The 60,948-nt window shown below is 40.6% G+C and overlaps 1 protein-coding gene across 4 annotated transcripts; it reads left to right on the top strand.

Moving 5' to 3' along the window:
- The first annotated feature begins 712 nt into the window (after window positions 1-712).
- On the top strand, window positions 713-42,645 carry LOC126072197 (zinc finger protein OZF-like). 4 transcript variants are annotated; one of them, XM_049877013.1, is made up of 6 exons: window positions 713-1,052; window positions 14,458-14,688; window positions 34,198-34,321; window positions 35,311-35,434; window positions 35,740-36,038; window positions 42,458-42,645. In XM_049877013.1, the coding sequence occupies exons 2-6, from the start codon at window positions 14,686-14,688 to the stop codon at window positions 42,538-42,540; spliced, it is 633 nt and encodes a 210-aa protein (XP_049732970.1). In that variant the 5' UTR covers window positions 713-1,052; window positions 14,458-14,685; the 3' UTR covers window positions 42,541-42,645. The 4 variants fall into 4 exon arrangements, with proteins under 4 accessions (XP_049732970.1, XP_049732968.1, XP_049732967.1 ...); XM_049877011.1 differs by lacking the exon at window positions 42,458-42,645 and adding an exon at window positions 2,932-3,017 and having other exon boundaries at window positions 35,740-37,941; XM_049877010.1 differs by lacking the exon at window positions 42,458-42,645 and having other exon boundaries at window positions 35,740-37,941.
- The last annotated feature ends 18,303 nt before the right edge of the window (window positions 42,646-60,948 follow it).

The raw sequence follows: 60,948 nt of genomic DNA, 5'->3' as shown, positions 1-60,948 counted from the left end.
CCTCCAGTGCTACATCCGTTTGTTGAAATATCTCAATAAGTATATGTAAAAATTCATCGCATTGTACACTTAAGATTAGTTTAGTAGTATATGAAATTTACTATATATGAGTTATGTCTGTTAAAAAAGTAAAAGGTGTTTATAATTGTCATTTTTGAAAGCACTTCACCGTTTGCGTACTGTTCCTCACAAGGACTGGTATCTGCCTGCCTCTTGCCCTGGAAAACTTCTCTCCAAGTTCCTCAGCTCTAGGAGAGATCAGACTGGGTTTGCACAGTCGTGCCCTGCTCCTGGGTAAAGATGTGTGATATGCAAGAGTAGACAAACTGTGAACAACAGCCAACACTTCACACTTCCAGGATTCTAAATATGGGTAAATGTTTAGGAGCAAACAAATTATTTCTCTAAAGAACATGGTAAAATTTTTTCAGATGACCAAATATGCAAATATAAACTTTCTCTGCCCCTCAAGTGTATTAGGAATCTTTGCCTATTGAAATCCGCCTTTAAGCTTTTATACGCGTACCAAAAAACCTAGGCTTTTCGCTACAGAGGAAGTAGAGCAGTGGACAGATCCCAAGACCAAGGGGAAACCACTGAACGCCACGGTCACTAGGTGGAGCCCTCTAGGTGGATGCGCAAAACTCCTTCACTTCGGTACCTAGCGTCCGAGAACCCGGAAGCGGAAGTGCGCGTCCTAGGCCGGCAGCCATGTTTGGTCACGGTCCTGCTCCAGTGTGAAGTGAGGTTCGCGTCTGTCAGCGTCCTTCCTGGTCGAGTATTCCCGTCCCGGATCCTGAGGCAGCTGCTCCAGGTCTCCCGCGCGGTGCTGGCCTCTCTGCCCTCCCTGGGCTGCTCCAGAGCCGCGTGACTTCCTGTAGCCGCGTTGTGCCCGGGGACTCCCACCACCGCTGCCGCTTTCCTGCCGCCGTAGCCGTTTTCCTGCCGTCTCCACCCTGTTGGAGAACCCGGCCACCCCGCCCACGCCCTCCTGGACCGCAGTTGTTTTCTGCACGGCCTGGGCTGTACCTTTTCTCTCGGTGAATTAACAGGTAAAATCCTGTAAACTCCTCGCTGAGCAAAAGCGTGGTTCCCAGACCAGCAGCGTCAGCTTCACTGGACATTTGTGCGAAATGCAGAGTCACGGGCCTCATAAAAGCCCAGGGTAGTTGGTCTGAGTCTGAGTGCCCTGCTTCCCGCTCCATTCCACCAGTCACCATGGTTCGTTTGTTTTCTGTGCTTCATTAAAGCAGGGCATTTTCTTAACTTTTTTTTTATTGTGCTTTAAGTGAAAGTTTGTAATTCCAGTTAATTTCTCATCCAAGAATTTATACACGTATAGTTTTGTGACATTAGTTACAATCCCCAGAATGTGACAGCACAGTCCCACTTTCCACCGCGGGTTCCCTGAGTTCATTCAACGAGTTCCTGTCCCTTTCCGTGTTCGCATCCTGCCCCCGGACAGGAGCCGCCGGCCCATTTGGTCTCCTGTATCTGATTGAACTAAGAAGCACACTCCTTACGTGTATTATTATTATTTTAGCTTTTATCGTGTTACAAGTGAAATTTTACAAATCAAGTTAGTCTCATACAAAAATTTGTATTTGTATGAGAAACCCTGGTGGTGTAGTGGTTAAGTACTATGGCTGCTAACCAAAAGGTCAGCAGTTGGAATCCACCAGGTGCTCCTTGGAAACTCTATGGGGCAGTTCTGCTCTGCCCTATAGGGTCGCTATAAGTGGAAATGGACTTGACAGCAACAGGTTTGGTTTGGTTTTACATACTCTAGTTGTTCTCCGCCTAATGAGACAGCACACTCTTCTCTCCACTCTCTATTTTCGTGTCCATTCAGTCAGCTGCCGACCTTCTTTGCCCTCTCATCTCTCCTCCAGACAGGAGCTGCCCGCATAGTCTTATGTGTCCACTTGATCCAAGAAGCTTACTCCTCATCAATATCATTTTCTATCCCATAGTCCAGTCCAGTCCCTGTCTGAAGAGTTGGCTTTGGGAATGGTTCCTGTCTTGGGCTAACAAGGTTTGGGGACCATGACCTCTGGGGTCCTCTAGTATCAGTCAGACCATTAAGTATGGTCTTTTTATGAGAATTTGAGGTCTGCATCCCACTGCTGTCCTGCTCCCTCAGGGGCTCTCTGTTGTGTTCCCTGTCAGGGCAGTCATCCGTTGTAGTGGGACACCAGTCTAGTTCTTCTGGTGTCTGGCTGATGTAGTCTCTGGTTTATGTGGCCCTTTCCGTCTGTTGGGCTCATAATTACCTTGTGTCTTTGGTGTTTTTCATTCTCTTTTGCTTCAGGTCGGTTGAGATCAATTGATGCATCTTAGATGGCCACTTGCTAACGTTTAAGACCCCAGACGCCACTCTCCAAAGTGAGATGCAGAATGTTTTTTTAATAGATATGTGTATTATTTTTTTGTTTTATCATCCTGTGTAATCTTTGTCTGAAGACTGAGCTTTGGGAATGATTTCAGTTCTGGGTTAACAGAGCATCCGGGGCCATAGTTTTGGGGGGTTCCTCCAGTTTCTGTCAGACCATTAAGTCTGGTCTTTTCATGTGAATTTGAGTTCTGCACCACACTTTTTCCTTGCTCTGTCCAGTCTGTCTGTTGTGTTCCCTGTCAGGGCTGTCATTAGTGGTAGCCAGACACCATCTAGTTCTATTGATCTTAGGCTGGTGGAGTCAGTGGTTTTTGGAAACCTTGGTGGCATATTGCTTAGGAGCTACAGGTTCTAACCAAAAGGTCAGCAGTTGGAATCCACCAGGTGCTCCTTGGAAACCGTATGGGGCAGTTCTATTCTGTCCTATAGAGTCAGTATGAGTCAGAATCGATTCGACAGCAACGGGTTTGGTTTTTCGTCTCTTCTGCTAATATTTTCTTTGTGTCTTTGATTTTCTTCATTCTCCTTTGCTCCAGGTGGGAAAGGACCAACTGATGCTTCTCAGATGGCTTTTCGCAAGTAAAACGGGACTTTTGTTAAAGTATTGCTGGTCAGAGAAAAAGTAAGTTTATGGTGAGGCGTATACCCCCCGACCCCACTTTAATGGTTATAGGTGTTTAAGGTAGATGAAGAATTAACCGTGAGTTGGAACCCAAAACCCAGTGCCATCGAGTCGATTCCAACTCATAGCGACCCTATGGGACAGAGTAGAACTGCCCCATAAAGTTTCCAAGGACCGTAGCACTTAACCACTACACCACCAGGGTTGGAACAAGTATGTGCATTTAGGACCATATTTACCCCAGTTTCAGAAGGAAAAAATTTTTTTTTTTTCTTTATGGTGCTTTAAGTGAAAGTTTGAAATTCAAGTCAGTTTCTCATATAGAAACTTATACATACACTGCTATGTGACCCTAGTTGCTCTCCCTACAATGTGACAGCACACTCCTTCTCTCCACCCTGTGTTTCCTGTGGCCGTTCAACCAGCTTCTGTCCGTCTCTGCCTTCTTATCTCGCCTCCAGACAGGAGCTGCCCACATAGTCTCATGTGTCTACTTCAGGTAAGAAGCACACTCCTCACCAGTATCATTTTATGTTTCATAGTTCTCTCTAATCTTTGAAGAGTTGGCTTTGGGAATGGTTTTAGTTTTGGGCTAACAAAGTCTGGGGGCCATGACCTTTGTGGTTGCTCCAGTCTCAGTCACACCGTCAAGTCTGGTGTTTTTACTCGAATTTGAAGTCTGCGTCCTACTTTTGTCCTGCTCCGTCAGGGATTCTCTGTTGTGTTTCCTGTCAGGGCAGTCATTGGTAGCAGAGCACCCTCTAGTTCTTCTGGCCTCAGACTAATGAAGTCATTGGTTCATGTGGCCCTTTCTTTCTCCTGGGCTCATATTTTCCGTGTGTCTTTGGTGTTCTTCATTCTCCTTTGCTCTAGGTGGGTTGTGATCTATTGAAGCATCTTAGATGGCCGCTTGCTAGCTTTGAAGACCACAGGTGCCACTCACCAAAGTGGGATGCGGAACATTTTTTTAATACACTTAGTTATGCCAGTTGACCTAGATGTCCCCTGAAACCATGGTCCCCAGACCCCTGCCCCTGCTACTCTATCCCTCCAAGTGTTTGGTTGTATTCAGGAAACGTCTTAGCTTTTGGAATAGTCCAGTTGTGCTGACTTCCCCTGTATTGTGTGTTGTCCTTCCCTTCACCTAAAGTAATTCTTGTCTACTAGTTAGTAAATACCTCTCTCTATCCCTCCCCACCCTCATAACCATCAAAGAATGTTTTGTTTTATGTCTAAACCTTTTCTTGAGTTCTTGTAATAGTTGTTGTTGTTAGGTGCCGTCAAGTCAGTTCTGACTCATACCGACCCTATGCACGACAGAACAAAACACTGCCCGGTCCCACGCCATCCTTACAGTCCTTGTTATGCTTGAGCTCATTGTTGCAGCCACTGTGTCAGTCTACCTCATTGAGGGTCTTCCTCTTTTCCACTGACTCTGTACTCTGCCAAGCATGATGTTCTTCTCCAGGGACTGATCCCTCCTGACAACATGTCCAAAGTATGTAAGACGCAGTCTTGCCATCCTTGCCTCTAAGGAGCATTTTGGCCGCACTTCTTCCAAGACAGATTTGTTTGTTCTTTTGGCAGTCCACGGTATATTGAATATTCTTCAGGAACACCACAATTCAAAGGTGTCAGCTCTTCTTCAGTCTTCCTTATTCATTGTGCAGCTTTCACATGCATGTGACGCCATTGATACCATGGCTTGGGTCAGGCACACGTTGGTCTTCAGGGTGACATCTTTGCTCTTCAACACTTTGAAGAGGTCCTTTTTAGCAGATTTGCCCATTGCAATGCATCTTTTGATTTCTTGACTGCTGCTTCCATGGCTGTTGATTGTGGCCTGAATTTCTGGCAGTTCCTATTGATATATTGCTGCAGTCGCTTTTGAATGATTTTCAGCAAAAGTTGACTTGGCATTTGATATTAATATTATTTGATAATTTCCTCATACGGTGGGATCACCTTTCTTGGGAATAGGCATAAATATGAATCTCTTCCAGTCGGTTGGCCGGGAGGCTGTCTTCCAATTTTCTTGGAATAGACGAATGAGTCCTTCCAGCACTGCATGCGTTTTTTGAAATATCTCAATTGGTATTCCATCAATTCCTGGAGCTTTGTTTCTCACTGGTGCCTTCAGTGCAGCTTGGACTTCTTCCTTCAGTACCATCGATTACTGGTCATACGCTGCCTGTTTAAATGATTGGACATGGACTAATTCTTTCTGGTATCATGACTCTGTATTCCTTCCATCTTCTTTTGATGCTTCCTGCATCATTTAATATTTTGCTTATAGAATCCTTCAGTATTGCAACTGGAGTCTTGAATTTTTTCTTCAGTTCTTGCAGCTCGAGAAATGCCAGGTGTGTTCTTCCCTTTGGTTTTTTATCTCCGGCTCTTTGCACATGTCATCATAATACTTTATTTTGTCTTCTCAAGCTGCCCTTTGAAATATTCTGTTCACTTCTTTTACTTCATCATTTCTTCCTTTTGCTAGCTGCTTGACATTCGAGAGGAAGTTTCAGAGTCTCCTCTGCCGTCTATCTTGGTCTTTTGTTTCTTTCCTGTCTTTTCAGTGAGCTCTTGGCTTTATTCATTATGTGATGTCCTCGATAGGTCCTATGAATGGGTGTTGGACTTTGTCAAATGCCTTTTCTGCACCAATTGATAAGATCAGGTGGTTCTTGCCTTTTGTTTTATTTATGTGGTGGATTACATTGATTGTTTCTCTAACCATCCCTGCATACCTAGTATGAATCCCACTGGGTCATGGTGCGTTATTTTTTTGATATGTTGTTGAATTTTATTGGCTAGAATTTTATTGAAGGTTTTTACATCTAAGTTCATGAAGGGTATTGGTCTGTAATTTTCTTTTTTTTATGGTGTCTTTCCCTGGTTTTGGTATCAGGGTTATGCTGGCTTCATAGAATGAGTTTGGGAGTATTCCATCTTTTTCTATGCCCTGAAATACCATTACTAGTAGTGGTGTTAACTCTTCTCATTCTCCAGTGAAGCCATTAGGGCCAGGGTTTTTTTTTTGGTTGGGAGTTTTTTAATTACCTTTTCAATCTTTTCTTCTGTTATAGGTTTATTTAGTGTTCTACCTTTATTTCTGTTATTTTAGGTAGGTAGTATGTTTCTAGAAATTTGTCCATTTCTTCTAGGTTTTCAAATTTGTTTGAGTACAGTTTTTCATAGTATTCTGTTATGATTCTTTTAGATTCAGTTGTGTCTGTTGTGATATCGCCCATCTCATTTCTTATTCAGGTTATTTGCTTCCTCTCCTGTTTTTCTTTTTCATTTGGCCAATGGTTTATCGATTTCATTGATCGTTTCAGAGAACCAGCTTTTGGTCTTATTAACTCTTTGGTTTGTTTTTCTATTCTCTGTTTCATTTAATTCTGTTCTAATTTTTATTACATAGTTTCTTCTGGTGCCCAAAGGCTTCTTTTGCTGTTCTCTATTTGTTTGAGTTGTAGGGTTAGTTCTTTGATTTTGACTTTTTCTTCTTTTTGAATGTGTGGATTTGTTGCTATAAATTGATCTCTGAGCACTGCTTTTGCTGTGTCCCTAAGGTTCTGGTAGGATGTGTTTTCACTCTCATATGATTCTGTGAATTTCTTTTTTCTGTCTTAAGTTCTTCTATACCCAATAGTTTTTGAGCAAGGTGTTGTTTAGTTTCCTTTTTCTTTTCCCCTTGCTTTTTCCATTATTAGTTTCTACTTTTATGGCTTTATGGTCAGAAAAGATGCTTTGGATTCTATTAAGGCTTGCTTTATGGCCTAATATGTCGTCTGTTCTGGAAAATGTTCCGTGTGCTTTGGAAAATGAAAGTATACTTGGCTTCTGTTGGGTAGAGTGTTCTGTATTTGTCTATGAGGTCAAGTTGGTTGATTGTGGCATTTAGATCTTCTGTGTCTTTACTGAGCTTCTTTCTGGATATCTGTCCTTGACCAAAAGTGGTGTGTTGAAGTCTCCTACTATTATTGTGGAGCTATCTTGCTTTTCAATGTGGTTAGTTTTGTTTTATGTATTTAGGAGCCCAGTCGTTGGATACGTAAATATTTATTATGGTTATGTTCTCCTGGCGTATTGACCCTTTAATTATCATGTAGTGTCCTTCCTTATCCTTTTTGGTGGGTTTAACTTTAAAGTCTATTTTGTCAGAAATTAATATTGCCACTCCTGCTTTTTTTTAATTCCAGTTTAATATTTTTTTTTCCATCCTTTGAGTTTTAGTTTGTGTCTTTAAGTCTAAGATGTGTTTCTTACAGGCAGCATATAGACAGGTGGTTTTTTTTTTTTTTTACCCATTTTGCTACTTTCTATCTCTTTACTTGCCTGTTTAGTCTATTTACATTCAGTGTAATTATTGATAGGTATGAATTTAGTGCTATCACTTTGAGGTCTCTTTTTTTGTGTATTTTGTTGACCGTTTCTTTGTTCCACTTAATTTTCTGTGCTGAGTCGATTTTCTTATACATTTTCTTTTCCTCCTTTTTATTGTCGTTGATTTAGTATTTGCTGAGTCTTTTTATGTTTTTCTTGTTTATTATTTTGAAGTGTAGGATTATTAGTTCCCTTTGTTATTACCTTAACATTTATCCGTATTTTTCTAAGTTTAATCCAATCTGTTCTTTCTCTTTATTGCCTTGACTTCCTCTCCATATGAAGGATCTGTGAGTACATTTTTTAGTCCCTCCTTTTTGGTTTAATGTTGTCATCTCTTACGTAATGACATCTCTGTTTCCCTGTTTTGAGCATTTTAGCTTTGATTCATTTTTATCATTTCTATATCTGGGTTGATATCTTGCTGCTCTGTCCTGTGTTCTAGTTTTGGGTTGTTATCTGATGTTACTGAGTTTCTAACTGGAGAACTCCTTTTAGTATTTCTTGTAATTTTGGCTGGTTTTTGCACATTCCCTAAACATCTCTCTATCTGGAAATGTCCTAATTTCACCATCATATTTGAGAGACAGTTTTGCTGGATATGTAATCCTTGACTGGCAATTTTTTTCTTTCAAGGGTTTATGTATATCATCCCATTGCCTTCTTGGCTGCTTGGCTTCTGCTGCGTAGTCTGACCTTAGTCTTATTGACTCTTCAGGAAGAAAATATTTAATAAGAGACATGTTTTGAGGAATTTCTTTGGCTGTGAGATAGACATTTTCATCACTATTTTGTGAGAAACGGTATGGCCAGTCCTAGTTGGTCTGCTGTAAAATGTGATGTGGCTGAACAAGCTTAATATAGGCCATGACTGATTTTTAGAGGTCACACACCTGGTCTTTGTCCAAGATATTAATGCTTGGCAGAAGGAACATCTGTGCAGGATTGGATGCTGGTGTGTCAGCCACCGTTTTTGCTGCCAAAGAACCACCCTTCTTGATAGTTTGAAAGCTTCATGGAGTAAAAGCCTCCATGCACATTCCCAGTGGCAGAACGACAAATGTTGTGAACGAGGGCAAAATGGGAGGCATGTTTAATCAAACTAATCAAAATTCTTAAGCAGATTCTAGAGGGTCAGCCACACCACAGTTTTGCAAAAAGTACTTCATCCTTTGTAGTAATTGTTTTACCCAGTGTTATTGTTGTTGTTAGATGCCGTCGAGTGGGTTCTGATTCATAGCAACCGTATGTAAAGCAGAACTGTGCCATCCTCATAGTGGTGGCTATGCTTGAGCCCATTGTTGGAGCCAATGTGTCAGTCCATCTTGTTGAGGGTCTTCCTCTTTTTTGTTGACCGTCTACTTTACCAGACATGATGTCTCTCTCCAGGGGATGGTCCCTCCTGATAACATGTCTGAAACATTATGAGCGTTCTGGCTGTACTTCTTCCAAGACGATTTGTTCGTTCTTTTGGCAGTCCATGGTATATTCAGTATTCTTCACTAACACCATAATTAAAGGCATCAATTCTTCTTTAGTCTTTCTTATTCAGTGTCCAGCTTTTGCACGAATATGAGGTGATTGAAGACACTGTTGTTTGCGTTAGGGGTACCTTAGTCCTTACAGTGACATCTTTGCTTTTTAACACTTCAAACAGGTCTTTTGCAACAGATTTGCCCAGTGCAATGCATCATGTGATTTCTTGGGTGTACTTTTAGGAACGTATTTAAATAAATGTGAAATGTGCAGCTATTAGGAAATAAAGATTTATACTAAGGAATTTTCAGCATGAAGAAGTAATTCTTAAGTTGATGATAAAAGAACATGTGGCATCTGTAATATGACTAGAGAATGTTTCTTTTTAAACCAAATGTACTAATGTAGAATGAAGATACCAAACCCACTCAGACCAACTCTTAGTGATCGCATACAATTTCCAAGGCTGTGAATCTCTACAGAAGCCTACTGCCACATCTTTCTCCTACGATGTGGTCGGTGGTTTCAAACTGCCAGTCTTTCAGTTAGCAATCGCTTTAACCCCTGCACAACCAGTACCTCTTAGAATGAAGTTAGTATGTGTATATCAAACCTATTGCATGTAAGAGCAACAAAAAGATATCATTTTACATAGAAGAAAAGATGTGAAATACGGACACTAAAGAGTCAAGCAGCAGCTGCTTATATCGTTTCAAAAATTTCAAGTGTCTAAACTTAAGTGTCCTGTTTGAAAAATCATTGTTAACTCCAGTGTCATTAGCAAATCTCTTTATTTTTACTATTTAGGATTAAAATTTACCAGAATTTTTGTTACACAAGTAATTCTATATATATGGATATATATGTACACATACATGTATTTTCTCTGTTAAGGATAGGGTGAGCCAGATCCAGTTACCTTAAAAAGTCCATTCTTTTCACACTGCAGTTGCTCAAATGCAATTTTATTAGCCTAGGTGAGCATGGTGTAAAGTTAACTATGAGTCAGAATTGACTCCATGGCACACAACAGTGACAACAGGTTGGCGTTAAATCTTTGAGATACCTACTTACCTCCTTATAAAAACCTGTTGCCGTTGAGGTGATTCCAACTCGTAGCAACCCTATAGGACAGAGTAGAACTGCCCCATAGAGTTTCCAAGGAGCGCCGGGTGGATTTGAGCTGCTGACTTTTTAGTTAGCAGCCGTAGCACTTAACCACTACGCCACCACGGTTTCCTACTTTCCCATATCCTCATAGTATCCACATTTCTCTCCTTTTAACTGTACACTCGGACCAAGAAACTAAGGTTCTTTTTTGCATTAATGGTATCTTTTTTGAATGTGTGGTAAAAAATATAGAACAAAACATTTGCTTCAACCATTTTTACAAGATTCAGTATTCCTTTAACCATGCGTGCAACCATCAGTGCACACATGATCAGTGTCTCAGTTTTTCCATCACCCTCAGCAGAAACTCAGTGCCTTTATGCATTAGCTCCCCCTCTTCCCTCTAAGCTCTTGCTGGTATATTTCATTTAAGTGGGATTGTACAATATTTGTCCTTTTATATCTGATCTATCTCTTTAGCATAGTGTTTTCAAGGTTCATCCATGCAATAGCTTTTATTAGAATTTCATTTGTTTTTATCACTGGGTAGTATTCCTTTGTGTGAATATACTACGTTTTGTTTATCTGTGTATCTGTTGATAGACATTGGAGTTGTTTCTACTTTTTGGTTATTAAGTGTAGTGTGGCAATGAACATTGGTGTTAAAGAACCTGTCTGCATTCCTGCTTTCAGACCTTTTGGACATATACCTAGGAATGGAAGTTTATGGGTCATATGCTAATTTTTTGTTTAACTTTTGAGGAACTGCCAAAGTGTTTTCCACAGAGGCTGCTCCATTTTACAATCCTACCAACAGTTTCTCCACATTCTCCCCAACTCTTGTTGTTTTCTGATACTAGCCATCCTAGCAGGGGTGTAGTGGTATCTCACTGTGGTTTTGATACACGTTACCCTAATGACTTATGACATGGAAAATATTCCATGAGTTTATTGGGCATTTATGTATCTTTTCTGGTGAAATGTCTAAGTTTTTAGTCCATTTTTAAAATGTTTAATCTTTTTGTTGTTGAGTGGTAGGAGTTCTTAATATACCCTGGTTATTAAGTCCTTATCAGATCTATGATTCTTAAATATTTTTTTCCATTCTGTACTTTGTCTCTTCACTTTGTTGATGAAATCCTTTCATGCCCGAAATTTTCAATTTGATCAGTGGCTAAGAACTTGGCTGCTTACCAAAAGCTTGGTGGTTCGAATCCACCAGCTGCTCCTTGGAAATCCTATGTGGCAGTTCTACTCTGTCCTGCAGGGTCGCTATGAGTCAGAACCAACAACATCAGTTTATGATTTATTTTGTCTTTTGTTGCTCATAATTTTGGCATCATATCTAAGAACCCATTGTTGAAAACTAGTGTGTGGAGAAAAGAATGTTCATATTTTTTGTAATTGTGAACAGAAAACAAGCTGTGAAGCTCTGCATTGATGATGGCAGCTTTTACACCCTCTCTGCCATGTTGTTGAGTTATGGTTCTGGTGAGTCCACTAGAGCTGTGATGTCCACTGGTCAGATGTGGCTATTCCCAATTAAAATAATTAAACGTTAAAGAAAAACTTCAGTTCCCAGTTGCACTAGTGATGTGTTAAGTGCTAAATATCCACATGTGGCTTCCATATTGGGCCATGAAGAAATAAAACATGTCTGTTCTTTAGAGAAAGTTCTGCAGGATAGCCAGTTCGAGCATATATACAACGGGTAACAATCCATGTGTGTGATTATTCAGAGTGTGATCCCAATTATTAGTGTCATAGACGAGAAGGAACCAAGAAACAAGATATAGAGTGTCTGCCCATAGATTTCCAGTCTTGCATGAGAGCTGGTTTTGAATAATGAAAAACTATGGACGTCTGATACCCGTTATAAAAGGACCTAACCCAAGAGTTAGTTCAGATGCCTTGTAAGGAAAAATCATTTAAGTGAAGATTCATAAAATTAGTTGGATTTAGCTATACACATTGTTAGCAATATACATTGAGCAGGGTTGAGAGCATGTATGATGAGTGGGCGTGGAAAGAGTATTTCAGTTGCAAAAAGTGAGTGTATAAATCTTTAAAGCAGCAGAAAATGCATTATTATCCATTCCTTGATAGAAGAAATGATTAGAACAAAGAAAACAAATTGTGGGTTGGAGGTTGGGGGGTGTTGTGTAGGCCAGACTGGAGGAAGCAGTGGCAGCAGATTGTTTAGAACCATGTTGACTACTCTGGGCTTTTTGAAGGACTATGGACAGCTGCTGATGGGCATTAAGTAGGGATGGGTGTAAGTATACTCGTAACTTAAAACTGAACACTTTGGTCCCTGAACTGCAAATAAAAATACAAACCAAACTCTTTCCTGTTGAGTCAGTTCTGATTCAGTGACCCTACAGGACAGAGTAGAACTGTCCCATAGGGTTTCCAGGGAGCTGCTGGTAAATTCGAACTGCCAACCTTTTTGTTAGCAGTCTGGCTTTTAACCACTATGCCACCAGGGCTCCAAACTGCAAATAGACTTTGGAAATGGCAACCATGAATGAATGATGTCAAGCAGCAGTTTGTTTTGAACAAGTTAAGAAAGACTGTGAAGTGGCCTAAGCATGGAGATTAATTCTGGATCAGGAAGATAGTGGATGATATAACGTAGATGTAGATGGTTCAAAGGGCATCTCAGTTGATAGAATCCTGGTCTCTTGAGTTAGAGTTGAATGCGAATGTGGATAACCCTGGGCATGTTCAAGTGTAGATTTTTATTTAGAGGGCCTAGGGTGTAGCTTGAGGGTCTGCATATCTAACAAGCTCCCAGTTTATGTTGAAACTAGTGTACAAATAAAGTTGTGAATTAAAATTAGAGGTATTAGAGGAAATAGTAAAAGTAAAGGTAATACTGAAAGGGGAGACCATTGTATAATGGTCATGCAAGAGAGAGCATTTACACTGAGATCAGTCTGGAGGACATTATGCTGAGTGAGATAGGTCAGTCACAAAAGGGCAGATATTGTATGAGACCACCATTGTAAATACTCATGAAAAGGCTTACATACAAAAAGAAATCTTTGATGGTTACAAGGCAGGGGAGGGGTGGGGATGGAAAAACACTTAATAGACAATAGATAAATAGAAACTTTGGTGAAGGGTAAGACAGTACACAATACTGGGGAAACCAGCACAACGTGTACAAGGCAAGGTCATGGTACCTCCACAGACACATCCAAAATCCCTGAGGGACCGAATTGCTGGGCTGAGGGCTGTGGGGACCATGATCTCAAGGAACATTTAGGTCAATTGGCATTATATAGTTTATAAAGAATATGTTCTACATTCTGCTTTGGTGACTAGCGTCTGGGGTCTTAAAAGCCTCTGAGCAGTCATCTAAGATACTCCACTGGTCTCACCCCTTCGGAAGCAAGAAAATGAAGAAAACTAAAGATACAAGGGAAAGATTGGTCCAGAGGACTAATGGATCGTATCTACCACGGCCTCCACCAGACTGAGTCCAGAACAACAAGGTGGTGCCCGGCTACCACCACTGACTGCCCTGACAAGGATCACAATAGAGGGTCCTGGACAGAGCTGGAGAAAAATGTAGAACAAAATTTTAACTCAAAAAGAAAGACCAGACTTGCTGGCCTGACAGAGACTGGAGAAACCCTGAGAGTATAGCCCCCAGACACCCTTCCAGCTCAGTAATGAGGTCACTCCTGAGGTTCACGCTTCAGCCAAAGATTGAACAGGTCCTTGGAACACCAGCCTTGGGGCAGGGACTGTAAGGCAGGAGGGAACAGGAAAGCTGGTAATGGGGAACGCAGGGCTGAGAGGGGAGAGTGTTGACATGTCATGGGGTTGTTAACCAGTGTCATACAACAATGTGTGTACTGTTTGATGAGAAACCGGTTTGTTCTGTAAATCTTCATCTAAAGTACAATAAAAAAAAGAAAAGTGTAGGAGTCAGCTGCATGGGGAAGCTGGGTGGGAATGAGGGGAGTGGTAACGGATTTTACTGCACATATTAAAAATCAGTGCGGCACAATGAATGCATTGACTAAAGGTGAAAAATACGTTTTCCCTGAAAATGCTCCCATGTTGATATCAAATAACAATATGTGTGTTGATCTACAAGGGCATAGTTATGTGGATGGACACACTAACCCATGCTTGGACTCCTGAGTCTCTGGAGAAAATCAGGTTCAAATTTTCCAGCATTGCCATGGATGCTTCTCATGCTCCAGAATGAGTAAATTCCCCGACCTGTGATCTTGTTGCCGAAAAAAAGAGGCTCTGTGTACTGCGTAAAGGATGCAGCTGTGTGCTCTGCAAGGCTGGAGCCTGTTCTGCCTTAAATGTAAATGGACCTAGGGTAGAGCACCCCCTTGAGCCTGGGAGGAAGTTCTGCCCAGGGAAAGAGTTGACAGTCAAGACCCTGTTACTGCCTTCTTAGTCAACACCGTCTCCTCCCGATTTTTCTCCATTTCAGGTCCCAGGTATGACACAGAGAGAACTAGTCCAGTTTAGGCAGCTGGGTGCCTGAAGCGAGTGTCTGGCATATCCTTGTTATCACAAGTGAGGAGTTTCGACTGCTCTGACTGGCTGTGTGGACCAAACGTTATTCATCTGCCTCCAGACTGCCCAGTGGCTCTGCTTCTACTCACGTATTGAGCTCAGAGAGAAAATTCACTTAACCTCCAGAAGCTGTAGCCAGGAGATGGTGAGTACCACAGAGAGCTGGATAATGCTTAGGATAAGGGGGTGAGACTAAATATGCTTTGATGGAGGACCTGCTGTGTGCTCTGTGCTGTGTTTCTTCTGTGAGGTAAAAGGTGTCAGAGGAGGCCAAGGGTAAATCCTAAGAGGCATCCTAAGGCCCTGCTTCACTGTCACTGGGCCTTCCTCTGTACATATGTGCATTTTCAAGCCTTGGATACCTGGGAATACCTTCCACATGTGACTCTCAGAGCTGGCACCATGGGTCCTTAACGTCCCCACCTTGGCCCTCAGTGCTCTATATTGAATGACAGAATGTCATAAGCAGAGCTTGAAGATGGTGCAGCTCTGGCTGAGGAGGCTGAGCCCTGGGCCTCCAGAGCCATCTTTGTGCCATCACTGCAAACAGTGTTCTTGGCTTACCCCAGGCACTGGAACTATTTCCGTGCAGTTCAAAACCACAGGCTTATGTTCCATACAGTGTAATCGAGTAAAGAACAGGAGAGTTATTAGTCACCAAAGGAATAAGTCAGGAGAGTGAATCCAACTAGATCATGTCTGGAGTCTCGAAAATCATCATTTTTTCCAGTGGGGAATGGTTTCACTTGAGTCTTTCAGGTGTGTGAGAAGCATGATACCCAGTCTGGGTCCAGGTCCTCCCAGCCTGTGTGTACCTAGAGTTGGTATTATATTTCTAAAAATTGTGACTACTTTCACCAGTCTTGGATTAAAATCTAAAATAAAGGTGTTCTTTTTTGCTAAAGCAGCTCAGGATATGAGACGGTGATATCTTTCTGCCTGGCCAGCAGCTAGGGCAGCACCACAGGTGTAATCCGGAGTCACCAGGGTAAAGTAGCCCCTGAACACTTTTGGAAAGTCTTGGTTCCTATTCCAAAAAAACAGGTGGCAAAAGCCAGGTTGATTGGACTAAAGGTTTTTAATTAGGGGAGACTTAGATGCCGAAGGTCATTAACTTAGGGCATGATACTGGCTTTTACCTGGGGCCTCTGGTCTAATAGTTAATATTCAAGGAGTTGGTGAATTACATGGGGGGGATAGGAATGTGACACCAGCACTGCAGGAGGACCACCGCAGAAGAAAGGGAGGGGAAGTAAAATCTGAAAACCTGGTCGGGGGTGGAGAGGGTTGCCCTGAGGAGGAGAATCTGGTTAATGTCCTTGTCTAACAACTGATAGGGTTACTGCCAGGTCATCCACCCTTGTTCAGTCTGAATCCATCATGAGCAGGATTCATTTTGAATATGTCCAACACCCCACAATCCACCCCTTTCCTGCCTGGCTCTTTTTTTTTTTTTTTTTTTAATTATTTTTATTGTGCTCTAAGTGAAAGTTTACAAATCTAGTCAGTCTCTCACACAAAAACCCATATATACCTTGCTACACACTCTCAATTACTCTCCCCCTAATGAGACAGCCTGCTTTCTCCCTCCACTCTCTCTTTTCGTGTCCTTTTCGCCAGCTTCTAACCCCCTCCACCCTCTCATCTGCCCTCCAGGCAGGAGATGCCAACATAGTCTCAAGTGTCCACTTGATTCAAGAAGCTCATTCCTCACCAGCATCCCTCTCCAACCCATTGTCCAGTCCAATCCATGTCTGAAGAGTTGGCTTCGGGAATGGTTCCTGTCCTGGGCCAACAGAAGGTCTGGGGGCCATGACCACCGGGGTCCTTTTAGTCTCAGTCAGACCATTAAGTCTGGTCTTATGAGAATTTGGGGTCTGCATCCCACTGCTGTCCTACTCCCTCAGGGGTTCTCTGTTGTGTTCCCTGTCAGGGCAGTCATGGGTTGTAGCCGGGCACCATCTAGTTCTTCTGGTCTCAGGATGATGTAGTCGCTGGTCCATGTAGCCCTTTCTGTCTCTTGGGCTCGTAATCACCTTGTATCCTTGGTGTTCTTCATTCTCCTTTGATCCAGGTGAGTTGAGACCAATTGATGCATCTTAGATGGCTGCTTGCTAGCGTTTAAGACACCAGACACCACTCTTCAAAGTGGGATGCAGAATATTTTGTTAATAGATGTTATTATACCAATTGACTTAGATGTCCCTTGAAACCATGATCCCCAGACCCCTGCCCCTGCTACACTGGCCTTTGAAGCATTCAGTTTCTTAAGGAAATTTCTTTGCTTTTGGTTTAGTCCAGTTGTGCTGACCTCCCCTGTATTGTGTGCTGTCTTTCCCTTAACCTAAAGTAGTTCTTATCTACTATCTAATTAGTGAATACCGCTGTCCCACCCTCCCTCCCTCCCCGCCTCCTAACCACAAAAGAATGTTTTCTTCTCAGTTTAAACTATTTCTCAAGTTCTTATAATATTTGTCCTTTTGCAACCGACTAATTTCACTCAGCATAATGCCATCCAGGTTCCTCCATGTTATGAAATGTTTCACATATTCCTCACTGTTCTTTATTGATGTGTAGTATTCCATTGTGTGAATATACCATAATTTATTTATCCATTCATCTGTTGACGGGCACCTTGGTTGCTTCCATCTTTTTGCTATTTTAAACAGTGCTGCAGTAAACATGGGTGTGCATGTATCTGTTCATGTAAAGGCTCTTATTTCTCCTGGGTATATTCCAAGGAGTGGGATTGCTGGATCGTATGGTAGTTCTATTTCTAACTTTTTAAGGAAGCGCCAAATCAATTTCCAAAGTGGTTGTACCATTTGACATTCCCACCAGCAGTGTAGAAGTGTTCCAGTCTCTCCACACCCTCTCCAACATTTACTATTTTGTGTTTTTTGGATTAATGCCAGCCTTGTTGGAGTGAGATGAAATCTCATTGTAGTTTTGATCAGCATTTCTCTGATGGCTGATGATCGTGAACATTTCCTCTTGTGTCTGTTAGCTACCTGAATGTCTTTTTTAGTGAAGTGTCTATTCATATCTTTTGCCCATTTTTTAATTGGGTTATTTGTCTTTTTGCAGTTGAGTTTTTACAGTATCATGTAGATTTTAGAGATCAGGTGCTGATCAGAAATGTCATAGCTAAAAACTTTTTCCCGGCCTGTAGGTAGTCTTTTTACTCTTTTGGTGAAGTCTTTGCATGAGCATAAGTGTTTGATTTTTTTTTTTCCAGTTACCTGGTTTTTCTTCTGCATTCTTTATAATGTTGTCTATACTGTTTATGCCATGTATTAGGGCTCCTAACGTTGTCCCTATTTTTTCTTACATGATCTTTATCGTTTTAGATTTTATGTTTAGGTCTTTGATCCATTTTGAGTTAATTTTTGTACATGGAGTGAGGTATGGGTCTTGTTTCATTTTTTTGCAGGTGGATATCCAGTTATGCCAGCACCATGTGTTAAAAAGACTGTCTTTTCCCCATTTAACTGTTTTGGGGCCTTTGTCAAATGTCAACTGCTTATATGCAGATGGATTTGTGTCTAGATTCTCAATTTTGTTCCACTGGTCCATGTATCTGTTGTTGTACCAGTACCAGGCTGTTTTGACTACTGTGGCGGTATAATAGGTTCTAACATCAGGTAAAGTAAGGCCTCCCACTTTGTTCTTCTTTTTCAGTAATGCCTTATTTATCCGGGGCCTCTTTCCCTTCCATATGAAATTGGTGATTTGTTTCTCCATCTCATTAAAGAATGTCGTTGGAATTTGGATCGGAATTGCATTAAATGTATAGATCGCTTTTAGTAGAATAGACATTTTTATAATGTTAAGTCTTCCTATCCATGAGCAAGGTATGTTCTTCCACTTATGTAAGTCTCTTTTGGTTTCTTGCAGAAGTGTACTGTAGTTTTCTTTGTATAAGTCTTTTACATCTCTGGTAAGATTTATTTTATTTTCTTGGGGGCTACTGTAAATGGCATTGGTGATTTCCTCTTCGATGTTCTTTTTGTTGGTGTAGAGGAATCCAACTGATTTTTGTATGTTTATCTTGTATCCCGATACTCTGCTGAACTCTTCTATTAGTTTCAGTGGTTTTCTGGAGGATTCCTTAGGGTTTTCTGTGTATAAGATCATGTCATCTGCAAATAGAGATACTTTTACTTCTTCCTTGCCAATCTGGATGCCCTTTATTTCTTTATCTAGCCTAATTGCTCTGGCTAGGACTTCCAGCACAATTTTGAATAAGAGTGGTGATGAAGGGCATCCTTGTCTGGTTGGGAATGTTTTCAGGCTCTCTCCATTTAGGGTGATGTTGGCTGTTGGCTTTGTATAAATGCCCTTTATTATGTTGAGAAATTTTCTTTCTATTCCTATTTTGCTGGGAGTTTTTATCATGAATGAGTGATGAACTTTGTCAATACCTTTTCTGCATCAGTTGATAAAATCATGTGATTCTTGTCTTTTATTTATGTGGTGGAGTACGTTAATTGTTTTTCTAATGCTGAACCATCGATGCATACCTGGTATGAATCCCACTTGGTCATGGTGAATTATTTTTTGGATATGTTGTTGAATTCTGTTGGCTAGAATTTTGTTGAGGATTTTTGCATCTACATTCATGAGGGGTATAGGTCTATAATTTTCTTTTCTTGTGTCTTTACCTGGTTTTGGTATCAGGGATATGCTGGCTTCATAGAAGGAGTTTGGTAGTATTCTATCCTTTTCTATGCTCTAAAATACCTTCAGTAGTAGTGGTGTTAACTCTTCTCTGAAAGTTTGATAGAACTCTGCTGTGAATCCGTCTGGACCAGGGCTTTTTTTTGGTTGGGAGTTTTTTGATTACCTTTTCAATCTCTTCTTTTGTTATGGGTCTATTTAGTTGTTCTGCCTCTGTTTGTGTTAGTTTAGGTAGGTAGTGTGTTTCTAAGAATTCATCCATTTCTTCTAGGTTTTCAATTTTGAGTATAGTTTTTCATAGTAATCTGATATGATTCTTTTAATTTCAGTTGGGTCTCTTATAATATCGCCCATCTCATTTCTTGTTCGGGTTATTTGCTTCCTCTCCTGGTTTTCTTTTGTCAGTTTGGCCAATGGTTTATCAATTTTGTTGAGTTTTTTCAAAAAAACAGCTTTTGGTCTTGTTAATTCTTTCAGTTGTTTTTCTGTTTTCTATTTCATTTAGTTTAGCTCTAATTTTTATTATTTGTTTTCCTCCGGTGCCTGTGGGTTTCTTTTGTTGCGCTCTTTCTATTTGTTCAAGTTATAGAGATAGTTCTTTGATTTTGGCCCTTTCTTCTTTTTGGATGTGTGCATTTATTGATATAAATTGGCCTCTGAGCACCACTTTTGCTGTGTTCCAAAGGTTCAATAGGAAGTGTTTTCATTCTCATCGTATTCTCTGAATTTCATTATTCCATCCTTAATGTCTTCTATAATCCAGTCTTTTTTGAGCAGGGTATTGTTCAGCTTCCAAGTGTTTGATTTCTTTTTTCGTTATTGATTTCCACTTTCATGGCCTTATAGTCAGAGAAGATGCTTTGTAACATTTCAACGTTTTGGATTCTGCTAAGGCTTGCTTTATGACCTAATATGTGGTCTATTCCAGAGAATGTTCCATGTGCACTAGAAAAGAAAGTATATTTGGTTGCTGTTGCGTGGAGTGTTCTGTATATGTCTATGAGGTCAAGTTGGTTGATTGTGGCATTTAGGTCTTCGGTGTCTTTATTGAGCTTCTTTCTGGATGTCCTGCCCTTCACCGAAAGTGGTGTGTTGAAGTCTCTGCCTCGTTCTTATGATCTCATACATTCATATCTTCCTTGAGCTTCCCTGCACTTGCAGGGACCAGGGGAAATGAGTGTACGGCTCCCTTCTCAACTTTATTAAAGCATTGCAGACGTACACCACACTAGCAATATAACCCATTGCCATCGTGTCGATTCCAACACATAGTGACCTGTAATACAGAGTAGAACTGCCCCATAGCATTTCCAAGGAGCACCTGGTGGATTCGAACTGCCGACCTTTTTTTTTTGGTTAGCCGATATAGCTTTTAAGCGCTGTGCTACCAGGGTTTCCAATATGAGGAAGTTCAAAAAATGATTGCAGTTATTATGATGGAAAAAAGTCCAAATAGTAATTTTTTCCACCATGTTCCACACCAGAGAACCACCCCTTAATCTTCGTCCACCAGGTGTCATCTCCCATTCGTTCTGTGCAATCTAAATGGGCCGCAAGTGAACAGGGGAGTGGTTTACGAGGAGTGTATTGTCAGGAACATGTACACAACATTCAATTTTTAATAAAGCACAGGTGCCTCCATGGGCCACCATTGTCATGTCCAAAGTCATTCTGTTCTGGTGCACCACTTTTCTCGTGGCGGCAGTTTCTTCATTGAGAGCAACAACCCCACATTCAGTGTCATTTAGAGGGGTGGTGATGAACTTTTGTAGCATCTCAATTTTGGTTGTAATATTGCCAATACTAGGAGTAAAAATAGTAGGTAAGTAGTACCACCAAGAAAATACAGACTGTTTACTCCACTGGCTCCTCCCATGTGGGTTCATTGTAAGGGGCAGGTGTAAACTTTGAAATGCCAGAATGGATCCAAGGAAAGCATAGAGTGCGTGTACCCAGCTAGTGGGGGGTAGGGCCAGCCAAGGCGAGAGGTTTGTGCCACATAGCCACTGCGTTCTCTTAGGGGCTACCTAATATCCTCCCAGAGGGAGAAAGAAGGGAGTCTGGTTAATGTCCTTGTCTAACTATGGTTGGGGTTATTGCCTGGTCAGTCACTCTTGCTGAATCCCAGAGTCCTTTGTGGGCAGGATCCTTATTCGATATGTCTGGAATCCCACAGGTGGGTGTATCTAAATTCTCATGGTCACAGATTCCACTGGAAGCAAATTTTAGGATCAGTTTATTATGCTTCTACTGATAATTTTTTAATTTAGTGGATTTTAGTCTGCTGAAACACAGGAGAATGCCTATTTTAACTGTTGTAAAAGTTACCCTCAAACTGATTAAGTCTTGAGAAGGATCTGAAGGACTGTCGTTAGTTTACCACGTAATGGCAGAACTACTAATGTTTTAACTCTTCTAGCCATTTTAGACACCTTCTGATGGAAATAAAATGGACACCCAGACTTACATTTTTGGTTACTGGGTTTAAACATAGAGCTCTGAACATTTTTAATTTGCAGAAATATATTAGACCATTTCATAACAATTAGTCCCTAAGTGATTAAATATTGAATGCTTATGTACTTATGAATGGAATTCCTAGGAAACACGTTAAATACCATGTTTGATTTATATTATGTTTAATAGTAAAATTATTGTTTTCTCCATAGATAATACCTTTAAAGCTCAAATATCAATACCAACAAGCAGTCATTATGAAGAATTGTTCCTAAGCTTGTCCACACTGTACTTCTTCCCCAGCTATCTTTAGATAAGCAGCCTTGTAAAATTTCTTAAGCGTCTTGCCATTGTTTCTTTATATAAATGCAAGCAAATAAATTTTATTTCCCCTGGTTTGTTATACAAACGATAGCTTGAAATTTATACTTGCTTTTTTTCGGTTACCAAATTATCCTTCAGATCTGTTCATAACAATACATACACAGCTTGGGTCAAAGTTGTATAAACTGCATAATACTGCATTTGGTGGATCTGTCTTGTTTTTTTTTCCTTTGTTGTACAAAAGATAGCTTGGAATTTATACTTTTCTCAGTTGACAAATTATCCTGGAGATCTCTTCATACCACTACATGGACAGCTTGAGTATAAAGTTGTATAAACTCCGTAATACTACACTTGATGGATCTGTCTTAGTTTTCTGTTTTTTTAACATCACGACCATGAATGGACGCTTGGAGTTTCCGACATTTTCCTTTTACGAAGCTCACTGTAGTGAATATAAATGTAAATTTCTAAGATCCAGATATAAAAAGTCGAGGCATATAAGCCCTCCTGACCTAGGACAAGCTAAATCAAAATGAAGGGGCTCTCAAATTACTTGGTAAGATTAATATATGCAAATTATATTGTATTTCCAGTTTTAAATCATGTTTTTAACTTTTTATTGTAAAGTATGTTGTAAACAACACATGAAAATTTTCACTTAAGATTTTATTAACAGGAATCTTAATACTTGACTATAAATAGGACTTGGGGAGTTCTTAGAGCCTCCCATTCTGTCCTGTCCTGATTTCATTAGCCTGGAGGTAACTGTTGTTGTTAGGTGCCAATCAACTCATTGTGATCCTATGTATAACAGAAGGAAACACTTCGTGGTCTTGTGCTGTGTTCCCAATTGTTATGCTTGAGCCCATTATTGCAGCCACTGTTTCAGTGCCTCTTCAGGGACTGGTCCCTCCTGATAATATGTCCAAAGTACATGAGACAAAGTCTCACATTTCTCGCTTCTAAGGAGCATTCTGACTGTACTTCTTCCAGGACAGATGTGTTTGTTCTTCTGGCAGTCTGTAGCATATTCAGTATTCTTCACCAACACCGTAACTGCTGTCTGCATTTTAGAAATTTGTTATTGTTGTTGCTGTTATTATGGAAACCCTGGTAACATAGTGCTTAAGAGTTATATCTGCTAACCAGAAGATTGGCTGTTCGAATCTACCAGGTGCTCCTTGGAAACTGTATGGGATAGTTCTCCTCTGTCCTGCAGGGTCGCTATGAGTTGGAATTGACTTGACGGGAGCGGGTTTGGTTTTTGGTTTGTCATTGTTACCGCTTTACACCTAAGTCTTAATTTTTAAACTATGTATTCTATATATTGTTGAGTTTTGTATTTTTTGAGCTTTCCATAAATGTAGTTACTCTTTTGGGTTCTTTAGTTACTTGTTTTCATTAGGATGTTTTTGAGCTTCATGTCTGTTGATGTCTGTGACTCTAGTCTACCTATGTACCTATGTATGTATGTGTTCCATTTTATGAATGGGCCACAATTTACCTTTCTGTTGTACAGCTTACAAAATTTAGGTTGTTTCAAGTTTAGTTTTTCCTCTTGTGAATAGTGCCGCCCTGTTCATTCTCTTTCTAGGGTCCAAGTGCTCTTGCCTAATAACTTTCTAGTGAGGGGAAATGGCGAAGTTGCAGATTGTAGCCAAGTTTCAGTTTACTAGGAAGTGCTGATGTTGTTTACCAGTTTACCCTCCTGCATAGTATACATATGTATTTTATTTGTTGCATTTGCGTCGCAACATGGGGATTATCAAATTAATTGGTTTTTGCTTTGTAGAGGAGTATGAAATGGTATCTTCCTTTAACTTTATTCTACAGTTACCGTAAACCACTCTAGTACTGTGCATATTTTCCCACTATTAGTTCATCTTTCTCTGACGTTTTAGGGCTAATTTATAGCTTTTGGAAATATATTCTTCATTTTTATATGTTGAAATTGTCTATCTCATATGTAGTTTATGCACTCACTTTTTGCTGCCTTTTGATTAATAGTTCTGAATTTTAATATAGTTTTGTCAGTCTGTTCCCTTGACTTGTTATATCAGAAAATGTTCTGTATTCTGTTATCGTAAAATCATTTATTTATAACTTCTGAAGATGTTACAATTTTAGATTTATACATTTAAAATTAATCTTTTGCGGGGTGGAGAGAAGGAGTGTGCTGTCTCATTAGGGGGAAAGCAACTAGGAGTATATAGCAAGGTGTATATAAATTTTTGTATGAGAGACCAACTTGATTTGTAAACTTTGACTTAAAGCACAATAAAAATTTTAGAAAATTAATCTGTTTGGAATTGATTTTTGCATATGGAGTACGTAGAAATGTGTTAATTATTCCAATTAGATAATTTGTTGACTCAAGATGACATATTAAAGTGTATGTAGATTCTGGCAACGCCCTGCAGTGCTTCCTCGTCATGATTCAACTTTCCATATTGATAGGGGGCAAGTTCCTGGATTGTTTGCTTCTTTCCATTGATCAACTTATATATTCTTATACTGATACAATGCTGTCTAATTTATTATACCTATACACATACACACAGAATTATTTGAATGTGTGTGTGTGTGGACAAGTCTCCCCATGCAGCATTCTTTAGAATATCTTGGCTGTTTCTGAACCGTTGTACTTCCATGCAAATTTTTGAAGTATTTTTTTGTGAATTTCTGGTTAGAATTTTGTGGAAGTTCTTTTTATTAGTAAGATTTATTTGGGTAGAACAGTGCTCTAAAAGCATACTGTATTCATTTATTTCAGTTGATTTGGATATCATTTAATAATGTTTTATAGTATTTTATTACGATCTTTTATTAATTACACTTCTTGTTGTTAGGGCCGTTGAGTCGAATTCAACTCATAGGGTTCCTGTGTACAATAGAACGAAACACTGCCTGCACCTCCTCCATCCTCACAATCATTGCTATGCTGAACCCATTGTTGCAGCCACTGTGTCAGTCTATCTCAATGAGGCTTTTCCTCTTTTTCGTGGACTTTCTGCTAATTATGATGTCATTCTCCAGGGACTCGTCCCTCCTGATAACATGGCCAAAGTATGTGAGACATAGACTCGACGTCCTGGCTTCTAATGAGCATTCTGGCTTTACTTCTTCCAAGACAGATTTATTTGTTCTTCTGGCAGTCCATGGTATATTCAGTATTCTTCACCAGCGCCTACAATCAACAGTGTAAATTTTTCTGGCTTCCTTATTCATTGTCCAGCTTTTGGGTACATGTGAGGTTATTGAAAACACCATAGCTTCAGTCAGGCATGCCTAAGTCTTCAAGGTGATGTCTTTGATTTTTTAACACTATACAGGTCTTTTACAGCTGATTTGCCCAGTGCAATAGGTCATTTGATTTCTGATTCCTGCTTCCATGAGTGATAATTGTGGATCCAAGTAAAATATCTTTGACAACTTCAATCTGTTCTCCATTCATCATGGTGTTGCTTATTGGTCCAATTGTGACAATTTTTGCTTTTCTTTATGCTGAGGTATAATCTCTTCTGAAGGCTGTGGTCTTTGATCTTCATAAGTAAGTGCTTCAAGTCCTCTTCACTTTGAGCAAGGAGGGTTGTGTCATTTGTATATTGCAGGTTGTTAATGAGTTTTCCTCTAATCCTAATGCCCCATTCTTCACTCCTTAGTCCTCTTTATTTTCAGTAAAATGTGCTATCCTTTTAAAGTTAATTTTTCAAGTACTTTCCTCATTAAAAAACCATTCTTTTAAAAATCTTTATTTTTCTGTATCTTCCCCACTTGGATGTCTTATCCTCATTTCAGTCTCAACAAGCCCCAAGTAACCTCTGCAGGCTTTCCCATAGAACTACTCCCCTTGAAGATTTCCACATCTTTGTTGATCGCACTCCATCTTTTTAGTCTTCATTGGTAAAAATGTTGGACTCATCCTTGCCACATCTTTGTCTCACACCCCAACCCTCATACTACCTGGAACTTCTGATGGGCCTCCCTTTAAAGTATCTAGGGATCACCCATTGCACACTTACTTTTATTGCCACCACTGCAGTCTCAACATTTCTTATATGATTATGGCCATAGCCATCTAACAGATCTGCCAGCTTCTACATTTGCCCCTACACAAAGGTCTTTTTTTTAATTTTGTAATAGTCATTGCCTTTATTTCACTATCCATTTATTTGGTCCTACCCATATAAAAGCCCATTCAGATATATTATAGTTCTAATTCCTCCCTTTAGGTAAAGATATCCATTACTGCTCGAACACGTTATCCGGTTTTCCCCAAACTTGATAACAACACTGAACAATCCCTTCTTTCTCCTCCTTTCCCATACCTCAGTTAGATTTATGCTTGGATTGGAAAGAGAATTTGGATTAGCTATGGTTAGTTCCTGGCAGTGAGTTTTCTTAACAAGCTTGAAAAAGAGAACAGGCTGACTCTTCTAAGGCTTGCTTTATGATCTAATATGTGGTCTATTCTAGAGAATGTTCCATGTGCACTAGAAAAGAAAGTATACTTCGTTGTTGTTGGGTGGAGTGTTCTGTCTATGTCTATGAGGTCAAGTTGGTTGATTGTGGCATTTAGATCTTCCATGCCTTTTTTATTGAGCTTCTTTCTGGATGTCCTGTCCTTCACTGGAAGTGGTGTGTTGAAGTCTCCTACTATTATTGTGGAGCTGTCTATCTTACTTTTCAATGCTGATAGTTTGTTTTGTGTATCTTGCAGCCCTGTCATTGGGTGCATAAATGTTCAATATGGTTATATCTTCTTGGTATATTGTCCCTTTAATCATTATATAGTGTCCTTCCTTATCCTTTATGATGGATTTAACTTTAAAGTCTATTTTGTCAGAAGTTAATATTGCCACTCGTGGTCTTTTTTGATTGTTGTTTGCTTGATTTATTTTTTTCCGTCCTTTAAGTTTTTGTTTGTGTTTCTACGTCTAAGGTGTGTCTCTTGTAGGCAGCATATAGGCGGATCTTGTTTTTTAATCCATTCTGCCACTCTCTGTCTTTTTATTGGTGCATTTAGTCCATTTACATTCAGGGTAATTATGGATAGGTATGAATTTAGTGCTATCATTTTGATGTCTTTTTGTGTGTGTTGACAGTTTCTTTTTCCCACTTGATTTTATGTGCTGAGTAGATTTTCTTTATATATTGTGCCTTTCTCATATTATTTGTTGTTGATTTTGTTTCTGCTGAGTCTGTATTTTTCCCTTGTATTTTATTTTGATGAGTAGGATAGTTTGTGTCCTTTGTGGTTACCTTATTATTTACCCCTATTTTTCTAAATTTAAAACTAACTTTTATTTCTTTGTATTGCCGTATCTCCCTCTCCATATGGAAGGTGTATGATTACATTTTTTAGTCCCTCTTTATTGTTTTAATGTTGCCTTCTTTCATATAATAACATCGCTATTACCTTGTTTTGAGCCTTTTTTAAAATCTTGGTTTGTTTTTTTGATTTCCCTGTGTGGGTTGACTTTTGATTGCTCTGCCCAGTGTTCCAGTCTTGGGTTGATAGCTGATATTATTGATTTTCTAACCAAAGAACTCCCTTTAGTATTTTTTGTAGTTTTGGTTTGGTTTGGTTTTTATGAATTCCCTAAACTTGTGTTTATCTGGAAGTGTCCTAATTTCACCTTCATATTTAAGAGACAGTTTTGCTGGATATATGATTCTTGGCTGGCAATTTTTTTCCTTCAATTTTTTTAATACGTCATCCCGTTGCCTTCTTGCCTGCATGGTTACTGCTGAGTAGTCTGAGTTTATTCTTATTGGCTCTCCTTTGTGGGTGACTTTTTGTTTATCCCTTGCTGCTCTTATAATTCTCTCTTTATCTTTGGTTTTGGCAGGTTTGATTATGTCTTGGTAACTTTCTTTTACCATCTACCTTATGTGAAGTTCGATGAGCATCTTGGATAGATATCTTCTCAACTTTCATGATACCAGGGAAGTTTTCTGCCAACGAATCTTCAACAATTCTCTCTGTATTTTCTGTTATCCTTCCCTGTTCTGGTACTCCAATCACTTGTAGGTTATTTCTCTTGATAGACTCCCATATGATTTTTAAGGTTTCTTCATTTTTTTAATTTTAATGTTTTTATCTGATTTTTCTTCAAATATATTAGTGCCAAGTGATTTGATCTTCAAGTTCAGAAATTCTGGCTTCTACTTGCTCAATTCTGCTCCTCTGACTTTCTATTGAGTTGTCTACTTCTGTAATTTTATTGTTAATCTTCTGAATTTCTGATTGCTGTCTGTCTATGGATTTTTCCAGCTTATTAAACTTTTCATTATGTTCCTGAATAATTTTTCTAATTTCTTCAATTGCTTTATCTGTGTGTTCCTTGGCTTGTTCTGTGTATTGCCTCATTTCCTTCCTGATGTCTTGAAGGGTTCTGTATATTAAACTTTTGTATTCTGCATCTGGTAATTCCAGGAATGCACTTTCATCTAGAAGATCCCTGGGTACTTTGTTTTGAGAGCTTGTTGAGGTGATCATGGTCTGTTTCTTTATGTGACTTCATATTGACTGCTGTCTCCGAGCCATCTATAAGTTATTGCATTAGTTTATGTTCACTTACTGTGTCGTAGCACCTTGCTTTGTTTTGTTTTGATATGCCCAAATGGGTTGCTTGGGTGTGCTAGCTTGATCATTTTTGCCTTTGGAGCTCTGACGTCCCTTCCCCAGATGGCTAGAGCTGTTATCAGGTGTATCAGTCTAGAAATCCATTCACTTTACTTCTATGGATTCAGCTCAAGGGTCCAGGTAGCTGATCATCAAGTATGTGACACAGGCTCTGTCCTACAGTCTTAGAGGGGCAGGGGTGATTGGTGTAGGTACCAGTATCTGGTTGCAGCAGGGGGTCACACTCTGAACAAGGCAGAGTGTTGAGAACCAACCTCCGAGTGTCTCTGAGGAAAGCGTGTCCCTGTTTCTTAGAGCGTGCAGGTTCTTTGGTTCTGTAGACAGACCATGGGCACCCAAAGTTTTTGGTTTTAAGGACTGGGAGGTACCAGTTTTCCTCGGACCCCTGTCGCAGGTGGCTGGGTGACCTGAGTGGAGCTACCAGTACTTAGGCCCCTGATGAACGTAGGCAAGGACCCAGTTTAATAGGCAAAGCAATGTCAAACATCAAACACTCACCTCTGCACTGCACAGCAGAAACGGTTGGAGTCTGCCTACAAGGGCCTATTCTCCTGAAATAGGCCCACACAGGTCCGTGCAAAGGGGAAAGGTTTTCAAAGTCCATGGACTGTTTATACCTGGACAGGAGCTGCTTCTGTCCTGAGCTCCCCCAGTTAGTGGAGCTGGCAAGTAATCTTTTCCCCCACATGCAAATTTCTTCCTTCTCCAAGGCTGGGAGAATGGCTCTAGGCGCTCAACAGTGCCCATCTCAGGCCCAGGAAATTCAGCTGCTGATGCTGGCTTGGGGGTGGGGGGGCCCAGTAAAATATACACAAGTACTTAGCTTTTGCCGAGAGATCGTTCTTCTGTGGTTCCGGAGGTGTAAGTAAGCTGTTTGGCTGGCTGCTTCTCCCTGAGGAAACTGCAGCTGAACGCTAGTACCAGCCCGCTGCCACCGCTCCGGGAATGGTGCCTGAAGACTCCCTGCGATTCAGGTCCGGTAATTCCTCTCAGCTTCTGAACTGTCTCTTCCTACCTCTGCCCCTCTGTTCGTTTTCTAAGCTTGCCTTTGATGCTTAGGGCTCTTGGTTTGTCATAAATATACTCGTTTCACTTGTTTTTTGGGTCTTCGTTGTAAAGAGGGCTCGCCAGAAGCGCCTGTCTACTCCGCCATCTTGGCTCCGCCTCACAAAGGTCTTTTAAAAGCTTTCAGGTTAATATTGTCCTCTGCTCAAAAGCCTGAGATTGCTCTGCATTTCACTCAAAACCAGAGACTTTACAATGGCCAACAAATGTCCTAGAACATGGTATGTCCACCTACCCCTGTCACCTTTCCAGCTTTCTCTAGTGTTGCTTGCCCACATCTCACTCTGCTCCATTCACAGTGGTATTTGACTTTACTCTCCCCTTCTGGCGTTTTTCCTTTTTTTGGAAAAATCTTTTGCCAGATAACCCCTTGGCTAACTCCTTCACATTCCTAACCAGTTAAACTAGTTGTTATTGAGTTAATTCCAACTCATGGTGACCCCATGCAGGTTTAGAGAGAACTACACTGCTTGAGTTTTTCAGTGGCTGCTACCTTTTGCAAGCATTCAAACTGCCAACCTTTCAATTAGTAGCTGAGCAATTCTTTGTGCCAGCCATGCGGTCTGCTTCACATTCCTAGGTCTGGAGTTTACATATTTATAAATAATTTAGTCCACTTTAAAATTACACTGTTCCTCTCCACTGGTACTACAAGTATTTTAAAACAGTATTCCCAGTTCTTTGTTCCTATTCCTTACAACATTGCTGTTCTTCATTTCATTTTTCTATACGCTATACCATTGCCATTGAGTCAGTTCCGACTCATGGCAGCACTGGGTTTTTTTTTTATACCGTTGCCATCGAGTCAGTTCCAACTCATGGTGACCATCAATTACTTATATTCAAGTTGAAGCAGAATTAGAACAAGCCCACAAGAGTCAAAGTACGACCTTGAGTATATCCCACCTGTATTTAGAGACCGTCTCAAAAATAGATTTGATGTGTTCAACACTAATGATAAAAGGCCAGACGAGTTGTGGAATGACATCAAGAAGATCATACGGGAAGAAAGCAAAAAGTCGTTAAAAAGACAGTAAAGAAAGAAAAGACCAAAATGGATGTCAGAAGAGACTCTGAAGCTTACTCTTAATCATTGAGTAGCTAAAGTAAATGGAAGAAACGATGAAGTAATAGAGCTGAACAGAAGATTTCAAATGGCAGTCGAGAAGACAAAGTATTATAATGACATGTGCAAAGTCCTAGAAATAGAAAACCGAAAGGGAAGAACACGCTCATCATTTCTCAAGTTGAAAGAACTGAAGAAAACAAGCCTCAGTTCGCAACAGCGAAGCATTTCTATGGGCAAAATGTTGAATGACGCAGGAAGCATCAAAAGATGGAAGGAGTACAGAGTCACTATACCAAAAAGAATTGGTTGATATTCAGTCATTTCAGGAAGTAGCATGTACTCAACAAATGATGGTACTGAAGAATGAAGTCCAAGCTGCACTGACGTTGGTGAAAAACAAGGCTCCAGGAGTTGATGGAATACCAGTTGAGATGTTTCAACAAACAGATGCAGCTGGAAATACTCACTCGTCTCTACCAAGATATTTGGAAGACAGCTCCCTGGCCAACGCTGGAAGAGATCAATATTTATGCCTGTTCCAGAGAAATGTGATCCAACAGACGACAGAAATTATCAAACAATATCATTAATATCACACGCAAGTAAAATTTGCTAAAAATCGTTCAAAAGTGGTTGCCACAGCACATTGATAGGGAACTGCCAGAAATTTAAGCCAGATTCAGAAGAGGACATGTAACTAGGGATTTCATTGCTTATGTCAGATGGATCCTGGCTGAAAGCAGAGAGTACCAGAGAGATGTTTACCCGTGTTTTACTAACCATGCAAAGGCATTCAACTGTGTGAATCATGACAAATTATGGATAACGTTGTGAAGGTGGGAATTCCAGAACACTTAATTGTGCTCATGAGGAACCTTTACATAGATTAAGAGACAGTTGTTGGGACAGAACAAGGGGATACTGATTGGTTAAAGTCAGGGAAGGTGTGTTAGGGTTGTATCCTTTCCCCATATTTATTCAGTCTGTGTGCTGATCAAATCTGAAAAGCTAGACTATATGAAGAACAGGGCATCAGGATTGGACGAAGACTCATTAACAATCTGCAGTATACGGATGATACAGCCTTGCTTGTGAAAACAAAGAGGACTTGAAGCACTTAGTGATGAATATCAAAGACTACAGCCTTCACTATGGATTATACCTCAACATAAAGAAAACAAAAACCTTCACAATTGGACCAGTAAAGCAACAACATGATAAATGGAGAAAAGATCGAAGTTGTCAAAGATTTCATTTTACTTGGATTCACATCAGCACCCATGGAAACAACAGTCAAGAAATCAAACCACACATTGCATTGGGCAAGTCTGCTTCAGAGACCTCTTTAAAGTGTTGAAATGCAAAGATGTCACCTGGAAGACTAAGTTGTGCCTGACCCAAATTTCCAATCACCTTACATGCATGAGAAAGCTGAGCAGTGAATAAGGAAAACCGAAGAAGAATCGATGGCCTAGAATTATGGTGTTGGCACAGAATATTGAATATACCATGGACTGCCAAAAGAGCAAACAAATGTGTTTTGGAAGAAGTACAGCTAGAATGTTGAAACTTCATCTCACATACCTTGGACATGTTATCAGGAACGGGAGCAGTCCCTGGAGAAAAATACCATGGTTCGTAAAGTAGAGGGTCGTTGAAAAAGAGGAAGACCCTCAATGAGATGAATTGACACGTTGGCTGCAAAAATGGGCTCAAGCATAGCAACCATCATAAGGGTGGCGCCGGACCGGGCACTGTTTCCTTCTGTCGTGCGCAGGATCACTATGAGTCGGAATCGACTCAACGGCATTTAATAATGTAGGCTGTAATCGCTGATTCTCTTGTGGCTATTATTTTTAACAAACTGTTGTCTGTTAGATAAATTAAGAGTAGAAAAGAAAATATTTTACTTTACCTTCATTTCTTTTTTTCTCTAATGCTCTTCCATCCTTTTCACACATCTGAGTTTCTGATGTATATAGTTTTACTTCTATGTAGACCTTCTTTTAAACATTTTTTATAATACAGGTATACTGCCAACAAATTTCCTCAATATTTGCTGGAGAATGCCTATTTTTTTTCCTTCACTTTTAAAAGATAATTTTTCTAGATGCAGAATTCTAGAATGTTCACTTCTTTCAACCTTTTAATATTTTGTTCTGTGGTCTTCTAGCTTGCATGGCTTCTCAAGACAAGTTGGCTGTACTTTTCATTGTATAGAGATAAAATATGTTTTTTGTGTGTGTGCATGGCTTTTCAATTTTCTGTCTTGTTCGATTTTTCTGCAGTTTAAATATGATATGCCTAGGCATAAATTTTTTGTAAATATCCTATTCTCTGAACTTCTGGATGTGTGGTTTGGGGTCTGTCGTTAATTTTGTAAAAATTTCTACCATAATTTTCAAATATTGAATTTCTCTCCTCTTCTTGGTATTCTCGTTAACAAAACCAAGTTAAACCTGTTGCTCTCTAGCTGATTCTGACTTACAGTGACCCTATAGGACAGAGTAGAACTGCCTCATAGGGTTCCCAAGGAGTAGTGCCTGGTGGATTCTAACTGCCGACCTTTTGGTTAGTAGCCGTAGCTCTTAACCACTACACCACCAGGGTTTCTGATATTCTTATTATGCATATGATTTTTCCTTGACCATGTCCAATCTATTGCTGATCCCATTAAAGGCATTCTTCATTTCTATTACAGTGCATTTGATTTCTGAGATTTCCTGTTGATTTTTCTTAGAGTTCCCATCTCTCTGCTCACATTACCTATCTGTTCTTGCATGTCATCCAGTTTTTCATTTGGAGGCCTTTTTTATGTGAATCATATTTATATTAAATTCCCAGTTAATTCCAAAATCTCTGCTATATCTGAATCTGGTTCTGATGCTTGCTTTGTCTGTGCAATCAATGGAAAAAGCTGCCAGTTCCTCAAACTTGCCCAGTTATTAATAGCTCATCTCGCTTTCACCCTGTGCTTCATGTTTTGTTGTGTTTTCTGGTGGGTCTTAGGAAAGGAGGTGAATTTTTTTTCCACAAAGAAATGATCTGAATGTGAACATAGGTCTTTCATTAATAGATTTCTTTCCCTTCTGCTTTATTTTCTGCCGGTTCTGAACCATAAATATAGAGAGGGGTAAGACTGGTTAGGTCATAGTGAAACTGTGAAGAGATAAGTTCAATGTGTTTAAAGTGTTGTTTAATCTATGAGATAAGATGTGAACAGTCAGGAGGAAAATGTAGTCAGTGAAGGGATGACACTTACGGCCAAATTTCAGAGGAGAACATAGAACTTTGTGTGACCTCCATATGAATTTTCAGTTCCTCAGGACTGTTGGAGTCACCTATCCTTTTGCATATATTTGGGGAAGATAGTACCTTGCTGATTTAGAATATGTGTGATGTTTTAGGACACAGTGGTCTTTGAGGACGTGACTGTGGAGTTTTCCCAGGAAGAGTGGGATTTGCTGGATTTTTCTCAGAGGAAACTCTACAGAGATGTGATGACGGAAACCTTCAGGAACCTAGACTTAGGTAAGGATGGCTTCATTTTTCTTTACTTATTTAGTGAATAAATATTATACTCATCGACCTGTTTATAGGATTTGGATTGAAGAATTGGAGTACATTGACAAACACGACAGGTGTTGAGACTGCTCTTGGGACTTAGACTCTGGTGGTTTCCCCATGAAAGTAAAAATCTATTTTTAAATTGACTCCATGTATCTTGTTAAAAGGCTTGAGGCTTTTTAAGTGTTATAAGTGTGAGCATTGGCTTTGGGGTCACTTTGTGGCAAAGAGAGATTTGTGATTTAGGACCTCATTAGGGTTTTTCCATGTTTATTACAAATTTGATGAGATTATTTTGCTAAAAATAAACCCACACCTGTCCATTTATAGAGACAAAAGTACTGGCTCAGCATCAGGGAAATGTGCTTGTCTCTCTTTCTTCATGATCTGTCTTCATGAGCACCATGTCAACTATGCTAATTTTTCTCCCTGAGAAGAAAGGGAAATACCTGAGGAGAGTGGAGATAGGACTTATCCAGAGCTACAGAGTCAGGAAGCACCAGGAAGGCAGCAAACATTTGAAGTACCAGCTGTGCTGGGATGAAATTATATTTGAGAAAATCAACTCAAAACACTCTCTTTTGCTATGAGGAGATGGAATTTACACATGTACCTGAACTGACTTTTTGTTTTTTTATCAGTTCTTTCATGCCTACTGTATTTGTGGGAAAAGATCTTACCCATTTTGTCTTTCCTGTTATGTTTATTCGAGTGCATTGTTTGCAGTACCTTTTTATTTTGCTTTCCTTAATTATACTCTACTTATTTTACTGATGGTCTCAGTTGTCATGGAATTATTTTTAGTAATTTTTTCACTCTTTTGACCACTGCCAAAGTCCTGTAACAACCAAATGCCTCAAAGCCAGTCTGTCTTCACATGTGCCTTTTCCCTCATAAAATGTCTTCACTGTTTTGTTTCATCTTGTGAAACTCCACTTAAAATTATTTGTCAGTTTTTAAACAGGATGATAATGGACAAACATCCATGAAGCATGACTCCTCGTCCTCCATGTTAGGAGAAATCTGTGAATTCCATGGCATTGAGTGTCAGCACAACAGCCAGGGAAGGCACATGAGGTGAGTATTACGCGTGTGTGTGTGTAAAACTAGCTCTAAAATGGTGTGTTCATGTAATTTGAACAATAGTATTTCCATTAATGTGAATCTGGTATTGAATATCTCAAACATACTTCACTTGTACTTAATTATCAGAAAGCTGCATTATTTAGTAACACTGTAACTATGCAGTGGTAGTGCATTCTGTGAGATGATTAAACCTATACAACATGAGACAACTCAGAACAGAAAACACATTCCCTGTGTACGGTAATTGTGAAATGGTAACAAAAATTTAATTCTAATCTGCTTCCTATTTTTAACAGGAAATATATAGTAGAGAGCCTCTGCGAAAGTAAAGATGGCAAAGTAAGTAAAGGTGAAGAAAGTAATCAATGTGGAAAAACGTTCACCTTAGTTGGAAATATTACTAGTCTCGAAAGAACCACTGGAAGAAATCATTCTGAATGCCTCGAGTGTGGAAAAACCTTCATGGACCATTCATCATTCAAGCATCACATCAGATCTCACACTGGATACAGACCTTATCATTGTAAGGAATGCAGAGAGGATTGCAGTTGTCCTTCTTACCTAAAACCTCGATTGAGAGAAAAACTTTGTAAATGTAAGGATTATGGGAAACCGTGTAGTTGTTTCTTACCTCTCACTAATCATCTGAGAACTCACAGTGGAGAGAGGCCTTATGAATGTAAGGAATGTGGGAAAGCCTTTAGTTATCTTTCAAGCCTCATTAGACATATAAGAACTCACAGTGGAGAGAGGCCTTATGAATGTAAGGAATGTGGGAAAGCCTTTAGTTGTTCCTCATCCCTTGCTACACATATAAGAACTCACAGTGGAGAGAGGCCTTATGAATGTAAGGAATGTGGCAAAGCCTTTACTTGTTCCTCGTCCCTCACTACACATATGCGAACTCACAGTGGAGAGAGGCCTTATGAATGTAAGGAATGTGGGAAAGCCTTTAGTTGTTCTTCGTCTCTCACTACACATATAAGATCTCACAGTGGAGAGAGGCCTTATGAATGTAAAGAATGTGGGAAAGCCTTTAGTCGGTCTTCACACCTCACTACCCATATAAGAACGCACAGTGAAGAGAGGCCTTATGAATGTAAAGAATGTGGGAAAGCCTTTAAGCAGTTTACACAACTCACTGCCCATATAAGAACCCACAGTGAAGAGAGACCTTATGAATGTAAAGAATGTGGGAAAGCCTTTAAGCAGTTTGCACAACTCACCAGACATGTACGAGTTCATAGTGGAGAGAAACCTTATGAATGTAAGGAATGTGGAAAATCCTTCAGTCAGTTTTCGTATCTCACTGGCCATATAAGATCTCACAGTGGAGAGAGGCCTTATGAATGTAAAGAATGTGGGAAAGCCTTTATTCGGTCCTCACATCTCACTACCCATATGAGAACACACAGTGGAGAAAGGCCTTATGAATGTAAGGAATGCGGGAAAGCCTTTTTTCGGTCCTCACACCTTACTGATCATGTAAGATCTCACAGTGGAGAAAAGCCTTATGAATGTAAGGAGTGTGTGAAAGCCTTTAGTTGTTTCTCATCCTTCCGTAAACATGTTCGAACTTACCATGGAAGTAGGCCTTATGATAGTAAGGAATGTGAGAAAGCATTTAGTCAGTTCTCACACATCACTGACTGTATAAGATCTCATAGTGAAGAGAACCTGCAATGCAGTGAATTGCTGTCATATGGCCCTTCTAGCCATGGTCTTGTAACTCCCACAAAATGATTTGATGGGACCATGCAAGTAAAGTGCATCGAACCTTAGTAGGAGATTGGTCAGTTTTGCCATCCACACTAGGTTTGAAAAAGAGCCGATTCCAGAGAGGGATGGGGGACTTCACTCCCATCAAGACTGGCCAGGAGGAGACAGCCAAAAGCGGACCTGGGGTCCCTGTGCTGAGAATCTCCTAGACCCAGGAGATAGAGCTTAACAGTGTAGGACATGGGGCATGAGATGGTGAGATGTAGTAAGAAGCGTGGCAGAGAAACGGTTTGTAACAGAACTAGGAGACCAGCAAAGAGAGCACAGTAGGCTTCCCTGCTCATGGAGCAAGGCAGCCACATTGTGCTTGCAGATCCACAGGGTGAGAGAGTTGTGTGCCTTCGGACAGGAAGCTTGCTGGCAGAGTCGGGTGTATCCAGGCACTTGTTGGCAGAGCTACACTTCCTGACCCATGGAGTAAGAGAGCTGAGCATTTTCAGTCAGGAGGTTTCCTGGCAGAGTGTGGTGCTTCTAGACTTACTTGTTGGCCTGGCTAAAAAGGTGTAACGCTTGCCCGAGCAGGGCAGAGACTGGCAGCCGAGGCCAGACCTGAACAGAGCCCAGCAGTAGCAAGGCCCTGACTAGGGTGCAGTGGCAGAGGCCAAGAAGAAGCTTTCATGATTGAAGAACTGTATCTTGAGTTGTTCCTGTTACTAATATGTTGATGCTGATCCTGAATTGTAATATGTTATTTTCCTAATAAACCCCATTAACCATGAGTACGGTCTGTGAGTTTTCTGTGGTCCTTGCAGTAAGGTATCTAACCCAGTAGAGAAGTTGAGGGTGCAGTTCTGGTGTCGGAATTGATGAAAAGCTAGGTGGTACGTTTGAACTCCACCTTTTAGGAATCAGCTGTGGGCCGATGATGGTGGTGATTCTCCTCCACTTAAAGTTAGAAGATGTCTTCTAATGGAATACCAGATTGTCACAGTTGAATCTAACTGTTAGAAATGTCTGATTGTCTTAGTTATCTAGTGCTGCTTTACAAGAAATGTCACAAGTGAGTGACTTTAACAAACAAATTTATCCTCTAAGTTTAGGGAGCTGGAAGTTTGAATCCAAGGGGCCAACTCTAGGGGAGGTCTTTCTCTGTTGACCTTTGGGGAAGGTCCTTATCTCCTTTCAGCATCTGTGGGCCCTGTGTTTCTTGGAGATCTCCACGTTTCTTGGCATCAGCCTTCCCGAGTCCAGGAGGTTCTCAAAGCAGGAATCTCAGGTCCAAAAGACATGCCCCCACTCCCAGCTCTCCTGTCTTGGTGGTCATGCAGTCTCTCATCTCTGCTTGCTTTTCCCTCCAAGAGTTCAGACTCCAAACTAAAAGGTCAGCAGTTTGGATCCATGAGCAGCTCCTTGGAAACCCTATGGGGCAGTCTGCTCTGTTCTGTAGAGTGGCTATGAGTTCGAATCAACTTGACGGCATCAGGTTTTTGTTTTGTTTTTAAGATAGTTGTGACTCAACAAGGGTGTTGATAAGGGTGGTGCATCCCACCCTAATCATGCTTTGTTAACAAACTTAACGTCATCCTCATTAACACAACATAATCCTGACTCAACACATAGAAGTTAGGATTTACAACACATCACAGAAAGGAGGATAATTACATCAGATCACAAAAATTGGAAGACAGCCACACAATACTGGGAATCATGGCATAACAAAGTCGACACATATTTTGGGGGGATGCAATTCAATCCATGACACTCCACCCTTTGGCCCCCAAAATTCATGTTCTAACTAGATGTAAAACACATTGACCTCATCATATCATCCGAAAAGTTAGAAATCAAGTCCAAAATCTCATCTTCCGAATCATTTAAATCTAATATGGGTGAGACTTTAGGCATATTCTGTCCTTGGGCAAAACTCTTCATCGGTGAACCCGTGAAATTTAGACAAGTTACCTGTTTCCACAGGACAGTGGTGAAACAGGCCCAAGGTAGACATTTCCATTACAAGTAGGAGAAATTGGAGTGAAAGAAAGGATAAAAGGCACCAAGCAAGTCTAATACCCAGGAGAATAATTTACATTAGTTCTCAAGTATTAAAAATAATCCCATTATTGGGGCCTGTCTGGTCCTGCCCTCCATACTCTGCATGTTGGCTATGCTCTCTGGCTCCCAGGCAGAGGCCTCCCAGCCCTGGGCTTCAGCTCTACTTTCTAGGCCACTGGAACAGCAACTCTGCTTCTTCGGCTTTGGGTGGCTCCATTCTCCTAGTCCATGTGAGTGGCAGCCTCACCCCCTCAGCCTAAGCAGGCCCAGTTCTTCTCAACCTTGTGCGTCGCAGCCTCACGTCCTCAGGTTTGTGCAGTAGCCCCATCACCCTGACACACCTTAATGGCAGCCCCACACTCTGCAGTTGAGTTAGGGAAGATCCAACCCTTTGTGTCTCTAAGTCTAAGGTGTGTTTCTTGTAGGCAGCATATAGGCGGATCTTGTTTTTTAATCCATTCTGCTACTCTGTCTATTGGTGCATTTAGTCCATTTACATTCAGGGTAATTACGGATAGGTATGAATTTAGTGCTATCATTTTGATGTCTTTTTGTGTGTGTTGACAGTTTCTTTTTCCCACTTGATTTTATGTGCTGAGTAGATTTTCTTTATATATTGTCCTTTCCTCATATTTGTTGTTGTTGATTTGTTTCTGCTGAGTCTGTATTTTTCCCTTGTATTTTATTTTGATGAGTAGGATAGTTTGTCTCCTTTGTGGTTACCTTATTATTTACCACTATTTTTATCAATTTAAAACTTTTATTTCTTTGTATCGCCGTATCTTCCTCTCCATATGGGAGGTGTATGATTACCTTTCTTAGTCCTTCTTTATTATTTTAGTGTTGTCTTCTTTTATATAATAACATCGCTGCTACCCTGTCTGGGGCTTTTGTGTGTATGTATATATATATATATATATATATACACACACACACATATGTATATATATAATCTTTGTTTTTTTGGATGTCTCTATCTGGGTTGACTTCTGGTCGCTCTGCCCAGTGTTCCAGTCATGGGTTGATAGCTGATATTATTGATTTTCTAATCAAAGAACTCCCTTTAGTATTTCTTGTAGTTTTGGTTTGGTTTTTATGAATTCCCTAAACTTGTGTTTATCTGGAAGTGTCTTAATTTCACCTTTATATTTAAGAGACAGTTTTGCTGGATATATGATTCTTGGCAGGCAATTTTTTTCCTTCAGTTTTTTAAATATGTCATCCCATTGCCTTCTTGCCTGCATGGTTTCTGCTGAGTAGTCCGAGCTTATTCTTATTGGCTCTCCTTTGTGGGTGACTTTTTGTTTATCCCTCGGTGCTCTTATAATTCTCTCTTTATCTTTGGTTTTGGCAAGTTTGATTATAATGTGTATTGGAGACTTTCTTTTAACATCTACCTTATGTGAAGTTTGATGAGCATCTTGGATAGATATCGTCTCATCTTTCACAATACCAGGGAAGTTTTCTGCCAACAAATCTTCAACAATTTTCTTTGTATTTTCTGTTATCCCTCCCTGTTCTGGCTCTCCAATCACTTGTAGGTTATTTCTCTTGAGAGAGTCCCACATGGTTCTTAAGCTTTCTTCATTTTTTTTAATTCTTTTATCTGGTTTTTCCTCAAATATATTAGTGCCAAGTGATTTATCTTCGAGTTCAGAAATTCTAGCTTCTACTTGCTCAATTCTGCTCCTCTGACTTCCTATTGAGTTGTCTACTTCTGTAATTTTATTGTTAATCTTCTGAATATCTGATTGCTGTCTGTCTATGGATTTTTCCACCTTGTTAAACTTTTCATTATGTTCCTGAATAGTCTTTCTAATTTCTTCAATTGCTTTATCTGTCCTTGGCTTGTTCCGCGTGTTGCCTTGTTTCCTTCCTGATGTATTGAAGGGTTCTGTATATTAAACTTTTGTATTCTGCGTCTGGTAATTCCAGGAATGCACTTTCATCTAGAAGATCCCTGGACTCTTTGTTTTGAGAGCCTGTTGAGGAGATCATGGTCTTTCTTTATGTGACTTGATATTGACTGTTGTCTCCGAGCCATCTATAAGTTATTGTATTAGTCTATGCTTGCTTACTGTGTCATAGCTGCTTGCTTTGTTTTGTTTTGGTATACCCCTATGGGTTGCTTGAGTGAGCTAGCTTGATTATTTTCACCTTTGGAGCTCTGGTGTCCTGTCCCCAGCTGGCTAGAGCTGTTACCAGGTATGTCAGTCTAGGAGTCCATTCAGTTTTCTTGTATGAATTCAGCACAGGTTTCCAGGTAGCTGATCATGAAGTGTGTGGTACAGGCTCTGTCCTACAGTCTTAGAGGGGCAGGGATGATTGGTGTATATACCGGTATCTGATTACAGCAGGGGGTCACACTGAACAAGGCAGGGGGCTGAGAACCGACCCCCAAGTGTCTCTGAGGAAAATGCATCTCAGTTCCCTAGAGCATGCTGGTGGGTGGGTCCTGCAGAGGGACCATGGGCACCCAAAGTTTTTGGTTGTAAGGACTGGGAGGTACCAGTTATCTTTGGACCCCTGTCATGGGTGTCTGGGTGACCTGAGTGGAGCTACCAGTCCTTAGGTCCGTGATGTGGGTAGTTGAGGACCTTGTTTAATAGGCAAAGCTATGTCAAACGTCAAACACCCACCTCTGCACTGCACAGCTGAAATGGTTGGAGTTTGCCAACAAGGGCCTATTCTCCCGAAATAGGCCCACACAGGTTCATGCAGAAGGGAAAGGTGCTCAAGGTCCATGGACTGTTTATGCCTGGACAGGAGCCACTTCTGTCCTGAGCTTGCCCAGTTAATGGAGCTAGCAAATTATCTTTTCTCCCCATTTGTAAATTTTTTCCTTCCCCAAGGCTGGGAGGATGGCTCTAGGTGCTCACCAGGGTCTAAAGCCTAGGGATTCAGCCGTTGAAGCCGGCTTGGTGGTGGTGGGGGGCACAGTAAAATATATGCAAGTACTTAGCTTTTGCCGAGAGCGCCATTCTCCTCAGGTTCCAGAGGTGTGAGTAGGCTGTGTGGCTGGCTGCTTCTCCCTGAGGAAACTGGCCGAACGCTAGTACCAGCCTGCCGCTGCCTCTCCGGGAATGGTGCCGGAGGGCTCCCCGCGATTCAGGTCTGGTAACTTCTCTCCACTTCTGAACGGCCTCTTCCTCCCCCTGCCCCTCAGTTCGTTGTCTAAGCTTGCCTTTGATGCTCAGGGCTCCCAGTTTGTCACAAATATATTCATTTCACTTGTTTTTTCAGGTCTTTGTTGTAAAGAGGGCTCTCCGGAAGCATCTGTCTCTTCCACCATCTTGGCTCTGCCTCCGGAAGATCCAACTCTTTGAAACCCAGGAGGCTGTGGCCTCACTCTTTGAGATCCAGGAGACTATGGCCCCACCCTTTGAGACCAAGGCACCACTGATGTGCTCCTTCCAACAATTCTGTTTATCTCAGAGCTACTAAAGGTATGGTTCTTTTCTTGGAGGACAAGAGATGTAGCTCCTTTGGCCTGGTTCCTGCATGTAGAGTCCCAAGAGGCATGCAGCATTCTTTCAATTTATTGTTACTCCTCTTCGATTCTAAGCTGAAGGGTTTTTTGTTGTGGTTGGTGAGATCCTTTAGTCAGAGAGGTAATCTCTTTAACAAAAGTTTGTGTCGCCATGTCCTTGATTACATTGGATCACCTCCCTTTGGAATGGGCATGAATATGAATCTCTTCCAATCAGTAGGCCAAGTAACTGTCTTCCAAATTTCTTGACATACACAAGTGAGCACTTACAGTGCTGCATCCATTTCTTGAAGCATCTCAATTCGTATTCCATCAATTTCTGGAGACTTGTTCTTTGACACTGCTTTCAGTGCATCTTGGACTTGTTCCTTCAGTACTATTGGTTCTTGATCAAATGCTACCTCCTGAGATGGTTGAACATTGACCAATTCTTTTTGGTACAGTGACTCTGTGTATTCCTTCTATCATCTTCCATGCTTCTTGCATTCAATATTTGCCAATAGAATCCTTCAGAATTACAACTTAATCTTGAATTTTTTTTTCTGTTCTCTCAGCTTGAGAAATGCGAAGCATGTTCTTCTATTTTAGTATTCTAACTCCATGTGTTTACCCATTTCATTATAACACTTTGTCCTCTTGGGCTGCCCTTTCAAATCATATCTTCATCTCTCTTACTTCTTCATTTCTTACATTCACTTTAGCTACCCTGCATTCAAGAGCAAGTTTCAGAGTCTCTTCTGACATTGGTTTAGTCTTTCTTTTTAATGACCTTTTGCTTTTTTCTTCATACATGATGTCCTTGATGCCATCCCACACGTCTGGTCTTCAGTCATTAGTGGTCAGTCCATCAAATCTATTGCAATGGTCTCTAAATTCAGGTGAGATATATTCGAGTTTGTACTTGGGCTCTCATGGACTTGTTTTAAGTTCTTTTAAGCTTTAATTGGTACGTATTTATGAGCAATTGGTTATCTGTTCTGCAGTCAGGCCCTAGCCTTGTTCCGACTGATGGTATTTACCTTCTCCATCGTCTCTTTCCACAGATGTGGTCGATTTGATTCCTGTGTATTCCATCCAGCAAAGTCCACATGTATATTTGTCATTTATGTAGTTGAAAAAAGGTATTTCCAATGAATAAGTCGCTGGTCTTGCAGAATGTTATCGTGTGATCTCCAGCGTCGTTTCTATCCCCAAGGCCATATTTTCCAACTACCAATCGTTCTTCTTTGTCTCCAACTTTCACAGTCTGATCACCAGCAATTATCAGTGCATTTTGATTGCTTATTGGATCAATTTCAGACTGCAGAAATTAGTTAAAATCTTCAATTTTCTCATCATTGGCATTAGTGGTTGGTGTGTAAATTTGAATAATAGTCTTCCTTGTAGACATATGGATATTATCCTATCATTACAATATTGTATACTTCAGGATAGATCTTGAAATATTCTTTTTGATGTTGAATGTGATGCCATGCCTCTTCAATTTGTAATTTCCACCATAGCTGACTGATTTTCCTATTCATAATGGCCAATACCAGTCCATTTCACCTTATTAATGCCTGGGATATTGATCTTCAAGCATTCCATTTCATTTTTTACAGCTTCTAATCTTCCTTGATTCATACTTTGTACATTTCACATTCTGATTACTAATGGATATTTGCAGCTGTTTCTTCTCATTTTGAGTTGTGCCATATAACCAAATGAAGGTCTCGAACACATTACTCCATCCACATCATTAAAGTCGTGTCTAATTTGAGGAGGCAGCTCTTCTCCAGTCGTATTTTGAGTGCCTTCCAACCTGAGAGGCTCATCTTCCAGCAGTGTATCAGTGTTCCACTGCTATCCATAAGGCTTTCACTGGCTTAATTTTTTTTTTCCAGAAGTAAATTGCCAGGTCATTCTTCCCAGTATCTTAGACTGGAAGCTCCACTGAATCCTGTCCACTGTTGGTGACCCTGCTGGCATTAAAAACATTGATGGCAGAGCTTTCAGCATCACAGCACTGCGCAAGCCTCCACAGAACAACAAAGTGACCGGTGGTTGAAAGCATTTAGTAGGGAGAAACAAATATAGAGGAAGTGCTGTGAAGCTTATGACCACAAAGCACCAAGATTCAGCTAGGTTACTTCCTCCTGGAAGTCTTTGTGCCCACAGTTTATATACCTTAAGGGTAAGTGCAGAACAAAGGAATGTGGCTGCAGTTTGGAGGGGGGAGGCACTTGAAACTACTGGGTCCTTAGAAACCTTTCTGAGAAATGACTCCCCTGCTGATTAATGGGTACGTTTTTCTTTTAAGGTAACTAATCTGGAGCAGTAGGCTGTAGGCTGGAGGGGTGTCTGGTTTGTGTACAGTATGACAATATTATTGCCTGATAAGCAACTCTGGTTCACTCTCACAGTCCTTTGTGGGAAGGATCTGTATTAGCCATGTCTAAACCCCACATTCTCCATCCCTTCCTGCCTGGCTCTTAAAAACTCATATGCCTACCTCTTTTGTGCGATTCCCTGAGCCTATGGGGTAGGCAGGAAGCGAGAGTAGGCCTTCTTTTCCTATCATATGAAAACATGTATCACATCAGCAACACAAACACATGCAAAAAAATGATTCCACCGATTATGATACAAAGGAGTCCATATCCGTTTTTTTTACCAGGCTCCTTATCCAAAGAAGCACTGCTTTAGTTTTGCTAGGTGCCATCTCCCATGTGTTATATATAATCTTACTGGGTTTGTAAGTGAATAAGGGAGTGGTCCGCCAGGGCTGCATCATCGGGAGTATATATAAACCAAAAACCCATTGCCATCAAGTAGATTCCAACTCATAGCAACCCTACAGGACAGAGTAGAACTGCCCCATAGGGTTTCCAAGGAGCAGATGGTGGATTCAAACTGCTGACCTTTTTGGTCAGCAGCCTAGCTCTTAACCATTATGCCACCAGGGCTCCATATACAACAGTCAATTTTCCAGAAGGTACAGGTGCCTCCCTGGAGTGCTGTTATCACATCCAAAGCCATTCTGTTCTGACTTCCACCTTATGTATCGCGTAGTTTATTCATTAAGAGCAGAGAGCCTACAGTGTCATTTAAAGCAGTGGTGATGAACTTTCGTGCCATCTCAATTTTGGTCATAGTATTGACATTGCCAGTGGTAGGAATAAAAACAGCAGGTAAGTTATCTCTCCAAGAAAATACAGACCGCCTATTTTACCACCCCTTTTTCAAATAGGTTCATTGTAAGGAGTTTGTTGGATCATTTGCTTAGCACAGATTGAATAAGTATGGTGAAAGGATACAACCCTAATGCACACCTTTCCTGATTTTAAACCACTCAGTATCTACTTGTTCTGTTTGAACGACTATATCATGTTCTATGTACAGGTTCCTCTTGAGTACAATTAAGTTTTCTGAAATTCCAAATTACTTAGATTTTAAAACGCATTAATCCTTATACCCAACAATCAGACTGATTTGTTATTTTGGCAGTATGATGAGCCCAGGACAGAAATGTGTTTTTTGTTGTCTTCCACGCAAGTCAGAGAAGAAGGCTGATTAAGCTTTTAGCAGAAAGAAACTTATTAGGCATATATATGGGGCAGTCATTATTTTCTATTAATACATAACTTGTATTATTACCTCTACCCGCCAAAACTTTGGTGGCTTGTGTGATCTTTTATGGATGAGCGTATCACGCTTTGTGGCCTAGAAGGTCTCTTTTTCTAGTAGTTATCACCAGGGAGAACAGAGTCTATCTTACTTTCGTAACTGGTGTACCCTGTAGTAATAGGCCATCACCCATGTCGATGCCACGTACTTACCTCGAACTCAGGGCCAGTGAGGAACGTGCGGTTCAAGGCTAGAGTGGAGGAATCTTGCCTTATCGGTAATAAGAATCCCAATCACTTGTTTGGCACTTCCCACTAGATACTTTGATCTGCTCCCCTGCCCTGCCCCAGTCTGTGGTTTATGTTTTTGGGATCCCGAGAGATAGGACTCATTTAGTAATGTCTAGTTCTGGCATAAATGAGGCTGGCAGGGTCTTCCGTAGCCTAATTGATTGGCCTGAGGGTGGCTTGACACTTAGTTGCTTATACAAGTACCTCCCTCCTATGGTGGGAACTTTATTTAGAGCTCTCAGAGCATCAGAGGAACTACCACCAATGGCACAAGGTGGGCCAGCCCGTTGGGCTTTAATTTGTTCCTTGAAGAGGATATTTTTTATATATCCTGCCCCTGGGGGGTTATAGGGCAGATGAAAGTGCCAGCTGATACCTTGATTTTCAGCCCATTGTTGGACAAGAGAACCAGTAAAATAATTGGTTAGTATTAATATTGGTTAATATCAACCTCCTTGGGCATGTCATACATTGCAATTAATTTTGAAAGGCCTGAAAAGGTAGTGGCTTAATTTGCTCTTACAGGAAAAGCTTGTAAAAGTCCATTATAAGTATCTGTACAAATAAGGTCAAATCAATCTCCTTCTATGTAGTCTACTTGCCAAACTTGCAAAGGTCCCTCTCCTCTTTTAATAGGACCTGACACATCCTTAAGTTGAGCAGGGTATTTAGGAAAGCAAATGACACATGGCTCAATATTGAGGTCAGTGTCTTTTTTGGTAACAAGCCCTGCCTGTTGTGCTAATTTCCAGGTGGTTTGGACCTTCTTGTGTATCAATATGGCAACCTCTTGGCTATCAGTAGGGATGAGGATTTATGGCTGTTAGGGTGTCTGCTTTTATATTACCTGGTGGCGTAGCGGTTAAGTGCTACAGCTGCTAACCAAAAGGTCGGCAGTTTGAATCTACCAGGCGGTCCTTGGAAACCGTATGGGCCAATTCTACTCTGTTAGGGTCGCTATGAGTCAGAATTGACTCGACAGTAACGGGTTTGGTTTTTTTTTTTTTTTTACAGGAAAGTTGGTGGTATGTGCCGGGACATGGTACACAGTCACTTTAGATCCAGGTTGTGGTAACTTGTCCCAAGTATGTTGTCACAACTCTTACCCGTATAAAGGCCTTCAACTAATTTCCCAATGACTATTTTTTTATGGTGATATCCAAAGCATAAGGCTCTTCATTACTGCCCAGGAGTCTGTGCAGATAGCTAACGGGTATGGCTCTCGAGAAATCACTAACCAGATTGTGTGCAATCCTGCCCATTAACTACTATGGCCAGTACCCATTTCCATCTATATGATGTCCATGGTTGGTTGCACAGCTATTGAAGACCATGTAGGCAGCTAGCCGGCACTGGAGCCATCCAGTTACCATGCATATGGGGTGGGGGGTACCCTCTTCTTTTTTAATCTGTGTAGCGTGTCCAGGATGTATTATCTGTTGTCCTGCAGGCGCCTCCTTGATAAATTATATAGGTCCTAAGTATTCCTGTAATTCCTTGGATAGGGGGCTAGGCAACAGCTACCCTGCTGTGGTAAATAAGTATACCATCTTTGTTAGGTGTCGTACAGTTGGTTCCAACTCACAGCGACCCTGTGTACAACTGAACGAAACACTGCCCAGTCCTGTGCCATCCTCACAATTGTTATGCTTGAGCTTATTGTTGCAGTGTCAGTCCATCTCTTTGAGGGCCTTCCTCTTTTTCACTGACCCTCTACTTTATCAAGCATGATGTCCTTCTCCGGGGACTGGTCCCTCCTCATAACATGTCCAAAGTATGTGAGACAAAGTCTCTCCATCCTTGCTTCTAAGGAGCATTCTGACTGTACTTCTCCCAAGACAGATTTGCCATCTTACTAAGGTGGTACTCTGGGCCACAGCTGACTTAGGCTTTGTAAAGAGGCCATCTATCCACCCATTCATAGGCTAGGCTCTTTTTACTTCTACAGAACCTTCTTTAGTAAGGGCCTCTGTAATAAAGCGTTATATACAGCTAGGAATTTTTTTTCCCCACTGTGTTTTTGAGCTCCCTTGAGCTGGGACCAAAAGCCAATTGGCTGCCTTTGTTTATTTTTGCACTGCCACGTGGCCCCTCCTATTACGTCCTCCATGACTGTGGGATGCAGTTTAAAGGGCAATGCAGTCTCTACAGAATCTTAATGCTTGATTTGGCTGTACTAGTGCCTTAACCTAGGTGAAAGCATTTTTATATGAGGCTCACCAGTCCCAGGTGGCTCCTATTTTTATTAATCTGTGTAGAGACTGGATGCATCGTACTAGCCAAGGAAGGAAAGCTCTCCAGTAACCTAACAACCCCCATGAAAGCCTGTACTTTTTTAACTGTTGCAGGCATGGAAAGGCAGTGATTTTGTCTATGACCACTGAAGCCAACATCCAAGTCTTACCCAACCAGAAGAGTCCCAGAAATTTGACTGTTGAACCAGACCCCTGTATCTTTTGGGGATTTACAGCCCATCCCTCTTGTTGAAGGCATTACACCACTTTGTTGGTTGTGGCCTATATAAGGTTTAAGTTATTAGAGGTTAACATCACATCGTACATAGTCTAAAGGTGGACATCTCCTGGCAGGGGAATTGTGGCTAGATCTTTTGCCACCAACCCATGGCATATAGTAGGGCTGTGTAAATAATCTTTGGGAAGCACTGGCAAGGTCCATTGTTACCCTTCCCAGGTGAAGGAAAACATCTTAAGCATCTGGGCTTGCAGCAGTACTAAAAAGGCATTGATCAGATCTAGTACAGAGTGATATTTTTCAGAGCACATGATTAAACATTCCAATATCATAGTCGTATTGGGAAGAGCCGCATGTAATGGGGGGATCACCTTATTTAATTCTCAGTAATCCACAGTCACCTGCCATGTGCCATCAGGCTTGCAGACAGGCCTATACTGGACTATTTTATGGGCTTTGTGCCCGCTAATTATTTGTACCTTTTTAAATTCACCAACAGTTTGAGAAATTTCCTTATGTCAATATTGCTTGCAATTTCTGTTCTCCAGGGTTTAGATAATGAGAACAGTTCTCATTTAGCCCAGCCTCACAGAACCAGTTACACACTTCTCACTCATAGGCAGAATTTTCCTATGGTAGTTTCTAAAGAAGCCCCCAGCAATGTGTCAATTTCTAAAATATTTTTGAGATGGGGAAATATAAAGCCCCAAATCAGAAGGCGATGCCTTAGCACTTACTGCCTACTTACTGGGATAGATGTGTCTCCATATCCACCTATATAGTCAGGCCTCCATATTCACGGGTTCCATACACACACATTCAGCCAACTGCAGATTGAAAATATTTGGAAAAAAGTCCCAAAAACAAAATTTGAATTTGCCACACACCAAGTACTACACTGAATCCACGTGAATGAAATGATACGTAGGCATACCCTTCTTAGCCTCCACCATTTCTCAGATCCTCAGTCTCTCTCCAGCACTCATTGTTTAAACATTGTTCACCTGGTGTCTTGTCATTCCCTAAACAATACAGTGTAACAACTATTTACATAGCATTAGAATTTTATTAGTTATTATAAGTAATCTAGAAATGATAAAGCGTATGGGACAGTGTGCGTAGGTTATATGCAAATACTACGCCATTTTATATAAGGAACTTGACCATCCTCGGAGTTTGGTGCCAGCTGGGGTCCTGGAACGAATCCCTGAGGATACTGAGGGATGACTGCATATGGTATAAAAAACAAACAAAACCATTGCCATTGATTCAATTCCAACTAATAATGACGCTATAGTACTGAGTAGAACTACCCCATAGGTTTCCAAGGTTGAATCTTTAAGGAAGTAGACTGCCACATCTTTCCCCCACAGAGAGACTGGTGGGTTTGAACCACCGACCTTTCAGTTAGCAGCTGAGTGTTTAACCATGTACCATCAGGGCTCCTTATATATACTATAACACACCCCGTTGCCACCAAGTTGATTCCAATTCATAGCAACCCTGTCAGAATAGAACTGCCCCATAGGGTTTCCAAGGACTGGCTGGTGCATTCGAACTATTGACCTTTGATTAGCAGCCAATCTCTTAACCACTGCACCACCATATATATGCTATGTTGTTGCAGTTAGGTGCCGTCGGGTTGGTTGCGACTCATAGCCCATTGTTGGTTGCGACTCATAGCCCATTGTTGCAGCCACTGTGTCAGTCCATCTCGTTGAGGGTCTTCCTCTTTTTCAGTGACCCTGTACTTTACCAACTATGACGTCCTCTTCCAGGGCTTGGTCCCTCCTGATAACATGTCCAAAATATGTGAGACATAGTCTCACCATCCTTACTTCTAAGGAGCACTCTGGCTGTACTTCTTCCGAAACAGATTTTTTCCTTCTTTTGGCAGTCCATGGTATATTCGATATTCTTTGGCAGCACCACAACTCAAAGGTGTCAGTTCTTCTTTGGTCTTCCTTATTCATTTTCCAACTTCTGCATGCATATGAGATGATTGAAAACACCATGGCTTGGGTCAGGCACACCTTAGTGCTCAAAGTAATATCTTTGCTTCTCAGCACTTTAAAGAGGTCTTTTGCAGTAGATTTACCCAATGTAATATGTCGTTTGATTTCTTGACTGCTGTTTCCATGGGTGTTGATTGTGGATCCAAGTAAAATGAAATTCTTGATGACTTCAATGTTGCTTATTGGTCCAGTTGTAAGGATTTTTGTTTTTTTATATGTTGAGGTGCAATCCAAACTGAAGGCTGTGGTCTTTGATCTCAGTTAGTAAGTGCTTCAAGTCCTCTTCACTTTCAGCAAGTTGGGTTGTGTCATTGGCATAACGCAGATTGTTAATGAGCCTTCCTCCAATCCTGATGCCCCATTCTGCTTCACATAGTCCAGCTTCTCGAATTGTGTGCTCAGCATACAGATTGAATAGGTATGGAGAAAAGGATACAACCCTGATGCACACCTTTCCTGACTTTAAACCACTCAGTATCCCCTTGTGCTGCCTGAACAACTGCCTCTTGATCTATGTACAGGTTCTTCGTGAGCACAATTCAGTGTTCTGGAATTCCCATTCTTCCCAATGTTATCCATAATTTGTTATGACCCACAGAGTCAACTGCCTTTGCATAGTCAATAAAACACAGGTAAACATCTTTCTGATACTCTCTGCTTTCAGCCAGGATTCATCTGATATCAGCAATGATACCTGTCTACCATGGGTGACCCTGCTGGTATTTGAATATCAGTGACATAGATTCCAGCATCACAGCAACTTGCAAGCCCCCACAGTATGACAAACTGACAGATGCATAGGCTATATATGCTATAAAAAATATAGGACCTGTAATTTATGTGGGTTTTCATGAATGAAAGTACATTTGGTCCTGCTAGCCATTAAGGCTAGGACCTTTTGTTTATTCCATGGAGGCCAGTATATGGTTGTCTAATATAAGGCCTTTGGTCCCCCTGTATTTTCTTGTATTGAGGGAAACCTTGGCAAGGCCATCATGGGAGAGGGCAAAGGAGCTTCCATTCCAGTCCTCCTCTAATGGTGGCACAAATGCCTGTTTTTCCTGTGTCTCCTTTTGGTCATCTTTGTCAGATTTTACTTGCTGTTCCTTAGGGAACATTTTTCTATAGAGTTAATAAATGCATTATTCTGCTTATTTATGTCCTCTTTGGATGTTCCTGCCTTCACTAAGTCATATCATATATGTTTACGAGACACAGGTTTTGCATTTCCAATTCTGTTTCCTTTTTTAAATCCTACCTTCCCCTTTGGCGCACGCTGCATGTAAGACTTACTGTCCTCCAATTCTCTTAATGCAGCTAAGGATTAGCCCACATCATATACTGGGGCTCTGTAATGGATTGAATTGTGTTTCCCAAAAATATTATAAATCTTACCATATCTGTGGTTATAATCTCATTCGGGAATAGAGATTTTTTTTTGTTATGTTAATAAGATAATATTTGTGTAGGGTGTGTCTTGAATCAATCTCTTTGGAGATATAAAAGGAGTAGATTAAGCAAGGAAGCACAGTCTATGGAAGATAGATGCCATGCCACATGAAGATCACCAGGAAGCCAAGGAATGCTGGGCCTAGAGATGCTGAAAAGAGACAAAGACCTTCCCCAGAGCCAGCAGAGAAAGAACGCCTTCCCCTACAGCTGGTGCCCTGAATTTGGGCCTCTAGCCTCCAAAACTGTGAGAAAATAAATTTCTGTTCGTTAAAGCCATTCACTTGTGGTATTTCTGTTACAGCAGCATTAGTTAACTAACCAGGCTTCCTCCAGGGGAGTAATCATAGGGAGAAATGGCCCTTTTCAATAGGGAGATGCTCCTTTAAGCAGTTTATTCCTTAACTCTTTAGCAAATAGTGCATCATCTGGCCCCCAAAACACATTAGAATATGTAGCATTTCTCATAGTCAATTCATGAAGCATCTTTTGGGCATCTTCTATTATTTTCTGAGAGTCTGACTCCCTGGACATTTCTCTCTCTGTAGGCCAGGTGTGCTGACATGCCTGAATTACCTACTCAATCAAGGTGCGATTACCTGGCATATTCCAGGCCTTGTGCAGTTGCTGCTGTATAGAGAGGTGAGAAGTGATATTAATTCTTTTTTCTGCTTTTATTTCATACAATTCCGTCTGCCCCATTATCCCATAAATGCACCATCCAGGAGGCTATGGACTCTTTGAGTTTCTGTTGGAATTTCCCTGGCAGATCAATTAATTCAACTGGGGTGTAATCTCTAATAAATTCTGTTGTGCAGTGGTTAAACGCTCAACCGCTAACCAAAAGGTTGGTGGCTCAAACCCGCCAGCTGCTCTGCAGGAGAAAGAGGCTGCAGTCTTTTTCTGTAAAGATTACAGCTTTGGAAATCCTATGGGGCAGTTCTACTTTGTCCAATATAGGGTTGCTATGAGTCAGAATTTAACTTGAAGAAAAAATATTTTTTTTCTTTATGGGTATAATCTCTCATGGTAGAAGTCTGATTATCAGGGTGTGAAAGCCCATGTACCCTGCTTGTTTGGTGTGTTTCATTTTGGACTGAATAAGGAGCCTCACCCTTAGTGGCAGTGGCTTCTCTTCCTCTTCTTGCTTCACTATTTCTATGTCTTCTGACTCACTGTTCTCACTCAAGGAGTCCCACCTATGGGCTTCCCATCCTGGGGTCTGCGTTATGGTTTTTATCTTTGACACTTTTCTTTTTCAGTTTAGCACATCAACATGCTAGCATATTTCGTTTCTCTTTCTTTTGTTCTAAATTTGCTGAGTCTATTACCAGCATTGAGGTTGTGGGCCTCATATCTCTTTCTAATTTCTATTTCAAATTTACTAATTTTTGTCTCAGCTTCCTATTTGGGCTTCTGAACTAATTTGACAGCCCAAAGAAATGGCCATCCTTTCCCTGCTGCAGCTGGCCTCCATATTTAGGCTAGCTAAATTCATCCCTTCAAACAGTTCTGCTAGCTCACTGGGAGTTTCGGGGCTTCCCAGTACTCCTTTGGAGGCCCACATGTTTGTAGCAGATGCACCACAGACCCGCACATCGAGGTTTGGGGCCACCCCAGGAATTCCCCCCGAGAAGCCTCTTTTCCCCAAACCATTTTTTTGGGATCCTGCTCACAGTGCCAAATGTACTGTCCTACCAGACCAATGGCTGGGGCAATTCCAAAAATGGAAGCTAGAGTCTCGGATGATTAAACGGCTCTGAACCACCCTCAGAAAAATCAGTGTGGATCCTGAAAAATAAGGCACTAAAAGCCAGGTCGATCAGTCCAAAGCCTTTAACAATTAGACACTTGAATATAGAGGGAAGCTCTCTGAAGCTTGCCATGGACAGCAAAGCGCCAAGATTTACCTAGATTATGTGCAGGGGGATCTTTGTGCTCACAGTTCATATACCCTAAGGCTCAGCGTAGAACAAAGGGAAAGGGAATGTGACTATGTAGGAAGGGACTTGAAACTACTGGGGTCCTTGAACCATTCTGAGAACTGTCTCCCCTGCTGATTATTGAATGTACTTTCTAAGGAAACTAACGTGTAGTTGCTGGCTCTGGGCTGGAAGTGCTTCTGGTTAGTGTACTATGTGACAGGGTTATTGCCCTGGCCTTTCCAGAGTCCTTCACATGCAGGATTCATCCATCTTAGCATGTCTAAACTCCACACGGAAACCCTGGTGGCATAGTGCTTAAGTGCTATGGCTGCTAACCAAAAGGTCAGCAGTTCGAATCCTCCAGGCGCTCCTTGTAAACTCTATGGGGCAGTTCTTACTAGGTCCTATAGGGTTGCTATGAGTCAGAATCGACTCGACGGCAGTGGGTTTGGGTTTTGGAAACTCCACACAGACATTGAAAACGTTATAAATAGCCTACGTTTTAAAATCCATTCTTTCTGTTGTACTCAAACATTAAATCCCTGTGAAGGCAATTTTCTTTCCAGAAATGAATAGGACCTGCCTTGCCTGGAACTCAAATATTGTTTTTCAAAATACAGCAGAACCTCTTCTTATTTTTCAGTAATGCTTTACTTATTCGGGGCCTCTTTCCTTTCCATATGAAGTTGGTGATTTTTTTCTCCATCTCATTAAAAAAAATTCATTGGAATTTGGATTGGAATTGCATTGTATCTATAGATTGCTTTGGGTAGAATAAACATTTTTCCAATGTTGAGTCTTCCTATCCATGAGCAAGGTATGTTTTTCCACTTATGTAGGTCTCCTTTGGTTTCTTGCAGTAGTGTCTTGTAGTTTTCTTTGTATAGGTCTTTTATGTCTCTGGTAAGATTTATTCCTAAGTATTTTATCTTCTTGGGAGCTATTATAAGTGGTATTCATTTGGTGATTTCCTCTCTGACATTCTGTTTGTTGGTGTAGAGGAATCCAGCTGATTTTTGTATGTTTATCTTGTATCCTGAGACTCTGCTGAACTCTTCTGTTAGTTTCAGTAGTTTTCTTGAGGAGTCCTTAGGGTTTTCTGTGTATAAGATCATGTCATCTGCAAATAGAGATACTTTTACTTTTTCCTTACTAATCTGGATACCCTTTATTTCTTTAAGTAGCCTAATTGCTCTGGCTAGGACCTCCAGCACAATGTTGAATAGGAGTGGTGATAAAGGAGATACCTTGCCTGGTTCCTGTTCTCAAGGGGAATGCTTTCAGACTCTCTCCGTTTAGGATGATGTTGGCTGTTGACTTTATATAAATGCCCTTTATTATGTTGAGGAATGTTCCTTCTATTCCTATTTTGCTGAGAGTTTTTATCATGAATGAGTGTTGAACTCTGTCAAATGCCTTTTCTGCATCAATTTTTTTTTGTGGTGTCTTTTTTTTTTTTACCTGGCTTTTGTATCAGGGATATCCTGGCTTCATAGAATGAGTTTGGGAGTATTCCTTCATTTCCTGTACTCTGAAATACGTTTAGTAGTAGTGGTGTTAACTCTTCTCTGAAAGTATGGTAGAACTCTCCAGTGAAGCCATCATGGCCAGGGTCTTTTTTTTGTTGGGAGTTTTTTAAATTACCTTTTCAATCTCTTCTTTTGTTATGGGTTCATTTAGTTGTTCTACCTCTGTTTGTGTTAGTTTAGGTAGGTGGTGTGTTTCTAGAAGTTTGTCCATTTCTTCTAGGTTTTAAAATTTGTTAGAGTACAATTTTCATAGTAATCCAATTTGATTCTTTTAATTTCAGTTGGGTCTGCTGTGATATCACCTATCTCATTTCTTATTTAGGTTATTTGCTTCCTCTCTTGGTTTTTTTTTTTTTCTTTTTCTTTTGTCAGTTTCGCCAATGGTTTATCAATTTTGTTAATTTATTCAAAGGACCAGCTTTTGGTCTTATTAACTCTTTCAGTTGTTTTCCTGTTCTCTATTTCATTTAATTCTGCTCTAATTTTTATTATTTGCTTCCTTCTGGTGCCTGAGTGTTCCTTTTGTTGTTCTCTTTCTATCCATTTGTTTAAGTTGTAGGGATAATTCTTTGATTTTAGCCCTTTCTTATTTGTGTGCATTTATTGCTATAAATTGACCTCTGAGCACTGCTTTAGCTGTGTCTGAAAGGTTCTGATAGGAAGTGTTTTCATTCTCATTGGATTTTGTGAATTTCTTTATTCTGTCCTGAATTTCTTCCATAACCCAGTTGTTTTTGAGCAGGATGTTGTTCAGTTTGCATGTGTTTGATTTCTTTTCCCTGCTTTTTCTGTTATTGATTTCTGCTTTTATGGCTTTATGGTCAGAGAAGATGCTTTGTAATAGCTCAATGTTTTGGATTCTGTTAAGGTTTGCTTTATTACCTAATATGTGGTCTATTCTAATGAATGTTTCATGGGCGTTGGAATAGAAAGTATACTTGGCTGCTGTTGGGTGGAGTTTTCTGTATATGTCTGTGAGGTCAAGTTGGTTGATTGTGGCATTTAGATATTCCATGTCTTTATTGAACTTCTTTCTGGATGTTCTGTCCTTCACCAAAAGTGGCATGTTGATGTTTCCTACTATTGTGGAGTTGTCGATCTCACTTTTCAATGCTGTTAGAGTTTGTTTTATGTGTCTTGAAGCCCTGTCATTGGGTGCGTAAATATTTAATACGGATAAATACATTAGTATTCTCCCTTTAGTCATTATATAGTGTCCTTCCTTATCCTTTGTGGTGGATTTAACTTTAAAGTCTGTTTTGCCAGAAATTAATATTGGCACTCCTGCTCTCTTTTGACTATTGTTTGCTTGATATATTTTTTTCCATTCTTTGAGTTTTTGTTTGTTTGTGTCTTTACATCTAAGGTGAGGACCTCTTTCTTCTTTTTGTTACACATGCTTGTGTCCCAACTATACACATCAGGAAAAACTAAGGAAAATTATAAAATAATATAAAATTCATTATGGCGTTCACAGGTAGAGTTGTAAAAGTATTTCCACCATCATTTCAGTTTTATTACCCCATTTCTTTCTGAAGTTTCTTACAAATGCTCTTATATAAATCTACTTATGTTTGTAGCCCACAAAAATGGAATCAATGATTATAAGAGCTAATATTATTCAAATGGTTATTTGCTTATTCTCCTGGGTGCATCTCAAACTAAGTGAAACCCAAAGGTAATTTATTTGTTTGACAACCTGGAAATTTCCAGGGTTTATTCAGCTAAATCAAGAGTGATGACAGATGACATTGTCAGTGTTCTAGTGTAATCTATCAAGCACATAAACATTTTGTTTCATAAAAATTTTATTGAAGAACACCAAAGACACTAGGTAATTGTGAGCCCAAGAGACAGAAAAGACCACATAAACCAGAGACTACATCAGCCTGAGACCAAAAGAACTAGGTGGTGCCCGGCTACAACTGATGACTGTCCTGACAGGGAACACAACAGAGAACCCCTGAGGGAGCAGGACAGCAATGGGATGCAGACCCCAAATTCTTGTAAAAAGACCAGACTTAATGGTCCGACCGAGGCTAGAAGGACCCCGGAGATCATGGTCCCCAGACCTTCTGTTAGCCCAAGACAGGAATCATTCCCAAAGCCAACTCTTCAGACAGATTGGACTGGACTATGGGATAGAAAATGATACTGGTGAAGAATGAGCTTCTTGGATCAAGTAGACACATGAGACTATGTTGGCATCTCCTGTCTGGAGAGGAAATGAGAGGGCAGTGGAGGTCAGAAGCTGGCCAAATGGACATGAAAATAGTGGAGGGAAGGAGTGTGCTGTTTGATTAGGGGGAGAGCAATTAGGAGTATATAGCAAGGTGTATATAAATTTTTGTATGAGAGACTGACTTGATTTGTAAACTTTCATTTAAAGCAGAATCAAAAATTTTTTAAAAACTTCTGTAAATTTAAATAAAGTATGGTAATGACAGATCTAAATTTACCATACTGTAGAATCCTAGAAGAATCACTGTATCTTTATATTGTTAAAAGCAAGTAAACTTTAAATCTTTTCAAAATTATCACTACCAAGCTCAAAATCTGTGGGAGTAAGCAAAGGAAAAGAGACTGGGTAATTACAAAAAGTAAATTGTTTTGTTAACGTGTTTTTGTGGTAAAAGTATATGATGCAGTCACCCTGGCATAGAAAGATGTTATTAGAAAGCAATCTAAAAACCACATGGATGTGCAAGTGAATAAATGTTCCCAAGATAAATTACAAAGCAAAAAAAAAATTATCATGTTGTTTACAATAGTATTAAAACATTATGCAAATAACTCTTTTCATTGCTGATAGTTCCCTCAGGAAGCGAAATCATTTACTGAAATAATAGACTATTTTTGTAACTTTCTTTTGGAATTTTCTTCTGGTAGTGTGGTTGAGAGCCACAGAAGAAAATTGGTCTGATAATTGTATAATCAATCATAGGACCTTCACTGGATTTTTTTTTTTTTAATGTGGTTGAGAGCCACAGAAGAAAATTGGTCTGATAATTGTATAATCAATCATAGGACCTTCACTGGTAACAACCTGATAGACTTTTTTTATGGATACGTGTGATATTTTTTGGTCCACTTAAGCATCTGAATTCCCTTGTATATTTTTGATTTCCCCAACCTTAATAGACATAGTGGAATGCAAATAAAGCCTCACTCGATGAGAAATGAAAATACCAAACATTTGCTTTCCTGTACTCCATTGAAGCTAGGGCATGGATTAGTAGAAGCAGGAGCCATTGACTCAAAGAGGTAGGGGCTGGGAACCATCATCCCAAGTGAGTTCCTAGGCCAGAAGTGTCAGCCGTGCTAGGGGAGGTATCTAGTGTGCAGTGCTAGAGGTGGTGGTGGTGCAAGCTGGAGAGCCTTTTGCTTGATGGTGGTGGTAGTGTTGTCCTCACTGGATGAGTTGTGCCATGTGGTTGCGGGCATTGATCCTAGCTGTGTCTTATAAAACTTGGTTCTCCGGTCATTCTTGCGAGTTTCCGATCTGCCCAATGTCATTATCATAAATTTCTTCCCTGTTGAAATCAACCTGAATTGGTGTTTGTTGCTTCCAACTAAGACTCATGAATTGATGGCCTTATCTTCTTCTGTATTATCTCTTTTAGTTCAATATTTATTAATATAAATCTTTTATTCTCCTTTGCCTCTGCTACTTGAACCTGCTAGTATTAGCTGGAAGATAGGGTCTGACAGGAGAAGCTGGTAGAAAAGAGGTGAGGTTACACTGATCCTGGTGGGCAGAGAGTGCCTTACTGGCAGCCTATCATAAATCAGGCCAAACCAAAACCAAACCAAACCCATTACCATGGTGTCAGTTCCAACTCAGAGTGACCCTATAGGAGACAGTAGGGTTTCCAAGGAGCAGCTGATGGACGCAAACTGCTGACCTTTTGGTCAGCAGCCAAAATTCCTAACCATTGTGCCACCAGGGATCCAAATCAGACCAACTGATTGTTAATTCAGCATGTACAAGCTGGCAGTTCCAGGTACACTTTCTTCTTCCCACCTTTGCTGCCGCAACTCTGGTTTAATCTACCATCACCATTCACCTGGATTACGGCAATATTTCCAAGTCCCTAACAACTTCTGTCCTTGTTCCCCTACGCGCTTTTTTTTAAAACACAATGATTCTGTTAGATCGCATCAATTCTCTGTGAAAACCCTTCAGTGCCATAATATTTTTCTTAGATGAAAAGTCTTTACAGAGGCCTAAATGCACCATATGCTCCCCCTTCCAGATTCTCTTCATTGTCTTTTGATCCCAGGATAAATGCATTGCAGGAGGCAACGCAGGGCAGAGAGGGGCTTCTTGGTGAGGTACCCTGTCCCCCACCCTTTTATGCAAACAGGTTATGTCATCCTGGACCCCTAGGAGTACCAGGCTGTTGTGCAGGACAGGAGGAGAGGTAAAGGATGGGAGACCTTAGTCTACTCTGGGATCCAGGGTTGGGGCATGGGACAAGAGGATTGATGTTGCTGATGCCTCCTTTGGGGCTCAGGCACTTGCCCTGCCTCTAAGGTTAGCAGTTTGAACCAACCCAGTGGTGCTGTGGAAGAAAGGCCTGTCAATCTGCTTCTGTAAAGATGATGACGAAGAAAGCCCTATGGAACAGCTCTACCCTTAACACATGGAGTCACCATGAGTCAGAATTGACTCCATAGCAACAGGTTTGGTTTTTTGGTTTTCATTAGTCTGGTACACTTGTTACAGTCAATGTAACAGCCTTGATACATTATTAGTAACTATTTTTTTTTAAAGGCCATAGTTTACATTAGGGTTCAACTTCCTGGGTACAGGTATGTGGGTTTTGACAAATGCATGTCATATGACCACCAATGCAGTACCATTTAGAATACTTCCCCTGCCCTAAAAATATCCTGTCCTCCACCTATTTATTCCTCCACAGGCACTCAGTGGTAAAGTGAGTTTAGGAAATACT

The sequence above is a fragment of the Elephas maximus genome, chromosome 3 (assembly GCF_024166365.1).
Source record: "Elephas maximus indicus isolate mEleMax1 chromosome 3, mEleMax1 primary haplotype, whole genome shotgun sequence".
Lineage (NCBI taxonomy): Eukaryota > Metazoa > Chordata > Mammalia > Proboscidea > Elephantidae > Elephas > Elephas maximus.
The sequence above is the reverse complement of the archived record's forward strand: the minus strand, read 5'-3'. Positions and strand labels throughout refer to the sequence as shown.

Excerpts from the sequence above, each read along its gene's own strand:
- LOC126072197 (XM_049877010.1), top strand. Across the intron at positions 34,322-35,310 it reads CTTCAGGAACCTAGACTTAG|TTTTTAAACAGGATGATAAT; the intron begins GTAAGGATGGCT and ends ATTATTTGTCAG. Across the intron at positions 35,435-35,739 it reads AGCCAGGGAAGGCACATGAG|GAAATATATAGTAGAGAGCC; the intron begins GTGAGTATTACG and ends TATTTTTAACAG.